We start from the raw sequence: 72,089 nt of genomic DNA, 5'->3' as shown, positions 1-72,089 counted from the left end.
AATCAACCATGCTTTCTTTTTTTAAAAATATGTACATTTAAAAACTGTTTAAACATATACTTTTGTTACATCAATAGTAAGTGTTAAAATGATAAAAGTAAAAATACATTGCATTTTAACAAGTTTAGTAATAACAATCTAATAAAAAACTTCTTGATGTTGCCTCCACTTAGAATTTGAACATGACAACTGCATTAAATACTCATTTTTTATATACTACATCTTAATCACAAAGTAGTTGTGTTTGCAGTTGTGTATAATACTTTCCAAGTAAATAAATCAATTTTACATGTTGCTTTGTATGAAAATGAATTACCAAAGTGAAACACAAAAAATAAAATGTTATATTAAATAAGTAAGTTGTTGCATTAGTTGATGTTTACCTGGTAAATGAATCATTTAAGCACTTGAGTTTTAAAATCAAATATAAATGTGTGCATACCTTAACCTAGGTAAACATTAAATAATAAATAATTTTAATGTTAAATTCATGTTGTAATCAATTTGTGATACAAATAAATATAAAGTTTAAAAATTCACAATACATGTACCTGTGTATCAAAATAGCAGGAAAAAATGTGTATATATGTGAAAATAAATGTAAAAGTGTATGTGTGAATATACGGGTGAAAGCGCTTGTGTTGGAGTTTGGTTCGTGTTTGTGGAATAAAGATTTCTGGTTTATTACTTGGTCATCGTTTTTTGGCGAGCACCTTTTGAATTGCTGTTATATTTTCAAAGATTTTGGCTACAAGATTTTTTAAAGATAAGATGGGACCAATTTCAACTTAATCTCTCTGTATTTTCTTGATATAGCCACATATTTGGTTGTAAATAAACCTCACTCTTCTTTATTTCCCTTGTCTTTTCAGAAGTCCTTATTGACATAACACCAAGGCAAAATGTTAGCACATTGGAAACTATCATTTTAATTCCTAACAGTAAGTCTTTTTCCACGCAATGCCAACCATCTTATGGGAGGCAGAAGACTAAATTCAAGAAAATCATATCTGCAGAGATGGTAGAGATTTGAATCTTGTACTGTGTTGAACAGTCTTTTCCCCCTAAAATCATGGAATACTTTCAGCATTTGGTTATGTCAAATGTGGCTTCTTCATCTGTTAAGGTGCATGTTTCTTCTATTTCTACAAATTCATTTTGTGTTCAAGCCAGTTTTAACACAACTAGAAAATAATCCATTTTTATAAGGTTTTCATGAATGGTGGCCTTCATTTAGACTCACATGAAGATATATTCCTAGCCTTTAGGATTTTAATTTTATTTTGAATTTGTTATAAGATGTAATAGACATAAAAGTTGTGACCTGGAAAATATAATTTGTTATAGCATGTTATCTCAAGGAGAAGAATTAAAAAAAAAACAGAGACCGTCACTTGCAAACCACCTTACGCTGTGTTGCATAATGAAAGGATATCATTAAAAAGTAATCCTACCTTCATATCAAATGTTTCAACAATATCACTGAATCAGTCCATGGAATAACCAGTCCTGAATTCAAACTGCCTGAATGAAAGGGAACATTTTTATGTACAATAGCTAGGCAGAGACAAATCAGGTACTATTCTAGGAGGAACTTTGAATTTGAGAGAAAATATCAATGTGATGCTGTCTTATCTCGCCTTATTCTTACTAGGTTCCTCGGATCTAACTCTGCCTTATACACAAGCTCGAGGTCTTCCACTAGCTCGTGGCTAAACCCTATCCCCATCATGCACTAGGATAACTCCCCAGATCTCATTTCCTGCTAAACAAGATTGGTTGCTCTTCTTACTGGCTCCGGCTAAGTAGACTTTTCTTATATTTTGGAGAAATTGTTTCTTACTGTCTTTTTATGCCTAATAACTGCATAAATGAATTGTGTGTGTTTCTGCTATTTCTGTGATTACTCTGCTGTTGGCTGTCGTTTTCTCCATTAGGCCTTTTTTCCCCTATCCCAGCTTTAAATTTAAATAGCCTGTTATAGTTAGAGGGCTTTCCCCCTCCCTTTTTTCACTCCTCTGGGCATAGCCCATTTAAGTTAGAGGGGTTTTGCCTTCCTTTCCCTTTCTATTAGATTTTTCTAGGTTAGGATTTGTTATTGTTTTATTGTTTTTTTGTATATATATATATATATATATATATATATATATATATATATATATATATATAGTCTGATTGTTAGCTGTTTCTTTTCTTGTTGTTGATTGGTGCTTACAATGTCTTCTAAGGATTCTAAACCTTTGAAATCTGACAAGTAAAATAGAAGTCATTGTGTTTCTCTTTCAATAAAGGCTTTAAACATGCATAGCCATTCAAACCAGGCAAAATATGTGCCCCTAAGCATAAAAAACAATTAAATTCTTCCTTTTCAGTAAAATCATTAATATTACCCCCACGTCTATTATTGCCAACTACTTTTAAAATTGAAAATGTAAAGCTATGTCCAAAGCCATTGTCTCTCGTGTTTATATAAAGCATTTGTAACTATTTATCTTTTAATCTCAGACAGGTAGTTGCAGATAAGATCTTTTAACCTCTGGTTCATTTTACCCACATAAAATGCTTGACATGCAATGCATCTAACCAGATAGACATTTCTAGTTTCACAATTAGCATATGCATTAAGTCTAAAGGTCTTTTAGTAACTGGATGAATAAAGTATTTATCACAACAAATGTAGCTACAGAAAGTGCATCTGCCACATTCAGAGGTACCATTCTTTATTGGTCTTGTCTTCCTAGATATGTGACTGCTCTTTATAACATAACAACTGCTTCAAACTTTGATTATTCTTATAACCGAAGCATGGTCTCTCATCGGCTGTCATCTGTAGTTCTGTTATATCATGTAGGATGTGCCAGTATTGCTCAATGATTTTCTTAACACTGGCAGTATTTTGATTGTATGTTAATATGCATCTAACTTTACCTTGTGGACATTTATTCCCTAGTACCTCTTGGCTAGCTTCTGAGAACAGTGGTTTAGCTGTGATAGATCTACAGCTCTTAACATCCTCACAAATCTCACAAATCTTTAGTACTTTCTGCTTATTATAACCTCTATTCACAAACCTTACAACTGTGTTATGTAGTTGCAACTGCATGTTCTCTTCAATTGTGTTCAGCCTTGCAACTCTATAAAGCTGATTCCTAACTATGTTGTCAAACATAAACTGTGGGTACATAGTGTCACGATGTACGTATGCATTTCTCTTCACTTTGTTGATGTCTTTGAACACTGTTATGTCCAAAAAGTCAATACTTTCACTTGATATTGATTTTTTTAAATGTGAAAAGGAACATGTGGAGGATAAATATTCATAAAATATATTAAAACTATCAACACTACCTCTCCATATTAAAACAAATCATCCATGAATCTACTGTAAAAAAAAATAACATTCCTTGCTAAACCATTATCTGTGGAGAGAATAAAATTCCGTTCCCATATAAACATTACAATATTTGCATAACTGTTAGCATATTTGCATAACTGTTAGCAACGGGGCTGCCCATTGTTACTCCTCTCTTTTGGACATAAAGTTGTTTTAGAAATAAAAACACATTATTTGACAAAACCATATGTAATAAGTCACTTAAATTAATATACTGTTGAGGGTGTTCAGTAAAATCTAACAGATATTCTTTCACTTAAGAAACTCCAATGTCTTTGGGTATTACTAGTGAATCCACATCTAAAGTTACAAAAATACAGTCAGTAAAATTCACATTCTTAGATCAGTCATATCGCTGCTTCAAAAAATCATTTGTATTCTTAATGATTGCCCCAGTCTTTTCAAAGCTCACTCTTACTTGGCTTTCTAAAAACTTTGATGTGGGTTCAGTTACCCACCCTCTAGCAGATAACTATAGGTCTAAGTGGAGGCTTGCTCCTAGATTTATGCAGCTTAGGAAGCCCATAAATAAATGGAATGATGGGTTTGTTCACCATTAAATAGTCAAATGTATCCTTATCAGTTCTGTTTCGCTGAAAAATTCTCTTTATACTGTTAACACATTAGTTATAATGACATTACATTCATGCTTTGTAATTGTAGTATAGTCAGCACTATTAAACAGCATATTCATGGATTCAGTATAAAATCTAGTATCTAAAACAACTACCCCTTCACCTTTATCAGCATTTTTATATCAATTTCTTCATTACTAATCAGTTTACTAATGGCACTTGCTCACTTCTAGTTAAATTAAAAAACTTATCCTCATTTTGATTGTTGTATAACTTATAAATGTCATTTTTTTCACAGCCCTTTCAAACAAGTGCATTAAATTAGCAATAAGAATAAAGCGCAAGCCACACGGGGATAAATGCTCCAAAACCAATTGCAATTAGAAAAATAAAAAAGTAAATGATGACACTTAGGAGCAACCCAGCATATAAAGCAGTCTTCTGCATCAATATATTCCCAATAGGAAGGCAGAAGTCTATACTTTTAGAATATCCAGGAAATAATCCATCATAGATAAAACCAGATATATTTATTTAGGCATATAAAAAAGGTAAGCGCTTTCGCCAGAAGGCTTCCTCAGACCTTTAACAAACAGAGGTAAAAAGTGTTGAACATTTTATATAGCAGGTATTCAATTAAATAATTAACTAGATGACATCATCATGAATTCTTTCAACAAGTTCTTAAAGTCAAAGACAAGAAATATGCTGATCTATGAAAGCTTATAGAAAGCATTTCTCTTACTTATAACTTATTCATTATAAAAATAATACTCAGAAAATATCCAGTCACACCTATATAGTTATATAAATTTTATATTAAAACTTCAATAAAAGTCAAACAGATTTATACAAGTCTAATATAAAACTAAGAGCTAATAATATAGAAAAAAATTTTACCTAACAATTGGTCTCCTGTTTTTCAAAACAGGTTTAAGTGAAATTTTATCTTTCAGGCCTAGACTAACATGTGCCTTGAGTCTAACAATCCATTTAATCTCTGTTCTTTCTGTATTGTTTCTGATATCTCCCCTTCTGGGGCTAGGATTATTCACCTGGAGGACCATAAATTTAAAAGTGTGATTGGTGTTTGTTGCAAGAACATGCTTAGATAAAGCATTATTACTGGACTGAATGCGTATTTGGTAAAGGTGTTCTCGTATCCTGTCCCTGAACCTTCTATCAGTTTTACCTACATAGAAGGCAGGGCAGGAAGTACAGATTGCCATGTAAACTATATGTTCAGTATTGCATTTAGCAATAACTTCAAACTGAAAACATTCAGAAGTAGTCGGGTGGACGAACATATAATTAGAAACATGGGTACAAAATGGGCAGTTATTACATGGATATGTACCATTTATACATGAGCTATTACTGACTGCTTCCATTGTATTGGGATAACATAAAATTCTGTGCAAATTCTTCTTGTTCTCCAGTGTTTAGAGATAATTTCTCTAATTTCATTGAAGTCTTGTATATAAAAGGTAGAAAATTTCTGTTTAGTCCTTATTTCTTGGTTTGTTCCTCTATTATTATGATGGCTGGAATACGCAGTTGCATCATGATCCGAGAAGTATGGGATAGCCCTATCACTTCTATATTGTTCTACACTTTGGTAACAACTGTGTATTTCATTTATATTATAGGATCTGGCTAACAGTCTTTCTTTAAGATCAGTTAGTTCATTCTCATATTCCTCTTGGGTTGGATTCATCCTGGAAGCTCTAATAGCCTGCCCTTTAATAATATTATTAAAAACAAACTTCGGGTGCATACTCCTTCTGTGTAGTAACGTAACAGGATTTCCTATGCACACCAGTATTAAGTTTGCCATTGTCTAATCTCTCTGTATGCACATCCAAAAAAATTAATACTATAAATGGACTCATTCATTGTAAATTTTAAATAATCAGTAAGTGAGTTAATTTTATTAAAGAAAGTATACAACTCATTTTTGCTGCCCGTCCACAAAAGGAAGAGGTCATCTACAAATCGTTTGTAAAATATTATAAAATTCTGAAAACTATGCAATGTAAATAGATGCCCTTCCCACATAGCCATCACCAGATTGGCGTAGCTATTGGCACATGATGTGCCCATAGCCACTCAATTTCTCTGAATGAATATATCATTATTAAATACAAAGATATTATTTTCTAATACTGTCTCAAGTAGTAAGCATAACAAATCTACTTTAGCAGGTATGAATTTTGTATATTGTGCAAGATATCTGTGTATTTTGCCAATACCTTCCTGATTGGAAATGACCAGAAACAATGACTTGACATCAAAAGTTACTAACGAATATGGAAGAGTGTCTTCTACAGAATCCATTTTATCATAAAGATCTATTAGGAATTGTTTTGTGTCTTTGAGAATGAATTGGTTCTTGTCAACTACAGGTCTCAAGGTCTTTTCATTGTAAACTGAAATAGACTCAGTGACCCAACCCCTACCAGCGACTATAGGTCTCATCGGTGGGTGGGTTAGGTCTTTGTGTATCTTAGGTAGACCCTGTATGACAGGTATTAATGGATTCTCAACCCAGAAAAAATTGAACAGTTCTGCATTAATAATTTCACTTTTCTTTAATTCTTCCAATGTATTATAAGCCCTCATGATATGGCTATAAACATCTTCGAGCAAAATAGGTATATAAAACTTCCTGTCATCAAGCATTTCATACATTAAACTAGTATAACCATGCATATCCATTACAACTACAGGCCCGCCTTTGTCAGCTGGTCTGATAATAATATTCTTGTCATTTTTTTAGTCTATTTAATGCTGATTTCTGCTTACATGTTACATTACCCATCTTATATTCATGGGGATGATTACATAAATTATATGCATCTTCCTCGACCTTTTTAGTAAATGCGTCTAATAGAGGATGATGGTTAGGAATAAATGTACTAGGTTTTGAGAAGCGTTGAGTTTCTAAATTAGTATTTTCATTCTTGAACAATAATTTCATAATAATAGAGGAACAAACCAAGAAATAAGGACTAAACTGAAATTTTCTACCTTTTATATGCATGACTTCAATGAAATTAGAGAAACTATCTCTAAACACTGGAGGATGCTGATTGTTGACCCATTAATTAAAGATATTGTTGGTGAATATTCACAGTTCATGTTTAAGAAAAAGAAGAATGTGCACAGAATTTTATGTTATCCCAATACAATGGAAGCCGTCAGTAATAGCTCACGTAGAAATGGTACGTATCCATGTAATAACTGCCCATTTTGTACCCATATTTCTAATTATAATATGTTCGTCCACCCGACTACTTCTGAATGTTTTCATTTTGAAGTTATTGCTACATGCAATACTGAACATGTAGTTTACATGGCAATCTGTACTTCCTGCCCTGCCTTCTATGTAGGTAAAACTGATAGAAGGTTCAGGGACAGGATACAAGAACACCTTTACCAAATACGCATTCAGTCCAGTAATAATGCTTTATCTAAGCATGTTCTTGCAACAAACACCAATCACACTTTTAAATTTATGGTCCTCCAAGTGAATAACTCTAGCCCCAGAGGGGGAGATATCAGAAACTATACAGAAAGAACAGAGATTAAATGGATTGTTAGACTCAAGGCACATGTTAGTCCAGGCCTGAATGATAACATTTCACTTAAACCTGTTTTGAAAAACAGGAGACCATTTGTTAAGTAAATTTTTTTTCTATATTATTAGCTCTTAGTTTTATATTAAACTTGTATAAATCTGTTTGTCTTTTATTGAAGTTTTAATATAAATTTTATATAACTATATAGGTGTGACTGGATATTTTCTGAGTATTATTTTTATAATGAGTAAGTTATACGTAAGAGAAACACTTTCTATAAGCTTTCATAGATCTGCATATTTCTTGTCTTTGACTTTAAGAACTTGTTGAAAGAATTCATGATGATGTCATCTAGTTAATTATTTAATTGAATACCTGCTATATAAAATGTTCAACACTTTTTACCTCTGTTTGTTAAAGGTCTGAGGAAGCCTTCTGGCGAAAATGCTTACCTTTTTTATATGCCTAAATAAATATATCTGATTTTATCTATGATGGATTATTTCCTGGATGTTCTAACAGTATAGACTTCTGCCTTCCTACTGGGACTATATTGATGCTGAAGACTGCTTTATATGTTGGGTTACTCCTAAGTGCCATCATTTACTTTTTTTATTAATTGGATTAAATTATTACTTTGTGGAATAAATAGGCTTGACCTCTTGCATTTGTTAACACTGTTCATTACCCTGTTACCATTTAAAACTTTTAAATTTAATGTCCTTGTAAAATATTTTACCTCTGCTAAAGTTTTAGCGATGTCTGCCACTGTAGAAGGCACAAACCTCAGACCTTGTGATAGCACAGATAATTAGTGTGCATCCAGGATGTGTTTAGATAGATTAAACACTAGACCGTTCATCTCCTTGTTGTTTGGTTTCTGGTTACAGGCCTCCGAAATGACTGTTTCCTTTGTCTTGCTGAGTATTCCTTCTGAGGCTTTGTTTCTTCCATTGGGAATGGATGTCCTTCAAGGATGCATCTGCAGTCCTTACAAATGGGTAGTCCTGTCGTCAGGCAGCCCTTCGGTCGGCCGGATTCCAAAGTCTGGGTCTGGCTTCGGCTGGTGTCGCACTTCACCCGACGTCATCGCTGCAGTTTTTCGGGTATAAAGGCATCAGCCGACGCCATTTTCCTCAGTCTTTCTTGCCGCGTGGCGCCCGAAGCAGAAGCTGTTCGCAAGTGCCGGTCGGTCAGATCCAGAGATTTCTACTACCGAATACTACTTCGAAGACTTCTAAAAAGCTAAGTACCCCGTTGGGGACTCTTTCTTGCCTCAGCCGATGTCAGAAAAAGTGAATAACTGTTTAACTTGTGGGAAACAAATACCTCATAAAGATTTCCACTCCTACTGCTTACCTTGTTTAGGCCCAGACCACGACGTAGTAGCTTGTCTAGCCTGTGCTTCTTTTAACCGGCGGACGCTTAGACGTCAGTCGGAGTTTGCTGAACAGTTTTTCGGCTCTGATTTTGCCTATATTATGCCGTCGGATCCTCCGACTACACAAATTACCAAAAAACGCAAAGAAAAGGACCGACACTCGCGGTCCGCGGTTTCGGACGAAACCGCGGTTAAGCAAACCGCGAGTGTCTCGGTTTCGGCCGAAACCGAGCAAGCGGTTCTTTCTTCAGCCGAAACCATACCTTCTACCGAGGCCTCTTCTAACCTGGTAGAATCGGCTTCTGAAATCCAACCTTCTGTTGCGGTTTCTCAGGAATTATCAGACACTATTCCCTTGGATATTTCAACCCCTGCACATGGAGCTGCTAGGCCTCCTGCAGCCATGTCTATTAAGGCCTTTGCCAGGGCTAAAGCAGCCAAAGCTTCAAAAACGGTGCCTGCCAAACCCCCCTCTCACAGACCCAGCACCAGTTCCCATATGCTTTCTTTGGCTGAGGATCTCATTTCTTTAATTCGTGGATCCCAGCCTCATCCAGACAGGGCCTCTCATCCAGCTCCAGAGAAGAGGCCTAGAGCAGAGCCCCCTGAGCCAGTATCCACAGATGATTCCTCTGATGACTCAGAACATACAGACCCTCCTTAGGCTCCTTATTCACCTTACGAAGACTCTGATGCTGAAGAGTCCATTCCTTCAGCCTCTCCACCTGAGGAATTTTCCTTTGGGGAAACCTTGCATGCTATGAGGGAACAATTTCAGTGGCAGGGCCAAGATTTCTCAGACTCCAGAAAAAGGCTTAGAACCTTTCTACATTTGCCACAACATAGGCCTTTAGCTATACCTCCAGTTCTTTCTGTTGTAGATGATGCATTTAATGATGCTTGCACTGCTCCTGATTCATTACCTCTGGCCCCTGCTTAGCCCGATAGGTTCTACAGGGTCCCGGACACTCATCACCATTTATACAAGGCTCCTTTTGCAGATCCAGAGACTATTTCCCAGGGCCCTAAAGCTGTAGCAGCTACATCTACTAAAAACCCCCTCCCCTCTGAAAGGGAATCCAGGTCCTTAGAGAGATGGGGTAAAAAAGTTTACACCTCTGCTACTTTGTCAGCTAGGGCTTTGAACTGCCAATTTCATATGATTCAATATCAAGAGTTTATGCTTGACCAGTTAACTAAAAAGCTGTCCTCTGAAGAATCTTTAGATAAAAAAATATGTTCAGGAAATGGTACATAACATACAGCAGGTTAGTAACCATTCTTTAAAATGTGGCTATGATGCACTGGAGGCTTCCTTTAGATCAGCCATGACTGGCACAGTTATCAGGAGACATGCATGGTTGAAAGAGCAGGCATTACCAGACCATGTCAAATCAAAGCTTTTGGATGCACCCATGGACAAAGTCCATTTATTTGGTTCCCCTGCACAGCAGGTACTAAAAAAGATGGAAGAGAAGGCGAAATCTGTACAAACAGTGAAAGATTTCCTACAGGTTCAACCTCCAAGGTTTAGCAGGAACTGGCCCTCCAAGAATTGGTCCTTTCCGGACTCCTCTAAGACACAGAGAGGCAGGAATAGGCGTTCAAGAGGCAGACACCAATCCAGGGGTGCCTACAGGGGACGCCAGTGGCAAGGTAACAACCAGCGAGGCACGGACGCAGCCACCACCACTACAACAACACAATCACAGTGACTTGGCTGTGGCACCACCTACCAGGGAACAACTGGAAGCACCCTTAGGCGGAAAGCTAACCTTATTTTCAAAGAACTGGCATTGCATCACAAGGGAAAAATGGATTTTGCAGACTATAGACCAAGGTTACAGGTTCCATTTCCATACTCTACCAGGAAAGAGAGGAATGCCAAACCTACCACCTACTCAAAGGGCAGAAGCTCTAAAGCAAATATCTCAACTATTAAGAATGAGAGCTGTGGAAAAGGTACCATCTATGGAACAAGGAAAGGGATTTTACTCCAGACTCTTCCTGGTACCAAGAAAAGAGAGCAAATGGAGGCCTATTCTCGACCTGTCCGCTTTAAACACATTCCTCATTGTTCCAAAATTCAAAATGCTGACCCTACAGCAGCTTCTTCCCATGCTGGGCAAGGAGTCTTGGCTGGTAACTCTAGATCTCAAGGAGGCATACCTGCATGTCCCCATACGACCAATTTGCAGAAGATACCTCAGATTTCTTGCAGGATCAGAGCATTATCAATTCTCAGCATTGCCCTTTGGCTTATCTACTGCACCCAGAGTGTTCACGAAATGCCTGGCATCAGTAATTGCTCATTGCAGACTTCAGGGGATCCAAATTTATCCATACCTGGACGACTGCCTGATACAAGCGGACAACAAAAGCAAGCTAACAGAAGACTTACAAAGAGTCATTTACCTGCTGCAAGCCCTGGGATATACAGTCAATATAAAAAAGTCAAGGCTGATTCCATCCCAAAGAATAACCTTTCTGGGTGCAGAGCTGGACACATCAAAACAAATGGCATTCCTAACTGCAGAAAAGAAAGAGCAACTACCTCTCTACTTCTTGGCATTAACAAAGCCGAACCATCTAACTGCAAGAAAAGTACTACAAGCCCTAGGCTTCATGGCATCCTGCATAATTCTGGTCCCTCATGCCAGACTGCATATGAGAAAGCTACAGTGGTACCTAAAGAATTTGTGGTCCCAACACAAGCACAGCCTAGAAACCAAAATTCCAATGATCCCATGCCTGAAGCAAGAGTTCCTATGGTGGGCTCAGGCCTGTCAATCAAACACAGGATTGCCCTTCTGCAACAGTCAACCATGCCAAACCATCACGACAGATGCCTCAGACCTCGGTTGGGGGGCACACATGCTGGGCAAGTGCATACAAGGCTTATGGACTCAAGACCAGCTGCGCCTGCACATAAATCTAAAGGAAATGCTGGCAGTAAAATTGGCAATTCAGTCATTCAGACCATTTCTCCAAGAAGGTCAGTTGATAAGGACAGACAACACCACAGTTATGTGGTGCATCAACAAACAGGGAGGCACACATCCATATCCTCTATGCCGGCTGGCACTGGACCTATGGGATGTGGCTCTGAGCTACAACATTCAGTTACAAGCAATTTTTGTACCGGGAAAAGAAAACATTCTAGCAGACATATTAAGCAGAACTACCACAGATGCCCACGAATGGATGCTGCATTCGGACATCTTCAAAGCCATCACAAGAGAATGGGGATTACCACAAATAGACTTATTTGCATCCCCACTCAATCACCAGCTAAAGAAATTCTGCACAAGGACGTACCACCCACTTGCTTGGAAGGTGGACTCCCTATCTTTCAGTTGGAAAAACCTGACAGCATACGCATTCCCACCACTTCCTTTGATGCACAAGGTGCTTCTGAAGATCAAAGAGGAACGTCCAAGGATCATTCTGATAGCTCCAGACTGGCCAAGACAACATTGGTACCCATTACTGAGGAGCATGTCTCGGGAACAAATATGGACACTACCCCTGATCCCATTACTGTTAACACAGAACAAATACAACATCCTGCATCCAAACCTGAAAACTCTGCAGCTAACTGCCTGGAACATTACATAAGAGCAATTAACCCAAATTTATCCCAAAGGGTTAAAGACATAATCCTTGAGGCTCGTAGACCTTCAACAAGAAAGAATTATGCAGCAAAATGGAAAAGATATCTCATTTGGAGTACTGAAAAAGGAGAAGATGTGGCACTGGTAAACATAGCCAACATCCTGGAGTACTTGGCAGAGCTCTTCCATACAGGCCTGTCCTATTCTTCCATCAAGATACATGCATCAGCTATTTCAGCAGAATACAGCTTGGATCCTCCTGTCTTCTCTCATCCTCTGCTCAGACAGTTTCTGAGAGGAATTAAAAATGTAAAACCTCCCAGGAAACCACCATTGCCAGCATGGGACTTGAACTTTGTGCTAGAAAAATTGACACTTCCCCCTTTCGAACCAGCAGCAACAGCAGAATTACAATACTTATCCTGGAAGACTGCTTTCCTGCTGGCAATCACCGCAGCAAGAAGGGTCTCTGAACTACAGGCATTAATGGCAGTGCAACCCTTCCTGATCTTCCATCAAGATAGAGTGTCCATGAGAACAAATCCTACATTTATGCCTAAGGTGGTATTCAGAGTGTCTTTAAATCAGGCTATCCACCTACCTACATTCTTCCCCAACCCACAGAACAGGGGAGAAAGACTCCTGCATACCTTGGATGTACATAGACAATTACACTACTACCTGGACAGGACCAAGGCCAATAGAAAAACTGACCAGCTTCTGGTAGCATATGCAACAGGAAAGGAAGGAAAACCAATTTCAAAACAGACAATCTCCAAATGGATAGGAAATTGCATTAGATTTTGTTACTCCTACCATGGAAAGAAAACTCCAGAGAACATCAGGCCTCACTCCACAAGGGCTACAGCCACTACCACAGCTTTCTTACGAGGAGTGGCTACCAAGGACATTATAGAGGCTGATACTTGGACCTCCGTGCATACATTTGCCAAGCATTACAATTTACCCTTATACTCTAGATCCCGAGCAGGTTTTGCCACTGCTGTTTTGCAAGGGATCCTGACTACACCATAATCTCTCCTTTTTTCCTCCTCCCCTAGTTTAGCTATGGTATTCTACCCATTTGTAAGGACTGCAGATGCATCCTTGAAGGACATAGTACAGTTTTGTACCTACCATAAATGTAGATGTCCGATAGGAATGCATCTGCAGTCAGGATTACCCACCCACCTTCCCCTCTGTGGTACTCCTAGGGTATTTGCCATCCTTCAGCTAGCTTGGGGAGATCTATTATGGTGTATTTGTTTGTATATATGTACATACATGCTTATTTTATGTGTTTGCTCTCTACTATTTGGAAACATTGGCATTTATCCAAATTTAGCCATCCAAGAGGGCACCTGGCATCTGGGGCAAGAAACACTGAGGAAAATGGCGTCGGCTGATGCCTTTATACCCGAAAAACTGCAGCGATGACGTCGGGTGAAGTGCGACACCAGCCGAAGCCAGACCCAGACTTTGGAATCCGGCCGACCGAAGGGCTGCCTGACGACAGGACTACCCATTTGTAAGGACTGCAGATGCATTCCTATCGGACATCTACATTTATGGTAGGTACAAAACTGTACTTTCTGCCTCTTCTTCTAAATCTGGCCAATCTTCTTCTTCCAAGTCAGAGAAGAGGTCCTCATCTTCCAGTGCTCCATCAGAGCCATCTAAAAAGATGTCCAAAGTTTCTTCTCCAGATCCTATGGCTATCGGATCTGAGAGGCCTACTACTTCGGCTCCATCAGTTTCAGTGCTGGTGGAGTTTCAGTTGTGGAGCCGGTCCCCTCATGTCTCCATTGCTGCAGCCCTCTAAATCTCCTGCCCCCTCGACTCAGTGTTCCAGGAGCCTGTCCGATGAAAATGTGGATTGTGTGGTCCGATGACAATGTGGATTGTGTGGTACAGAGGCTGTTAAGGACACTGGCGCTCACCAAACTGTTATTGGATCCAACCCAGAGGGCTTCGGACCCAACCAAATCCTCCCCTTCTACATTTATTCCTTCTCTGATCTGCCCTCGGACCACACAGCCAGAATGTCCGGAGCTGATCTTGGTGGAACTGTCAGAACCGAGACCTATCACAGGATCTTAACATTGCTTTGACGTCCTTGGTTCCATTGGAACTTGAGGAATATAGGAGCCAACGCTTTCCAGTCGAGTCTGGGGAGGGGCGTCTGATTGGACAGTCAGATCCAAACTTGCCTCTCGGAGCATCAGCTCGGGTGAGCTCAGCTCCTATCTCAGCCTCACACTCATCTCCCCTGGTTCCGGGGATTCCCTCCTGTTCTTGGGAGCCGGGGGTTTCCTTGGATCAGGGGTGGAGAGCTTTTGAGGTGATGAGGAAAGTGCAGTCTCCACAGGCAACTCCATTCTCATCTCTGGACATTCTTCCCACAAATGCACCATTGTCTGCCACTATACACTTGCATCCACAGAGATGCAGAGATCCTAAGCCTCAGGGTGCCCCACTGGGTGCCCCCCACTCTTCCGAAACTTCTCCAGAGTACCCCACAGAAGAGGTCCCTCAAAAGAGGTTTTGCAAGAGGAAGCATTTAGACTCACCAGAGGAGTCAATCACTTAGGATATGGACCTCAGTGAAGCTGAAGGGTCCCCACGGTCACCTCTTGATGATGTCTCCTTTGGAGACATCTTGGAAATACTTAGAGAGGCGGCTGGAAGTCCACCAACCCTTCAGTGGAGGAGTCTGTGTACCTGAAGACTTTTGAATATTACCCTTCCTCCACTTGGGTGTGTCCACCTTTCGACGAACTTATGGATTTAGTTTCTCGAAAGGCATGGGATTCTCCAGATTCTGAGGAACTGGTTCCTTGGAGGCCAAATAAGTTCATTACCTCTCCTTCGGACAAAAATTTTCTAACTAAGGGATTCCCAGTAGATGCTATGGTGGTGGCGGCAGCCACCAAGCAGGAGCTTTCAAAGACGTCTTCTTCTGTCCATCCACCAAACAAGAAGTCTCGCACGATGGACAGGTATGGAAAGTGCATTTTTTCTTCAGCGAGATTTGCTCTTAGGTCACTGAATTATCTGACTCATTTTACCAGATTACAGCGAGATCTCCTAAAAAATCTAGGAGATACCCTCCAAGGTTCAGTAGCTGAAGGGATGTCAGAGAATGTTTTCTCTCAGCTCTCTGCCTTAAATTCAGTGGGCCACTCTTCCATGAAACTGATTTCTTATGCAATGGATGGAGCGAGCAGAGCAGCGGGTTCAGGCATTTCCCTAAGGAGACATTCCTGGATGCACTTGTATGTCTTTGCGGAGCTCTTTAAATCTTCCTTTGTGAATGCCCTGTTTGATGTCTCATCCCTGTTTGGGCTAAAAGTCAGTGACAGACTAACCAGGTGTGAACAAGAAGGAAAGGCTTTCTCTGCTGTAGGAGTCCGTTTTTCCCTACCTACCAGACCTTACCCCAAAGGTCAGAAAGGTAGTGGGAAAATGTGGTTTCAGAAATCCCAAAGAGCTTTCCAGGATACATGTGGTGATTCTTCCCCCAGGAGAAGAGGGGGAAAAGTGATAATGGAAGACACTGACCACACAGCAGAGGGGGTCCACAGAATCAGGGCGACTGGAAATCCTTCTTTGGTAAGCCCTTTCAGTGCTCCTGAAGGGAGGCCTGCCTGTCCATATCTGGAGGCAGTCGGGGGACGCTTATCTTTGTACGGAAAAGCCTTGCTAACAATAACAAAAGGCAAGTGGGTACAAAGCATCATATCCAGAGGTTGCTGCATATCCTTTTCTTTCCCCGTCCCAAACATAAAAAACATCCCAGACGTTCCACCCAGTCAAAGGGAACAGGCAACTCTAGTAATTCAAAGGTTGCTAGACAAAAGAGTCATCCAAATAGTCCCCGCAGATCAAATAGGATCCGGAACCTACTCAAGATTCTTTTTAGTTCCAAAGAAAACAGGGGACTGGAGACCAATTCTGGATCTCTGCAACCTAAAGACATCTGTAGGAAAGTCCAAGTTCCAGATGGTAACACTGCAGTCAATTCTCCCTTTTCTGGGAAAAGATGATTGGATATGCTCGAAAGACCTCCAGGATGTGTACTACCACATAAAAATGGACAGGCGATCCAGGAGAGAACTGTGCTTTCAGATGGGAGCCAGCAATTACCAGTTTCAGGCTCTGCCCTTTGGCCTCACTACAGCCCCCAGAGTGTTCATATGTATGGCAGTAGTTATGGCTCACTTGACATGCCTAGGATTCCGAGTGTTTCCATACATAGATGACTGGCTCCTAACTGCCACCACCAAGCACCTACTAACAAAAGCGAGAGACACCACCTTGCAGCTCTGCTCTCACCTAGGACTCACAATAAACTATGAAAAATCTGCCTTGCTGCTGTCTCAGCGTATCGTTTTTATACGAGCAGAATTAGATACAACAAAGATGATGGCCAAACTTCCTCCAGAAAGAGTACAAGTTCTGCAACATCAGGTCTTAAATCTTCTTTCCAAGAAAAAAGCACAAGCAAGGATGGTTCTGAAAGTCCTAGGGACCATGGCAGCAGCAATAACCTTGATCCCATTATATGTCTGCACATGAGAATTCTCCAGTGGTTACTGTCCACTCAGTGGTCCATGCAAGAGTTGCCCATGTCCCACAAAATATTGATAATGGAATCTTGCAAAAAAGACCTCCATTGGTGGCTTTACTCCACTCATGTGACGCCAGGTCGACCCTTGGTACTTCCCCAACCACTAGCCACAGTGACCACGGACGCTTCTCCAATAGAGGAGGGGCATTATCTAAGACAAATAGTCTAAGGTACTTGGCAGGATCATGAGGCCCATTCGCACATCAATGTCTTAGAGATGAGAGCATTGATTTTAGTGTTGCAAGCATTCCAGGACTCTCTTCCGCTGGGAACTATTGCAATAGAGACAGACAACATGTCAGTTGTGTGTGGTATATAAACAAACAAGGAGGAACCAGATCTTACCCCCTTTGTTGGGAGGCCCTGAGAGTATGGCACTGGGCAACATCCTCCCAACGCTTTCTGATAGCAATGCACATCCCGGGGAAATCCAGAGTGATTGCAGACAGACTCAGCAGAGCGATTCGAATGCCAAACGAGTGATTCCTAAAACAGCCTGTGGCGGAAAAGATTTTCTGCAAATGGGGCCAGCATTGCTGCGACCTTTGTGCGACATCCATGAATGCCAAATGCAGCTTTTACTTTGCCCTGATCTCCCCTCTGGGGGAGTCACCAAGGGATACACTTGTACATGATTTGCCCTTAGGTCTCCTCTATGCTTTTCCTCCCTTTCCATTGATAACCCAAAGTTCTTCAGAAAGCCAATTACTTGGGAAGGGACTTTAATACTCATTGCCCCATACTGGCCTCATCATATCTGGTTTCCCTTCCTGTGGCTTCATCTCTGGGAGGAGCATTGTATTCTGGACCCAGTTCCAGACCTTCTGACTCATGCGTCAGGAATTCTGCATCCTTCCTTTCAAACTCTGAAGTTGACAGCTTGGCTGCTCCGATTCGAACCATAGGCAGGCTCCCTAACCTTTCTTCATCAGTAAAACACATCCTAATTTCTTCTCATAAGGCTTCAGTGAGAAAGATATATAGAAGCAAATGGAAGAGATTCTCTTTATTACTTCTCATAACCATATTGACCTGTTTTCTGCCCCAGTAGGTTCCATTCTAGAGTTCTTGGCGAAACTATTCAATGAAGGCACAGCTGCAGCTACTATTAGAGTTCAGCTAGCAGCGATATCCAATTTCCATTTAGGTGACTCAGGCCTCAATATTATGTTTCACACACTATGCAAAGCCTTTCTTAAAGGTACTTTTTTATTAAGACCATCTATTAAAGACCCTCCAGCACCATGGGACTTGAATTTTGTCTTGTCCTGTTTGATTTTTTCCCCCCTTTTGAGCTGGCATCATCCCGCAATCTCAGATTTTTAACTTGGAAAACTATTCTTTTAATAGCTATTACTTCTGCTAGAAGGGTGTCAGAGCTGCAAGTCTGGTCAGTAAACCCTCTCTTGCATGCTTTTCCACAGAGACAGAGTATCATTATGAACAAACCCTTCCTTTTTACCCAAAGTATATTCAGAATCTAATTTGAACCAATCCATAGAACTTCCAGTATTTTTCTCTAACTATGAGAATAAGGTGAATATATGTTGCACCAACTGGATGTAAATAGACAGTTACGCTTCTACCTACATAAGACAAAGGACTTCAGAAAATCTGACCAACTATTTGTATCCTTTTCAGATTCTAAGAAAGGTGCTCCAGTTTCTAAAGTTACACTTTCAAAATGGCTCTCATATTGTATAACGTTTGTTTACAAATCTCAAAACAAAACTTTTTCCCATAAAGTAAAAGATCATTCTACAGCTATTGCAACCTCTTCCACCTTTCGGGCTAGACTGCCTTTAATACCATTTGTGCTGCAGCAACATGGGCAAGGCCACATACCTTTATCACTCATTACAAAGTCAATTTGGCCTCCAGGAACAGGGCCTCCTCTGGTTCCACAGTTCTGAAGAATATTCTCCCTTGATCCACCCAAGAAAGATGTATGAATGAAGACGAGATAGGGCAATATCACATAAAGAAGTTATGTACTCACCATAACAGTGTGTGTGTTGCCCATCTCACCTTCATTCTTACATCCCACCCTCCTTCCCCCAGCCCTTGCTCCTGGAAGACCGAGTTGATACAATTGGGATATTAATGATCTTTGACCTTGATTGCTTTATAAGGTATTAAGCAACTCTTATTTAGTATTCTATTTATATCTGCAAATAAGATCTTGGGTGCTCTCCTAGTGCATGATGGGATAGGGTTTAGCCATGAGCTAGTAGAAGACCTCAAGCTTGTGTATAAGGCCGAGTCGGATCCGAGGATTGGATCCAAACTGAACCTAGTAAGAATGAAGGTGAGATGGACAACACACATGGAACATTATGGTGATTACATAACTTTTTTTTTTTCCATCCTTCAAAAATGAATAAAAGGCTGCTTATCAAAACTAAACCCTTTGTAAATGGATGATGTTATGTGATCCTATCTCGCCTACATTCTGTACTGATGGGTTCGGAGCCGATCCCTCGGCTCCGACTCGGCACGCTTATGCTATAGAGCGAGGCCTCTTCTTGGCTGAGCTATCTTTATCCCAGGATGCACCACCACTAATCCCCCAGATCTCGTTTGCCGCTAACAAGCTTAGACGTGGTCTCAACATTGGCTGGGCTAAGTACTATTTATTTAGGCTTTTTCCTGTCGCAGATTTCCTTACTTTGAACCCAAAAGCTGTTTTAACAGCTATTGTTGTTATATTAGTGTGATTGGTGAATTTCTGTTGGTAACTTCGTGATTTTTTTAGTCAGGGAAGGTTTCCCGTTTTAGTTAGAGGGGCCTTCCCCTGTTACTTTGCTGCTTGTGTATCTTTCTTGGGTTAAGTACCCGTTTAAGTTAGAGGGTCTTGACTCTCTTTCTCTCCTTTTTGTCTGTTAACTGTTTAGTGTAAAAAAAAAAAAATAAAAATAATTTGTTAAAGTTGTTGGATTTAACTTTACCTTTAACTAAAGTTTAGTGTTTTCACTTAGATAGGTTCTGTGGCAAAGCAGTTATGTCTAAAGAACACAAACCCTCCGGGTTTAAGAAATGCACAAGGTGTGGTTTTAAAATGTCCATAACAGACGACCACTCCTCGTGCGTCTATTGCTTAGGTGCTAAGCACCTACAAGAGTCGTGTAGTGTGTGCCACGCGTTCTCTTCTAGAGTCCTCCAGGAGAGGAAAAACAAATTAATCCTCAAGGGATTAATCAAGCCTTCCTTCGAGGAGGCTTTATCTTCCTCTCCGTCTCCTTCTAAAAAGAAGAAAGCGTCGGCTCCGACCAGTCAGTCGGAACCGACCGCTAAAAAATCTAAGCAGACTTCTCCATCGGCTCCACGGACTTCGGAGCCGAGGTTGGAACGGTCTGCCTTGATGCCTCCAGCCTCGACCCCTCTGGTTTCGGAGCCGAGGTCTGGGGCATCGAGAGGCGGGTCACCCTCATCGGCTCCACTGATATTGGAGCCGATAAGGGTTACCGGCTCAGACTCTTCCCCCTCGGAGCCAAAGTCCTTATCGGCACCGAGGGAAATTTCCTTGAAACCTTCCTCGGAGCCGATAGTTGTTGAGTCCATTCGGAGCCGGTCCCCGAGCCCTTCTGAGCCGATGGAGAAATCGTTTCGGGCCCGATCGGTATCCTCTAGATCATCCAAGATGTCTGATTCGGACATCGACAGGGTGCTCCTTCGACTCTTCCAGTCTCCGGTGTTCCAAAAGCTAGTTTCGGCTCCAGCCCATTTGGCTTCGGAGCCGATGGTCTCTCCCCTTCTGTGGTTCCTCCTCCAACAGCTTCGGCACCGTTGGAGCCGGTGCTGGTGGAACCTGTGGAGGTGTTAGGGTCGGGCCCGACCCTTGCTCCAACTCCGGCTCTTGGGTCGGAGTTCAGTACATGGACTTCTTCCTTCGGCCCTGGGGGGAGGCTTCGGGATTGATGCTTTCGGTCCCAAGTCTCCCTCTTGGTGCATCGGCGGCGGGAGTGCCATCCACTGTCGTGGCCACGGAGGTGGGACCCTCCCAGGATTCTGGTGGTCCCGCCTTCAGGGCTATGAGGAGTGCATTAGCCAAATCTTCCTTGGCTACCTCCACGGTTTCCCCAGCTCCTTCCCTGCATACGGAAACTGGGTCGTTGGCAGTCCCCCTGTCTTTAGACGGCGGAGCCCCCGGGCCTCAGGTTACCCCCACTGGGGTTTCTCCCCCTCCTGGAGGTCCTTCTGAAGCCTCTTCGGAAGAACCCCCCAGGAAAAGATCGTGCAAGAGGAAGCACGTTGACTCCCCTGATGAGTCTCTGACATCCGACACTGATCTCGATGATGCAGAGGGGTCCCCTAAGTCGTCCTCGGATGATGTCTCCTTTGCAGACATCCTGGAAGCCCTAAAACAACGAGGCGGCTGGCAGTCCAAACCTCCCTCTGCTGATGAGTCGGTGTTCCTGAAGGCCTTCGGGGCTCAGCCCTCCGCCTCCTGGGTGTCTCCGCCCTTCGACAAGCTCTTGGATTTGATCTGTCGAAGGGCGTGGGAACACCCAGACTCTGTGGAACCGGTGCCTGCTCGTCCGAACAAATTTCTCTCGGCGCCCCCGGATAGACAGTTCCTAACTAAAGGTGTGGCTGTAGATGCTTTGGTGGTGGCATCTGCTACCCAGCAAGATGTAGCAGAGGCTTCTACGTCCGTCCATCCTCCTAATAAGGAGTCTAGGAGCATGGATCAGTACGGAAAGCGCACCCTCAGTTCAGCGGCCTTTACACTGAGGTCCTTGAACTACCTTACGCACTTTACCAGATTTCAGAGGGATCTGATTAAGGAGCTATCCGATACCCTCTTGGGTAACCTGCCTGAGGAGCTGGCCCAGACGGTTGGCTCTCAGCTGCCTACAATGTCGTCCATTTCGAACTCGTCCATGAGGCTCATTTCTTATGCGGCCGAAGGGGCGAGTAGAGCGGCGGGTACAGGCATTGCTCTACGGAGACAAGCCTGGCTCCGTCTGTGTCATTTCGCGGAGGCCTTTAAGTCTTCATTTGCCGACGCCCCCTTTGATGGGTCCTCCCTGTTTGGACCCAAGGTAAAGGACACACTAACCCGCTGTGAACAGGAGGGTAAGACTCTGACTGCCGTAGGGGCACGATTTTCCACTCCCTTTCGGCCTTATCCCAAGGCTAAAAGAGATAAGGCTAAAAGAGGAGGGAAAATGTGGTTCCGTAGATCTCAGAAGCCTTACCCCTCTCAGCAGGAGGGTTCCCCTTCCAGAGGCAGAGGAGGGGGAAATTCATCCGAAAGACGCCGTCCCAGGGGCGGCAGAGGCCCTCGCAACACTGGAGACCGCGAGTCCTTTCGTGGCTCTTCAGCCTTTCATAGTCCCTGAGGGATTGCCCGGCTGTGCTGCTCCGGAGCCAGTCGGGGGTCGTTTCTCGAAGCACCTAAAGGCCTGGGAAGGTATCACTCAGGACCGATGGGTGCTTCGGATTATCGCCGGAGGTTACTCCATCCCATTCTCTCACCCCCCCCCCCCAGTCCAAAAAAATCCCGGACTTGCCACCCAGTCAACGGGATACCGCAGCCTCAGAAGTTTCAAAGCTGCTGCAAAAAGGAGTCATCCAACCGGTCCCCGCAGACCAGATCGGATTAGGGACTTACTCAAGATTCTTTTTGGTGCCAAAAAAGACCGGGGACTTGAGGCCCATTTTGGACCTCAGCATCCTAAACCGTTCAGTCAGAAAGTCCAAGTTCCGAATGGTCACCCTACAAACCATTCTCCCATTGCTGGAGAAAGGTGTTTGGATGTGCTCCATAGATCTCAAGGACGCCTATTATCATATCATGGTACATCAAGCGTCCAGGAGACATCTGCGCTTCAGCCTAGGAGGCAGTCATTTTCAGTTCTGTGCGCTGCCCTTTGGTCTCACCACAGCCCCCAGGGTGTTCACCAAGTGTTGGCAGTCGTGACTGCTCACCTGAGAAGTCTAGGATTCCAGGTGTTTCCGTATCTAGACGACTGGCTCGTAACTGCCACCTCCAAGCATCTACTTCTGCGGAGCCTACAAGCCACTATATCACTGGGCAATTCCCTTGGAATCACCTTCAATTGGCCAAAGTCTGTGTTGCTGCCATCTCAACGAATAAGATTCATAGGGGTAGAGATAGACTCAAACCAAATGCGGGTCTATCTACCTACAGACAGGATACAAACCATACAGGCTCAAGTTCGAGCCTTACTTCCCAGATCCAAAGCCCCAGCCAGAATGGTTCTGCAGCTATTGGGATCCATGTCCGCCACGGTTCTTCTAGTCCCCTTGGCAAGGTTGCACATGAGAATTCTCCAGTGGCTTCTCTCAGCTCAGTGGTCCTTTCAGGAACTTCCCCTCAGTCACCTTGTATGGATCACGGAATCTTGCAGACGGGACCTTCGCTGGTGGCTAGTGCCCTCCAACTTGAATCAGGGACGACCCTTTGTTCTTCCTCCTCCGGCGGCCACTTTGACCACTGACGCCTCCCAGACGGGGTGGGGGGGGGCATTCCCTGGGCAGGTCAGTCCAAGGCAAATGGCATCCGGAAGAGACTTTGCTTCATATCAACATCTTGGAAATGAGGGCAGTACCTCTGTCCCTTCAAGCCCTTCACGACTATCTCCCTCATGGCGTAATTGCTGTTCACTCAGACAACATGTCATTTGTTTGGTACCTGAACAAACAGGGAGGGACCAGATCCTATCCTCTTTGCAGAGAAGCAATGAGAGTTTGGGAATGGGCAGTCTCGACCAAATGCTTCCTAGTGGCTACTCACATACCGGGCAAGTCCAATGTGATAGCCGACAGATTGAGCAGGACCATCCTCTCTCCTCATGAATGGTCTCTGAATATGACAGTTGTAAGTCAGATTTTCAGCGAATGGGGAGTTCCGTGTTGCGACCTCTTCGCGACTCCTCTGAATACGAAGTGCAAAGAATTCTTCTCCCTAACCCCGGCTCCGGGGAAGAGCCCCATGGACGCATTAGTCCATCCTTGGCCCACCGGCTTGCTTTATGCCTTCCCTCCAGTTCCTCTCCTTCCCAGAGTGATTCAAAAGGCATCTCTCTTGGGGAGCAAAATGATCTTAATTGCTCCTTACTGGCCTCGTCAAGTGTGGTTCCCCTATCTTCGGAAACATGCCCTGGAAGGTCCATGGTTCCTGGATCAGATCCCAGACCTACTGGTTCATCAGTCGGGTCTATTCCACCAGTCCCTACATGCCTTAAAATTGACGGCTTGGCTCCTCCTCTTCCGACGATAGTCAGGAGCCATACATTGGATCCAGATGTTGTGCACATACTATCTTCGGCCCATAAGTCTGCTACAAAGAAACTGTATTCTAGCAAATGGAAAGATTTGCTATTTGGGCTCAACTCCGGGGCCTGGACCCCATTTCTATTCCCGTGGCAGAAGTACTAAAATTTCTGACTTCTCTTTTCAATCAAGGCTCTTCAGTTTCTACCATCAAGATACAATTGGCAGCAATTTCTAATTTTCACGAATCCATAGACCCACCTTTAATGAGCAACAGATTGTGTAAGACCTTCTTGAAAGGTGCTGCTCTATTAAGACCTCCGATTTCTCATCCTGCACCTCCATGGGATCTCGATATAGTGTTACGCGCCTTGACTTCTTTCCCCTTTGAACCGGCAGCTACATGTGATCTGAAGTTTCTATCATGGAAGACAGCTTTTCTGGTGGCGATTACTTCTGCCAGAAGAGTTTCAGAGCTTCAAGCTTTGTCAGTAAAACCCCCGTACTTGGTTTTTCATAAAGACAGAGTATCCCTCAGACCAAATCCTTCCTTGTCCCTAAAGTTTGTTCAACTTTCTGCTTACAACAATCGTTAGAGCTTCCAGTTTTTTTCCCAAAATACTCTAACAAAGCAGAGTTCATATTCCACACACTAGATGTCCACAGACAGTTACGTTTTTATTTAGACAGGACCAAACAAACAAGGAAAACAGATCAGTTGTTTGTATCCTTTGCAGATAACAAATTGGGCAACGCTGTCACAAAGGTCACTATTGCCAAATGGATCAGGGACTGTATTACTCAAGCTTATTTTTATTCTAACAAAGAGCTTACCACCTCTGTCAAGGCTCATTCTACAAGGGCTATGGCTACTTCGATAGCTTTTCATTCTAAGCTTGCTATTAGTGACATTTGTGCTGCGGCTACATGGTCTTCCCCGCACACCTTTATTTCCCACTACAAATTAGATGTGGCATCTAGAGGACGAGCTTCATTTGGTTCCACAGTGCTCAGGAGTGTTTTCCAGTGAGCCACCCGGGATTTAGGTGCTAGGGACGCTGTCCCATCAGTACAGAATGTAGGCGAGATAGGATCACATAACATCTTTTAGTTATGTACTCACCATAACTTCAGATGTTTGGGATCCATCTCGCCTACATTCCTAATAACCCACCCTCCTTCCCCTTCCTTGGAGATCAGAGGATATCAGAAGGTCCGAATCCTGTTGTTTCATCTTGAAACATCTAACAATGTTATATAATCAAGTTGTGCATGTGTGCATGAATGCGGACAAACAAGATCTGTGGGATTAGTGGTGGTGCATCCTGGGATAAAGATAGCTCAGCCAATAAGAGGCCTCGCTCTATAGCATAAGCGTGCCGAGTCGGAGCCGAGGGATCGGCTCCGAACCCATCAGTACAGAATGTAGGCGAGATGGATCCCAAACATCTGAAGTTATGGTGAGTACATAACTAAAAGTTCCTCTGTACTGCATTTTGCTCTAAGTACAATAAACCTTTGCAAGGCATAGTAAGGGCATATTCCACTTGGATTAACAGAAACTGCAATGGCTTACTTTAGAAGTACTTCAGAACAACCCATTTTGGAATCCCCCTCATATTTTCCAAGCACTGTAAACTGGTTGTACAGTTTAGGAATATAACAGAATTTAACACAGTTGTCCTGCGGGGGATTCTATGTTGTCTGCTACAAGACAGTGATAAAAAACTACTTCTTGAGATTATTACCAAATGTTATACTTTTATAAAAAATTTGCTAATAAACTTTTACTGTTATGATTTATTATTACAGTAACAATCTTCAGTGAATACACCACAACTGCATAAGGTATGTATCATGTCAATAGATCTAGAATGAGGGGGCCAGTCCTCATTAACTGAATAACTGCTACTGTCAGGCACTGGGCAACTCATCATCTGAAATTTTCTCAGGTACTTAATCCCTTCCCCTTTACCCTTAATTCTGTGCTTTGAAGTCTTCTTCTCCAAATCTCTCTATTTTTGCTAGCATCCAGAAACCTCTGTAATTTTTTTTGACAAAATTTTCATTTTCTAGATGTGTACATCATTATCATTATTTTGCTTGTTAATAGCATAATTCAGACTTCTGGTGCTATTTTTAAGGTTAGCCAACTTTTTTTGTTGAAATTTTAACATTTTTATATATCCTGACTTAAGTATTTTTTTCTCACCTATACTTTTTTCTACATGGGTTAGTATTATATGCTGCTTTCATGTGGCCACTCTTACTCTTCTATACATGTCCATCTTTCAGCCATTCCAATCTGTCTGCCTATGGGTCCTACTCTTTATTCTTGGTTTGTGGTAAAAAGTTTCTAAAGGAAGTTTTAAAACTGAGACCTCTTCGTAAACAATGTGCTCCTCCTTGGGATCTCAGCTTTATGCTGGAGAAGTTGACTATCACCTTTTGAAATTGCTCATTAAACTGATTTAAGTTTCTTGATTTGAAAGTGCACTCATCATTGAACTCACATCTGCAAGAAGAGTACCTGATTCTCAAGCTGTCTTAGTGGGTGAACCTTATTCCACAGAAATGGGGACACATCGAGAACAATCCCCTCCTTTAGGCTCAAAATGTTTTCAGAATTTACTTTGAATCATGCCATCAGTCTCCCAGTGTTCTACTCACAACCTAAAAAACAGGGAGAAAGGATTTTGCATAGTCTGGATTTGCATATAGGCAGCTCCAGTACTACATGTTGCTCAGCTATTTATTACGTATTAAGCGACAGAAAAGAGACATCCTGTTTTTTCAGGTGGTTGTCCTCGGGTATTGTTTTTATTGTTCCCTTATGACAGATCTATTCCAGGCAGTATCAAGGCATATTCTACTAGAGCCTTGTCTTCTTCAATGTCTTACTGGATAGGGTTGGACAATAAAACATTCTAGAGGCCGCTATGTGGTCCTCTGTGCATACTTTTACAAAGAATTACAAATTAGATTCCTTTTAAAGGTCCATGGCTATTTGTTAGGACCATTCTCCATTTGCTTCTGGATCTGTAGCTTTCCTCCTCTTCACAGGTTGGATAGACCTTGATAATTCACCCATTTAGCCTAAATGCTACTGCAGCAGTGGGAATGATGAGCATAGTACAGTTGCATAATTTGGACTTGCCCGTAGCAGTAGATGTTCAAATTGTTCACTGTTGCAGTAGCTGCAACCACCCTGTGTCCCTTGTTCTTGTATATAGTTGTAATTGGGATATAAAGTCAGGTTAGGTTTGTTTCTACTTTATATACTTCTTTATTATTATTTTATTTTATTTATTTTTGGTTTAGGATTGTTTGGAATTTCTCTCTCCTTATGATCAAGAAAGTCCTGAAGAAATCTTCACACCGACTACTGATTTTCTTCCATGGGGGCTGGTCAATCAGCAGTCCGAGTGAGGGTGTTGGGGGAACCAGATCTTTGTGAAGCTTACATGTTGTTGTTTCCTGGACAGGGAAACAACCCACATAGCCTAAAGGCTACTGCAGCAGTGAGGAATTCGAACATCTACTGTTATGGGCAAGTGCATCTTATACAAATATACTTTCTTATACCATTGTGGACAGTCTAGGCCTTCGTTCCTCCAGATGTGATTTCCATACAGTTGGACTATATGTCAGTGGTATTACATGGTATGGTATGGTACATAAACAGGAAGGGAGCAAATATCCGTTTTGCAGATAAGCCTTAAAAGTATGTCACTGTGTGATAGGTTAATATCACTTTCTGAAAGCAATGCACATCCTGGGGAAAGTTAACTGTCTAGCATAAAGGATCAGGAGATCCATTCTAATGCCTCATGAGCGGTCTGCCAATCCTACAGTAGCACAATTCATCTTCAGCTGCTGGAGCCAGCATTGCTGTGATCTCTTTGCTTCCCCATCCATAACGAAATGTGACAATTTCTTTGTCCTGATCCCTCCCAAGGGACATTCACTGAGAGATGCTATGGTCTGTTAGCAGTCACCTGTCCTCCTTTACACCTTTCCTCCACTTCCACTAATCACCAGGTTCTTGCAGAAAACCTAGTATGCAAAGCCATAATCATTTTCATTGCCCGATTTTGACCCAGGCAAATCTGGTTACCTGTACTCAGTCAGCATTTACTAAAGCAGCCATTACTTCTTGGTCTCTAAAAAGATCATCTGTCTCATCCACCTGGCCAACCTTGCCCATACTTAAAGGTACTCGTATTAACTGCATGCATTTTCTAAGTCCATTAATGGCCAAACATCCTACCCTTTTCCAGAGTGTGATTTGGATTTTGTTAGCATTTAAAAAAAAAATCCACACACAAGGCCTTCAAAAGTAAGTGGAAATGTTTCTCTGTCTGGAGCAGTCATCAAGGTTTAGGCAACAGTTCAGGTGCTATTACAGCTGTAATTCAATTCCTCTGTTTTGTTTGATACTGGCTCTAGTTATTCCACTATTAAAGTTCATTTGGCATCCATTTCCAACTTCCACAATAGATTGAGTCCCTATCAGTTCATTGAATGGCATTTTCAGTGTAATTGCATCGAACATGCCATTCGTCTAACTGTTCATACTGAGAGTGTGTTACAGTGAGGATCAGGAAATTTCCACTTTCCCCACTGTATTGTGATTGTGGAGTTAGTATATATAATTAGCGGGGAAGGAGATGCAGCCCCCATATGAGGGGAATTTGATGAATGCCATTTCCGATTAAATGCCATTCTTTGAATTGACCATTCAGTGAAGCTGTATAGATCCAATGGATTTCATTCTTCTTTTCTGTCAGCCATCAAGCTCTGCAAAGCCTTTCGAAAAGATGTTTTCCTTTAACATCCTCTCATCAAAGATCCTGCTCCCCCTTGGACCTTTACTTCATGCCAAAAGCATTATCTTAAATGCCTTTATCTTCTGTGGACCCAAGATTTATTTCATCAAAGATCTTAGAAGCCGTTGCATCATCTAGATGAATTTTAGAATTACATGCATTTTCTTCTATCACTCCATAGTTGCTTTTTCCCCCCACAAAGATAGAGTCTCTCTGAGATCTACTCCTCCTTAAATATCCTCTGTGATTAATCTTAATCAACCTGTTCACTTACCAGTATTCTTCCCTAATCACACAAGCAAGGGACAATATCTTCTGCAGATGCTAGATGTGCACAGGACTAAAACCAAAAAAAAAAAAACTCACCTGTTTGTTGCCTTTGCTCCCTTTAGACTTGGTTGGAAGGTCTCCAAGATAATTCTGTCTAGGTAGTTGTTGGACTGTATATCCTTTGCTTATTTTCAAGAAATAAGAGTTTGCCCTACAAGCCAAAAACTCATTCCACCAGATAACTATCAGCTTTTTCAGCATTCTTCAGAAACTCTTGCATAGGTGAAGTTTATGCTATGGTAACATGATCTATGCTTCTTACCTTTGACAAACATTATAAGTTTGATGTAATCTTTAGGTTCATAGCCTGTTTTGGTGCTACTGTCATCAAGAGTATTCTGTCATGATTATACCCAGGATTCATATAGCTTGATATTTTGTCCTACCAATCAAATCAGTCAGGGTGAAATAGAATACAGACATTATGTACTTAACATAATGCTGGATCCTTTTCATCCTAGTCTGTCCAGTTTGACATCCCTCCCTCTTTCCTCCATCTAATCCTTTTACCCTTCCAGAGGGACCTGGGCTTTAGTGAATAAGCAGCAAACTTGATCTGAGAGTGGAGCCAGGACAGTGGCATCACAGGAAATTGTTTGAATGATTTCAAGGCAAGGAGCAGGATCTGAGAAGAGGTTGAATTTCATCAGTCAGACTGAATGCACTGATGAATAGGATCCAGCTTTATGGTAAGTACATAACTTATGATTTTATGTTGTCCTGTCTCACTTTTATTCTTACATGTGGGTTCGGAGTCCATCCTCAGCTCCGACTTGGCCGATTACAAAAGCTCAAAGTCTCTGATTTGGTTCGTGGCAAGGTAGGTATCCCATAACGCAGTGGTATCAATCCACAGATCTCTTTTGCCACTTGACGAGTTCAGAAGTGCTTTTCTTGGCCATGCCTAAGTGAACTTTTTCATCTGTGTTTTTCTTGCATTTATAGTTGGTATATAGTTGGATTCAGTTAGAAAATACTTAGAATATAGTTAAAATACTAGCTTTATACTGTAGTGAATATTAGTTGTTGTTTAATAGATGTTATGTGATCCTATCTCGCCTACATTCTGACTGATGGGTTCGGAGCCGATCCCTCGGCTCCGACTCGGCACGCTTATGCCAAAGAGCGAAGTCTCTTATTGGCTGAGCTTACTATATCCCAGGATGCACCACTACCAGTCCCCCAGATCTCGTTTGCCGCTAACTAGCAAAGACGTGGTCTCGAGCTGGCTGAGCTAAGTAGTGTTTTTCACTAACTTTTTCTGTCAGGAATTTTCTATTTCTATAACAAAAAGCTGTTTTAACAGCTATACCGTACTTTTTGTGTGTGACTGGGTATTTTTTGTGGAAAATTTTGTGTGTGATTGTGTGTTTGTTCTGACTAGAGGCCCCCTTGAATTGAAGGGCCTTTCCCTGTCAGTCAATTTCTTTTCAAATCCTTAGGGGTTCTAGGATCCCCTTTAGTTATTTTTTCTGTAGTTGTCGGACTGTCAATCTTAATCGGCAACCGTAAGCTAATCATTGTAGTGACATCTGTGATACAGTTACTGAATTTGTTGCTATAATGTCTCAGGCTCCTAGGCCTTCGGGCTTTAAGAAGTGCACAAAGTGCAGTTTTAAAATGTCAATCACAGATGACCACTTTCTCTGTGTATATTGTTTGGGCGCCAAACATTTGCAGGAGTCCTGCAGCGTGTGTCACGCGTTTTCCTCGAGGGTCCTCCAAGAGAGGAAAAATAAACTTATTTTGAAAGGCCTTATAAAACCCTCTTTTGAAGAAGCATTAGCGTCCTCTCCTCCTGCTAAAAAGAAAAGGGCGTCGGCTCCGACCAGTCCGTCGGACCCGACCGCCAAAAGACATAGGCAGGCTTCTCCTTCGGCTCCACGGACTTGGAGCCGAGGCGAATGGTCTGCCTCGATGCCTCCAGTCTCGACTCCTCTGGGTTCGGAGCCGGCGGCTGGGGCATCGAGAAGGAGTCACCTTCATCGGCTCCACTGATCTCGGAGCCGATGAAGGTTGTCGCTCAGACACTTCCTCCTCGGCGAAGTCCTCTTCGGCACCGATGGAAATTGGTTTGTGCACTCCTTCGGCGCCGATAGTTATCGAGTCGCCTCGGAGCCGGTCCCCTAGTCCCTTGGAGCCGTTGGAGACCTACTCGAACCCGTTTGGTCTCCTCCAGGTCATCGAGGATGTCAGATTCGGACATAGATAGGGTGCTCCAAAGACTGTTCCAGTCCCCAGTCTTTCAAAAATTTGTTTCGGCTCCAACCCAATTGGCTTCGGGGCCGATAGCCCACTCCATTGCCATTCCTCCTCCGACCGCTTCGGCTCCGTCGGAGCAGGTGCTGATGGAGCCAGTGGAGATCCTAGGGTCGGCTCCGACCCTTACTCCAACCCCGGCCTTCGGGTCCGAGTTTAGCACACGGACTTCTTCGGCCGGACCCGGGGGTGACGTTTCGGGACCTATGCTGTCTGTTCCGAGCCTCCCTCTCGGTGCTTCGGCCGCGGGACTTCCGTCTGCTATCATGGCTCCGGAGACCGGACACTCCCAGGATTCTGGGGGTCCGGCTTTCAGAGCTATGAGGAGTGCCTTGGCCAAGTCTTCTTCGGCCATCTCTACGGCTTTACCTGCACCTTCCCTGGGCATGGAGACTGGGTCTTTGGCAGTTCCCCTGTCTCTAGGCAGCGGAGCCCCGGGGCCTGAGGTTACCCCACTGGGGGTTCCCCTCCTCCTGAGGGTTCTTCGGAGTTGTCTTCGGAAGAGCCCCCAAGGAAGAGATCGTGCAAGAGGAAGCACGTGGACTCCCCCGACGAGTCTCTTACATCGGACACTGATCTTGATGATGCGGAGGGGTCCCCAAAGTCGTCCTCGGATGATGTCTCATTTGCAGACATTCTAGAAATCCTTAAGCAACGAGGCGGCTGGAATTCCAAACCCCCCTCCGTTGATGAGTCAGTGTTTCTCAAGGCCTTCGGGGCTCAGCCCTCCGCCTCCTGGGTGTCTCCGCCCTTCAACGAGCTCCTGGATTTGGTTTGTCGGAGGGCGTGGGAACATCCAGATACTATGGAACCAGTGCCTTCTCGCCCTAACAAATTTTTGTCTGCCCCACCCGAGAAGGAGTTCTTGACGAAAGGCGTGGCTGTAGATGCCATGGTGGTGGCATCTGCTACCCAGCAGGACGTGGCAGAGGCTTCAACGTCCATCCATCCTCCTAATAAGGAGTCTAGGAGCATGGACCGCACGGAAGCGCACCCTGACTTCAGCGGCCTTTACTCTGAGGTCCCTGAATTATTTGGCACATTTCACAAGACTACAGAGGGATCTGGTCAAGGAGCTCTCAGACTCCCTCTCAGGTAACCTACCTGAGCAGCTAGCCCAGTCGGTTAGCTCTCAGTTGGCTATCCTTACCTCGATTTCTAACTCGTCCATGAGGCTCATTTCATATGCGGCGAAGGCGGCAAAGCGCAGGCACAGGCGTGGCTCTCACGGAGACAAGCCTGGCTCTGTTGTGTCATTTCGCGGAGGCCTTCAAGTCTTCCTTTGCCGACGCTCCCTTTGATGGGTCCTCTTTGTTTGGACCCAAGGTAAAAGACACTCTTACCCGCTGTGAGCAGGAGGGAAAGACTTTATCTGCCGTAGAGCACGTTATTCCACTCCCTTCGGCCTTATCCCAAGGCTAAAGAGGAGGGAAGATGTGGTTCCGCAAATCACAGAAATTCTTTCCCCAACAGCAGGAAGATTCCCCTTCCAGAGGCAGAGGACGGGGAAATTATTCTGGGAGACGCCGTCCCAGAGGCGGCAGAGGCCCGCAACACTGGAGACCGCGAGTCCTTTCGTGGCTCTTCAGCCTCCCACACTCCATGAGGGATTGCCCGGCTGTGCTGCTCCGGAGCCAGTCTGGTGCCGTTTTGCCAAGCACCTAAAAGCCTGGGAGTCTATTACTCAGGACAGATGGGTGCTTCGGATTATTGCCGGAGGTTACACCATTCCCTTCACACACTCACCCCCACCGTCCAAAAAAATCCCGGACCCACCACCCAGTCAAAGGGAAATTGCAGCCGTAGAAGCTTCAAAGCTGCTGGAAAAAGGAGTCATCCAACCGGTCCCCACAGACCAGATCGGATCCGGAAACTACTCAAGGTTCTTTTTAGTGCCAAAAAAGACAGGGGACCTGAGACCCATATTGGATCTCAGCAAACTAAACCAGTCCGTCATGAAGTCCAAATTCCGAATGGTCACTTTACAATCCATTCTCCCATTGTTGGAGAAAGATGTTTGGATGTGCTCCATAGATCTCAAGGACGCCTATTATCACATACCGATACATCAGGCGTCCAGGAGGTATCTGCGCTTCAGCCTGGGAGACGGTCATTTCCAATTTTGTGCTCTGCCCTTTGGTCTCACCACAGCCCCCAGGGTGTTCACCAAGTGTTTGGCAGTAGTGACTGCTCACCTGAGGAGTCTCGGATTCCAAGTGTTTCCCTATCTGGACGACTGGCTCCTGACTGCCACCACCAGGCATCTACTACTAGAGAACCTACAAGCCACCATTTCCCTGGGTGCTTCCCTGGGAATTACATTCAACTGGTCAAAGTCTGTCTTGCTGCCTTCTCAGCGCATAAGATTCATAGGAGCAGAGATAGACTCAAAATTGATGCGAATCTTCCTTCCTACCGAAAGGATACAAACATTACAAGGTCAAGTCCGAGCCCTGCTTCTAAAATCCAAAGCCCCAGCCAGGTTGGTCCTGCAACTTTTAGGTTCAATGTCTGCCACGGTTCTCCTAGTTCCTCTGGCAAGATTGCACATGAGAATTCTTCACTGGCTGTTATCGACACAATGGTCCTTTCAGGATCTCCCCCTCAATCATCACATACTGATTACAGAAACGTGCAAACGGGACCTCCGCTGGTGGCTTCTGCCATCCAATCTGAATCAGGGAAGACCTTTTGTTATGCCCCCTCCGGTAGCCACCTTGACGACGGATGCCTCCCAGACGGGGTGGGGGGGGGGCATTGTCTGGGCAGGTCAGCTCAGGGATCTTGGCTTCCAAACGAAACCTTTCTCCATATCAATGTGTTGGAAATGAGGGCTGTACTTCTGTCCCTACAAGCCCTCCACAACTTTCTCCCTCAAGGCATTATCGCTATCCACACAGACAACATGTCGGTGGTCTGGTATCTAAACAAACAAGGAGGGACCAGATCTTACCCCCTTTGCAGAGAGGCCATGAGGGTGTGGGAATGGGCAGTGGCTACCAACCGCTTCCTGGTAGCGACCCACATTCCAGGAAAATCCAATGTATTGGCAGACAGACTGAGCAGGACTATTCTTTCTCCTCACGAGTGGTCCCTGAACGAAGCTGTAGCAGCTCAGATTTTCAAAAGATGGGGGATTCCGTGCTGCGACCTGTTTGCAACACCACAAAACACATAGTGCAAAAGGTTCTTTTCCTTGACCCCGCGTCAAGGGGAAGCAGCTACGGATGCTCTAGTCCAACCTTGGCCAACAGGACTGCTTTACGCTTTCCCTCCGGTTCCACTCCTTCCCAAAGTCATCCAGAAAGCTTCCCAATTGGGGTCCACAATGATTCTAATTGCTCCGTACTGGCCTCGTCAGGTATGGTTCCCCTACCTACAGAAATATGCTCTGGACGGTCCCTGGTTTTTGGATCTAACTCCGGACCTTCTGATTCATCAGTCGGGACAACAGCACCAGTCCCTTCACACTTTGAAATTAGCAGCTTGGCTCCTCCACTTCCGACTTTAGTCAGAAATCACACCTTGGACCCTGAAGTTATTCACATTTTATCTTCACCCCACAAACCCACCACTAAGAAATTGTATCACAGTAAGTGGAAGAGGTTTGCTATCTGGGCTCAACTCAGAGGCTTAGACCCTATTACTGCCCCGATACCAGAGGTCTTGAAATTTTTAACATCCTTGTTTAATCAAGGATCTTCAGTCTCTACTATTAAGGTCCAACTAGCAGCTATCTCCAAATTTCACGAATCCATAGACCCACCGTTGATGAGTAGCAGATTATGTAAAACTTTCATGAAAGGTGCTGTGCTTTTAAGACCCCAGTTTTTCATCCTGCGCCTCCGTGGGATCTTGATTTGGTACTTAGTGCCTTAACATCTTCCCCTTTTGAACCGGCTGCTACATGTGAGTTGAAATATCTGTCTTGGAAAACTGCCTTCTTAATTGCAATTACCTCTGCAAGAAGAGTTTCAGAACTTCAAGCCCTATCTATCAAACCACCGTACTTGATTTTTCACAAGGATAGAGTATCACTTAGGCCTAATCCATCTTTTGTTCCAAAAGTTTGTTCTAATCTCTGTCTCCAACAATCTCTAGAGCTACCAGTTTTCTTTCCAAAATTTTCAAACAAAGCGGAATACACCTTTCATAAGTTGGATGTTCACAGGCAATTGCGCTTCTATCTAGACAGGACTCAACAGATTCGAAAAACAGACCAATTGTTTGTGTCCTTTTCAGATAATAAACTGGGTAAAACCATCACTAAAGCTACTATTGCCAAATGGATTAGAGATTGCATAACTCAGGCTTATTCCTCTTCAAATAAGCAACTTACAACATCTGTCAAAGCTCACTCTACTAGAGCTATGGCTACCTCTATTGCATTTCATTCCAAGCTCGCTATTTCTGAGATTTGTGCTGCGGCTACTTGGTCCAACCCGCACACTTTCATTTCCCACTATAAATTGGATGTGGCATCTAAAGGGCGAGCATCATTTGGTTCCACGGTACTCAGGAGTGTTTTCCAGTGAGCCACCCAGGATTCAGGTGCTAGGGACGCTGTCCCATCAGTCAGAATGTAGGCGAGATAGGATCACATAACATCTTTTAGTTATGTACTCACCATAACTTCAGATGTTTGGGATCCATCTCGCCTACATTCCTAATACCCACCCTCCTTCCCCCTGCCTTGGAGATCAGAAGAGATTGAACGGTTTGAGTTCTACTGTTTTAATCTTGTTTCATCTGACGATGTTATATAAGCAGTGCGTGCGTGTGTGCATGTATGCGGACAAACTAGATCTGGGGGACTGGTAGTGGTGCATCCTGGGATATAGTAAGCTCAGCCAATAAGAGACTTCGCTCTTTGGCATAAGCGTGCCGAGTCGGAGCCGAGGGATCGGCTCCGAACCCATCAGTCAGAATGTAGGCGAGATGGATCCCAAACATCTGAAGTTATGGTGAGTACATAACTAAAAGTTTCGCTGTTTTGTCAGCAGTTTTGGCTGTTGTTTTTCCGCAGGCCTGTGTGAGTCTTTATTGGTATCCCATATTGATAGCTTAGATTTTTTCTTTTTAAGTTTTGCTATTTTTTCTTGTTGAGACTTTTATCGACTTTTTATTAGCTTATATGGAGTATTTGCTATTGAGGTCTTTCTAGTTGTAGTCCATTTTCTGATTGATATTGGGATTTCCCTACACGTGTGTATATTTGTTTTTAAATGTAGGTAGCTTAGATAACTGTTTTCAGGTGTGGCGTGTTTCTTTATATAACAAAGTCCATTTTTCATTAGAGTGCTTTTCTAGTTGTGTGTTCTTTCCCTGTTTCTCATAGGGCTATGCCCTTTTAAGTTAGAGGACCTAGTCCTCTTATTATACTGTTGCTTTCTTTTCTGCTTTAGCAGGGCTAGGTCCATTTGAGTTAGAGGACCTAGTCTTCTCCTTCTATTACTTCTCCATTTGTGTGGTGTGTTTTTATCATCCCTGTAGTTGAGGTCCGTTTAAGTTAGAGGACCTAGCTAATTCCCCTTCTGTTGTTTCTGTGACATCTGCTGCTAGTTAGCTGTCTACTATGCCTAAAGAAAAGGATCATAAACCTTCAGGTTTTAAGAAGTGCCAAAAATGTAATCAAAAAATGTCTATAACGGACAGGCAATACTATATGTGTTTACTGTTTAGGGACCATTCACGTACAAGAGAGTTGTACTTTTTGTCATGCTTTTAGCTGTAGAGTCCTTCAAGAAAGGAAAAACAAGCTTATTTTGAAAGGTCTCCTGAAACCATCTTTTGAGGAAGCCTTAGGTAGTTCTTCATCCTCTCAATCTGCAAAGTCTTCTTCTAGTCAAAAAGAAAAGACTGCTAAGAGGCCATCTCTAGTGTCCTCGGAGAGATCTGGACCTCCTGAAAAAATATCTAAAACTGTTAAGACTTCCACCTCATCGGCTCCACTGCCTTCGAAGTTGACCGAGTTTATTACCATTGATGTGCCTATATCGGCCCCACGAAATTCGGAGCCAAAAAAGGATCCTTCAACTCGAGTCGGTCTGCAGACATTTCTCCGGTCTCCCCTACCTTGAGATCTCCTATTTTACAGAGATCTCGCTCACCAACCCTTTCCTTTAGGTTCTGTAGGAGCAAACTATCGGATGAAGATGTGGAGAGGGTGGTGCGCATACTTTTGAAGGTGCTGGGGCTGGCAAATTTGCTCTCGGCTCCTGCCCAGCTGGTTTTGGAGCCATCCAAATCTTTTGCATCACTACTGTTCCTCTGAGCCATACCAGTCTGTTGGAGCCAGAAGATCCAGTACTGCTTGTAGTAGAACCTTCAGCTCCTGCACCCCATGAGGCCTTACTGGAACAGATATTTGCTCTGACACTCTCGGTACCATCCATAGGAGCCAAGGTTCACCAGTCGGCCCCAAGGGAAATTCTCGGACACGAGCTTCTTCGGTTCCAAGTCTACCTCTCGGTCTGTCAGCTCGGCTGAGCTCGGTTCCTACATCGCCTTTGGAGCCAATTTCCTTAGAACCAAGGGCTACCTTTGCTGCTTCGGAACTGATGGTGTCCTTGGAACCGGGGGATTCGGCCTTCGAGATGGTGAACATGCTGGCCAAATTCTAAAGCTCTACACAAGGATGCTGATGTTCTTTCCCCCAAAAGCACCGACGTCTGTCTTGGCGCCACCCTGTCCACAGGACAGCAGAGATCCTCAACCTCAGGAACACCCTCTGGATGGTCCCCATTCTTCTGAGACCTCCCCAGAAGATGTGGTTTATAGACACAGAGATGTTGTTTGAATTTTAAGATGATTATTTGGCTTATTTCTTATTGCCATATCCAACACCATTTACTCACCAATGGGTCCATGGCTAATAGTTGGATTGAATGTGATGCAATTCCACTTTAAATGAGGGTGGGGTTATTATGGACATGTGATGTGTCTAGAACTATTTAATGACTGTTAATGTAATTACATTTTTACTTCTGAAGAAGCTCAGTATTGACCGAGCGAAAGCACTTGAGATAACTGTTTTCGTTGTTTTTAGCAGTTGGTTTGACTGTTATTTTAACACATTAAAGTGTTTTGGATTTTATCAGCCTTTCTTCCTTTGTGGCATCCGGGTCCTGTGGCTGTTGGGCAATATCTTATTCTTGGCTGGACTTTTGCTATCTTTATTGACCTCCCCAGAATACCCTTCTGAGGAGCCTCCTCAGAAGAAGACATGCAAGAGGAAGCATGTAAACTCCCCTGATGAGTATATCACCTCTGACACTGACCTCAAGGAGTCAGAAGGGTCCCCATGGTCATCCTCTGATGATAGCTCCTTTGTAGATATCCTAGAGATCCTAAAACAGAGAGGCGGCTGGACTACCATCACCCATTCTGATGAGGAGTCTGTGTATACCTGAAGGCTTTCAGATCTCAACCTTCAGCCTCTTGGGTGTCTCTGCCTTTCGACGAGCTTATGGACTTGGTCATTCGAAAGGTGTGGGAATCACCTGACACCATGGAGCCAGTCCCTAGGAGGCCAAACAAATTTCTGTCAGCCCCCAAGGAAAAGGATTTCTTGACAAAAGGTGTGCCGGAAAATGCTATGGTGGTGGCAGCACCCACCAAGTGGGAGCTTGCAGAAACATCCTCATCTGTCCATCCGCCGAACGAATAGTCCTTAACAATGGACTGATATTAGAAGCGTGTTTTTTCTTCAGCGACTTTTACCATTAGATTGCTGAATTATCTTACCCATTTTACAAAGCTTCAGAGAGATCTCCTGAAGGAACTAGGAGATGCTCTACAAGGTACTTCAACTTTGGGGGTACCAGAAAAGGTTACCGCTCAGTTATCCACCTTAAACTCCATAGTGAACTCCTCCATGAGACTGATATCATACACAGCAGATGGAGCAAGTAGGGCAGCGGGTTCAGGAGTTTCCCTGAGGAGACCCTCCTGGATGCGCTTGTGTAACTTTGCAGAACCCTTTAAGTCTACCTTCACAAATGCCCCCTCTGACGGTTCCTCACTGTTTAGACCAAAAGTTAAGGATACACTCATCAAATGCGAGCAGGAAGGAAAAACTCTCTCTGCCATTGGAGTATGTTTTTCCGTCCCTTCAAGACCCTATCCTAAAGGCCAGAAAGGCGGGAAAATGTGGTTCAAGAAATCCCAGAGATTTTTCCCAGATGCACAAGGTGATTCCTTCCCCAGGGACAAAGGGAGAGGAAATAAAGATAGATGCCATCCTAGAGACAGAGGGGGGTCTGCAGAACCAGGGTGACCATGATTCCCTTTCATGGACGTCCCTGTCAACGCTCCTGAAAGGAGGCCCAACTGTGCTACTCTGGAGCCAGCCGGAGGATGTTTATCTTTGTACCCAGAAGCCTGGCTCGACATCACAAAAGACAAGTGGGTACAAAACATAATATCCAGAGGATACTCCATACCCCTTTCCTACCCCCTCCTCGAACCAGGAAAATCCCAGATGTTCCACCCAATCACAGCGATCATGCAACCATAGAGATCCAAAAGTTGCTAAACAAGAGAGTCATCCAAACTGTCCCTGCAAACCAGATAGGATTCGGAACTTACTCGAGATTCTTTGTAGTACCAAAAAGAACAGAGGACTGGAGGCCCATATTAGATCTCAGCAAACTAAACAAATCAGTAAAGAAGTCCAATTTCCGAGTGGTGACACTGCACTCTATACTCCCCCTTATAGGGAAAGACAATTGGATGTGCTCGATAGACCTCCAAGATGCGTGCTACCACATAAAACTGGAGAGAGCATCGAGGAGTCACTTAAGCTTCCAGCTGGGAGCCAGTCACTATCAGTTTTGTGCTCTGCCCTTTGGTCTCACTACAGCCCCCAGAGTGTTCACCAAATGCATGGCAGTAGTAACGGCTCACATGAGATGTCTTGGATTCTGAGTGTTTCCGTACCCAGACGACTGGCTCCTAACTGCCACCACCAAGCATCTACTTCAACAGGCCAGAGACATGACCCTGCAAATTTGTGCTCATCTAGGCATTACAATAAACTTGCAAAAATCTGCCTTGTTGCCCTGTCAGCATGTTACCTTTATAGGTGAAGAAATAGACACCGTTTCAATGATGTTGCACCTTCCCACCAACAGAATTGTGAATCTCAAACAACAGATATGTTTCTTCTTCCCAAACACAAGGTCAAGGCAAAGATAGTGCTCAAGCTACTGGGAACAATGGCCTCAACTATAACCATCGTTCCCTTAGCCAGGATGCATATGAGAATCCTACAGTGGTTACTCTTCTCCCAGTGGTCACTTTAGGAACTTCCTCTGTCTCACCCAATCATAATAACAGAAACTTGCAAGAAGGATCTTCGTTGGTGGATTCATTCCAACGAGTTAACCATCAGGAGACCATTCGTTTCACATCAACCTCTTGCTACTGTGACCACGGATGCTTCCCAGATTGGGGGGGGGGGGCATTACCTGGGAAACAGTCCAAGGCATATGGCAAGAACACGAAGCCCATTTGCACATCAATGTTTTAGAGATGAGAGCAGTACTTCTGGCATTGCAAGCACTCCACAACTCTCTTCCTCTAGGGATGATTGTAATCCAGTCAGACAATATGTCAGTGGTATGATATATAAACAAACAGGGAGGAATCAGATCATACCCACTTTGTCGAGAGGCTGTGAGGGTATGGCAGTGGGCAATATCTTCCCAATGCTTTTTAGTTGCAGTGCACATCCCGGGAAAGTCCAATGTGATAGCCGACAAGCTCAGCAGGGCAAGTTTGATGCCTCACGAGTGATCTCTGAATCAGCACATAGTGGAAGAGATCTTCCACAAATGGGGCCAGCCTTGCTGGGATCTTTTTTCACCCCTGTGAACACCAAATGCAGCAGCTACTTTGGCCTAATCCCCCCTCCAGGGGAGACACCGAGAGACGCACTTGATTACAGTTGGCCCTTGGGACTTCTTTATGCCTTTTCCCACATTTCCCCCCTATCAAAAGTCATTCAGAAAGAAAAATCCTTGGGAAGCAAGATGATTCTCATTGCTCCATATTGGCCTCGTCAGATTTGGTTCCCCTTTCTCGGGCCTCATCTACTGGAGGATCCATGGAGTGTGGACCCAGTTCTAGACCTGCTGACACATGTCAGGAATGCTCCATCCCTCTCTCCACACCCTCAACTTGACAGCTTGGCTGCTCCACTTCCAGCCTTATTCAGGCTTTAGGATTTCACTCCAGCAGTAAAACATATCTTGATATCGTCTCATAAGGTTTCTACCAGAAAACTATATGCTAATAAATGGAAAGGATTTTCTTTCTGGGCGCAGACCAGAAACATAGACCCCATCACTGCTCCAATTTCTTCAATTTTGGATTTCCTTTTGGAACTCTTTCAACAAGGCTTAGCCACTGCCACAATTAAAGTCCATCTAGCAGCTATCTCCAATTTTCACTTAGGACAGCATACGCCTAACTTGATGGCACATAGACTGTGTAAAGCCTTTTTTAAAGGCACTTCCTTATTGAGACCTCCATTTAAAGAACCTGTCCCTCCTTGGGTCTTAGACTTTGTCCTATTGCACTTAACTTCACCACCCTTTGAACCTTCATCCACTTGCAATCTAAAGTTCTTCTCTTAGAAAACAATTTTTTCTGGTAGCCATAACCTCAGCTAGAAGAGTTTCAGAGCTACAAGCGCTTTGTCAAACTGCCTTATTTGATCTTCCATAAAGACAGGGTTTTGCTTCGACTTAACCCATCCTTTGTCCCTAAGATTTGCTCCCAATCTAATGCTAACCATTCAGCTGAACTTCCAGTGTTTTTCCCTAACCATACCAACAAGGCAGAATATAGACTTCACCAATTTGATGTGCATAGGCAACTGAGGTTCTACCTCCACAGAACTATAAAATTCAGGAAGTCAGATCAGTTATTCATATCCTTTTCAGAGGCAAGAAAGGGTATGTCAGTCTCTAAAATCACATTATCTAATTGGCTTTATAATTGCATAACTTTTATATACTCTTCCAATAACAAGGAACTCCCCTTCAAAGTTAGAGGTCACTCAACCAGGTCAGTAGCAGCATCCACTGCCTTACAAGCCAGAATTTCAGTGGACATTATTTGTACAGCCACGACTTGGGCAAGCCCACATACTTTTATTACTTATTACAAAGTTGATTTGGCCTCCAGGGACAGAGCTTCCTTTGGTTCCATGGTGCTCAAGAGTGTATTCCTGTGAGCCACCCGGGAAAAAAGGTGCTAGGGATGCTGTCCCACATGCAAGAATGAAGGCGATGTAGGACAACTTAACATAAAGAAGTTATGTACTCACCATAACGTTCTATGTTTGTTGCCCATCTCACCCTTCATTCTTACGAACCCACCCACCTACCCCCATCCATCTAGTCCTAGAGGACCTGGTAGGAAATTTTACTCTCTCCTTATGTTGGAGACCTTTCACTATTTTCTCCTTTACCTGAGGGTACAGTGTAACTACTTTCTGTTATAGTTAGCAGCAAAAAGATCTGAGGATTGATACCACTGCATTATGGGATACCTAGTTTGCGCGAGCCAACTTAGAGACTTCGAGCCTTTCTAATCGTCCGAACCCACAAGTAAGAATGAAGGGCAAGATGGACAACAAACATAGAATGTTATGGTGAGTAAATAACTTTAATTGTGTTATGTACTTAAGACCATATGTTTAACTGTGTAACAGGCTCCATTATTAGTGAATTCCTTCAGGTTCTGTGCTATGCCCACAACTCGTCTTATGTTGTTTAAATCTTTCATTGGACTTGGCACACTCAAGCCTAACTGTATGCAGACGGTGCTGTACTTAAAACGAGCCATAAGTCATTACAACAGTTAACTGCAACTTTACAAAATTATTTCTCTTTGATTTGGAACTGGCTTGCTGAAAATAAGAGTAGAGATTCATACTTGCAAATCCTCCATTACGATTATTGGTATGGTCAGAGGACTGGCTTAAATTTCAACACCCTACATTTTAGATCCATTTGTTAATATAATCTCATTTACCGAACAGCAAAGAAATCTAGGTATTCTATTCAGTGACACCTTTGACAACCATGTTGAACATACTTTATTTAAGGTATTACAGCAACTTATGACAGCCTGCAAATTTTTACATCTTCTTACTGTCAAATCTTGCCAAGCTATTGCCATTAACATTTTTCCCAATATTAGAATATGCCTTGCCCATCATTGCCCTTCATTCAAGGCACAACACTGTCTTATTGCAGCAACCGAAAATAAGATATACAGACTTGTATGACTCAGTACTGCTGCTGAATACTGTTAACATTATGTTCAGAGAGCAAATTGGATTTATATCACAGGCAGATCTACCTGCCTTCTCAACACATTTTCCATTAATCTTTTTAAAGACCAATATTAACTGTTAACTACTAACTTTTAAACCATCCATGAATCATCATACTGTCTCAGAAGCAACAAAAGCCTTAAATGTAAACTCCATTTCCCACTTTCAGACTATGAAAAATCCTTCAGCAAGCTAGCCCTTGACATATGGGACTACCTACCTAAGAAAATTACTTAACTTGACAATTGTTCACTTTCCAAAAAAGGCTGATAAGTACGGGTCTCAAGAGCTTTAATGCAATTTCTTTAGAGATGCTGGTTACTTTTCATTGTGATAATATTACCTTCCCCAATACATATTTTTCTTTGATTTATATTGTGGTTGTAAAATGTTTGTGTTATTACCAGTTTTACCTATCTTTTTAAGTAATAATTACTATTTTTCCTGTTGCATGCGGCAGTTTGTAATTGTAACAATAACTGCACTGGTTTCTTACTCTAGATAGTTTTTTTTTATTGTCATTACTTGATTTATAGTGCAGTTGTAAAATGTTTCTGTAATTACAAACTTTAACTATCTTCTTAAGTTATAATTATATTTACTATAATTTTTACTATCATATGTAAGTATAATTTTAATAATAACTGCATCTCTTTGTCACTCTAGATAGCTATACTTTTTGCTTTCTTAGCCACATAACTTTTGCAGTGGATGAAAATGGTCTTTCACCCACCTTGGTAAAATACATGCACACATAAATGTGTGTGTATATTTATATAATATATATATATATATCTATATATATATATATATATATATATATATATATATATATATATATATATATATATATATATATATATATGGGTTCCATACACTAGATCGAATTTTCACTAATTCGAAATAGTACATGGAATGCTCACTGCAGCGAAAGTGCACTTACGTGAAGTTCAGTACAACAAACGGGTGTTGTACTGAACTTTCGTGCAGTACTCATGGACCTTAGGGTTAGGGCACAGGTCATAGGCTATCCCCTTACCATGACCCGTGCCCTAACCCTAAGGTCCATGACGACTGCAGCGCAGTGAGGGACATAGCAATGTCCTCCACTATGGTGCGATAGTCACAAACCTTAGGGTTAGGGCATGGGTTAGGGTAAGGGGATAGCTTTACTAACTATCCCCTTACCCTAACCCGTGCCCTAACCCTAAGGTCCGTGGCTATCACACCATAGTGGAGGACATAGCTTGTTTTTTATGTCCTCCACTGTGCTGCAGTGTTTTCGTTGAAGTGCACTTACGCAAAAGTTCACGTTCGTTAAAGTGAACTTTCGCAGAAGTGAGGCTTCCTATTACAAGTTTGAAGTAGTGAACTTTCGTTCTTGTAATAGGAATCCATATATATATATATATATATATATATATATATATATATATATATATATATACACTGTATATATTTATATGCAATGTATGTATATGCACACAAACATGTATATAACATGTATGCAATGGTATTTGAGTATTTGAATATACAGATGTGTGTGCTCGTGTTTATGTGCCTGCATATACACACACACACACACACACACACACACACACACACACACACACACACACACACACACACAATGTATATTTTTATATATATATATATATATATATATATATTTGTGTTGTTTCATCTACATTCTGAAATATTGAACAACATATGGTTGAGATCAAGTCCTCAAATACCCAGCGCCACAGTTACCATGGACACCTCCCTCTTTGGATGTGGGGGAGGTATTTTGAAAGTAGGCCAATCCAAGGAACATGACCTAGGATAGAGGCCAAGCTTCACATTAGTGTCTTGGAGTTAAGAGCAGTCTTCCTTACTTTGCAGATGCTTCAAGACCACCTACCCAAAGATGTGATTGCCATATATTCAGACAATATGTCAGTAGTTTGGCATATCAACAAACAAGGCAGAACCCTATCGCATCCACCTTTCTGAGAAGTAATGATAGATCTGCATTCTTCTTTTCATTTGGTTCAGTTCCAGTCCCTCCTTCCCCCTGCCAAATTATCATCTTCTAACTCTAGGGGTAATTGATGGAGGAGAAAGGAATTGTGGGTAGGGGAGGAGTCAGAGCTCTTGGGCACAAAGCTTTGGTAGGAGGAACCAAGGTCAGTTCTGGCTGGATCCAACAACCCACTCATTGAACCAGATGAAAAGAAGTCAACGCAGATCTGTCGTTATTGTAAGTACATAACTTCCATGTCTCTGTTTTTTACAACAGTAAAAAGCATTCACTCTTATGAGTGTTTGTTCTTTCAAATTGTAAATACATACACATATATAAACTGTAAATTGTCAGATGGTCTTAAAGTCGACAGGTGTGCGAGACCACCACATTATTAGGGTTGGGGAATATGCCCATTCCCTGGTACTGTGTGATCTCATTGGTAAAATATATAATTAGCAGGGGACATAGCACCCCCACAGTGTTTGTACCTTGCATGTTTTGAAATTTTCTGATTATCTTGTAGCACATCTGTAGTGACATGTCAGCATTTCTTTGATCTTTTATTGACAGTGTTCACACTGAGACTATATAAATGTATGAAAAATGTGCTTATGTTTGTGCAACATGCATATATTTGGCACATATACAGAGAGAAACAGATATATCAGGAATGTTTTATAGCCCCCCCCCAGTTTATTGTGAAATATGTTACTCCATATGACTGCAAGAATTATCGGTCATAGAGTTGGTTGCCCTTTTATACTGCTTTTTAAATTTGCAAAACATTTTATTGTGGAAAGACTGTGCTTCTCAGAAATGGGTGTAATTTGTGTGTGCAGTACCTTTTAGGATTTGCACTGGGAACCATTATTTTGGAATCTCCATTATGCTTAAAACAGTGTAAATATGGTGTAGCATCCTGCACATTGCACATAATGATGTTCTTCGTGTTTCACTGTTGCAGTCATAACTGTAGGGTGCTCCTGCCGGCAGGCAGCCCGAGGTCGGCCAGAATCCCAAAGTCTGGGTCCGGCGTCGGCTGTATAGGCTAGTACCCTGACATCAGTACGCTCTGGTACATAGCCCTCAGCCGACGCCATCTTCTCCAGTCTTTCTTGCCGTGCGGTGGAAAGCAGCTCGCAAGTCGTTGGTTGGCGATTATTGAACAGCGTATTTGGTTGTTGGTCCGAAGTTCTTACTTCTCTTCTCAAAGCTAAGTACCCCATTGGGGAATCTTTTTCTTGTTCCTCCGATGTCAGAAAAAGTTAATAATTGTATAGTGTGTGGGAAACAAATACCTCATAAAGATTTCCACTCTTACTGTCTACCTTGCTTAGGCCCTGACAACGACGTTTCTTGTTGTCGGTTCTGTGCCAGGTTCAACTCTCGTACTATCAAGCGCAGGTACGATTGGGCTTTAAATTATTTTGGCAGACGCTTCTATTACAGAATGTCGTCGGACACTACCGGAGTCCAAAAGAAGCGCAAAGACAAAGACAGGCTGCCAAGGTCCAAACAGGACTCGTTGCAGCTGGAGCTAGCGTCCGGTTCGGCTGTCGTCAGTGAGGCGCTTTTGCAGCCCCTGTCGTCCGCCACTTCTGAACCGATGGCCGATACGGACTCCCATGGGGAGCCATCAAGGCCCACTATTTTAACTGCTGCAGGACCTTTGGACGTCGCTCCTTCAGATGGGTCCGGAACCGCTGTGCAGGTACCGGCTTCTGAGGGGGGTTTCAGGCCTACTCACATTACAATTTCAAAGGCAAAGACAAAGACTCCTGTTAAGTCTAAAGTTCCAGCTCAAGCTGCTTCTGAATCCACTCCAAAGACACAAAAGCAATTATTGAGGATGGCTGAAGATTTGCTTACAATGATTAGGGGTTCTCACCCCCCTCCTGAGAAAAGGCCTCGACAGGATGTTATTCTGGATTCCTCTCTGTATCTTCTGTTTCTTCCTCAGATCAGGACGATTCCTTTCCCCCTTATGAGGATTCGGATGCTGAGGATTCTTTACCCTCGGCCTCTCCGCCTGAGGATTTTTCTTTTGGGGAAACCCTGCATGAGATGAGGGAACATTTTCATTGGGAAGGACAGGAATATTCTGCTTCCAAGAAGAGGCTTAGAGAATTTCTTCTTCTTCCTCAGCATAGGCCTTTAGCTATCCCTCCTGTTTTGGACATTGTAGATGATGCCTTTTCTGAGGCTAATTTGAATCCTGATTCCATGCCTCCTGCTCCTTCTAAGCCTGATAGATTTTGTAGGGTTCCTGACTCTCATTTATTTTTGTTTAAAAACCCTTCTGCGGATCCTGAAACTATTTCTCAGGGCTCTAAGGCTGCTAAGGTTGCTACTTCTAAAAATCCTATTCCCTCTGAGAAGGATTCTCGGGCTTTAGACAGGTGGGGAAAAAAGGTATATACTTCTGCTACCCTGTCTGTAAGGGCTTTAAATTGCCAGTTTCATATGTTTAAATATCAGCAATTTCTTTTGTCTGTTTTAAAGCAAAAGCTTGCTTCCCTTCCTGCTTGTGCAGAGGATAAGGAACTTCAGGATGTTTTGCATGCTACTGAACAGGTTAACAAGCATAGCTTACATTGTGGTTTTGATGCTTTGGATGCTTCTTGCAGGGCTGCTGCCTCTGGTACTGTTATTAGGAGACATGCCTGGCTTCGTGAACAAAGTTTGCCTGAACAGGTTAAGGCTAAGTTATTAGATGCCCCTGTTCAACAAGATGTTCTTTTTGGATCTAAGGCTGAGGAAGTTATTAAAAGATGGAGGAAAAGGCAAAGTCTATGCAGACTGTAAAAGATTTCTTGCAAGTTCAGCCTCCTAGATTTTCCAGGAATTGGCCCTCTAAAATTGGTCCTTTCCCACGTCTGACAGGCCTCAAAGGGGAAGATATAGGCGCTCCAGAGGTCGTGGTCAAGGCCAGGCCTCTTACAGATCTAGACAATGGACTGCTTCTTCACCTAGAAGGGGAGAAGACAGATCCCAATCTCAAAGAAAGCAAACTCAATGACTCTCTCGGTTGGGCTTCAGGACCCCTTCACCTGGACGCCCCTCTCGGAGGAAAACTGTCTCTTTTTTACAGAAATTGGACTCATATTACCCAGGACAGATGGGTATTGGACGTGATTTTAAAAGGTTACAAATTCCACTTTCACACTTTGCCAAGGACTCACGGTTGGCCAGATCTGCCAAAATGTTAATGGTCAGAGGCCTTAACTCAAGTGGATGCTCTTCTGGCCATGAGAGCCATAGAGCCTGTTCCACTCTCGGAAATGGGAAAAGGGTTTTATTCAAGGCTATTTCTGGTTCCCAGAAAACAAAACTCTTGGAGACCTATTCTGGACCTTTCTGTGTTAAACACCTTTTTGGAAATTCCAAAGTTCAAGATGCTTACACTGCAACAGCTAATTCCAATGCTCTCTCAAGACACCTGGATGGTGACATTGGACCTAAAAGAAGCCTATTTACATATTCCCATCAGACAAGAACGCAGGAAATTCCTCAGGTTCAAGGCAGGTTCGAGGCACTTTCAATTCTCTGTTCTGCCCTTTGGTTTATCTACTGTGCCCAGAGTCTTCACCAAGTGCCTGGCACCAGTAGTGGCTTACTGCAGACTTCAGGGGATCCAGATTTACCCCTATTTGGACGACTGCCTTATTCAGGCAGACAGCAAAGATCTTCTGCTTCAACATCTGGACTTTGTTCAACGTCTTCTCCTCCTACTGGGATTCTCAGTGAACATAAAAAGTCACATTTGATCCCTTCTCAACAAATGGTATTCTTGGGAGCCCTCTTAAATACAACCTTACAAAGGGCCTTCCTCACTCCAGAAAAACAAATTCAGCTGGCTTCTACTTTCAACACCTTGGCAACTCTATCTCAGCTCACTGCAAGGAAATTCCTGCAGGCTCTGGGCTACATGGCTTCCAGCATTCTGTTGATTCCAAACGCAAGGCTTCACATGAGAAAGCTTCAATGGTATCTGAAAAGTGTATGGTCACAGCATTACCACGATCTGGATATTCTGATTCCTCTGATCCCCTGCCTTCAGAAGGAGTTCCTCTGGTGGTCCAGGGCATGCACTTCAAACGAAGGAAAACCTTTTCGTCTTCCTCACCCTACTCAAATCCTAACCACGGACGCCTCGGATTATGCTTGGGGAGCACACTTTCTAGACAATTGCCAGCAGGGAACCTGGACAAAGGACCATCTTCACTGGCACATCAATCTGAAGGAAATGTTGGCAGTCCAAAACGCCCTTCTAGCCTTCAAGAATCTTCTACAACCAGGCCCTCTGCTAATTCGCACAGACAACACCACGGTCATGTGGTACATCAACAAGCAGGGGGGCTCTCATTCATACCCCCTTTGCAGACTAGCTATGGGTTTATGGGGATACAGCTCTAAATTTGAATCTACATCTCCAGGCTCAATTCATTCCAGGGAAACAGAATCTCTTGGCAGACAGCCTGAGCAGAAACATTTCAGATCCTCACGAATGGATGCTAGACACCAACTTATTCAACAGGATTACTGCAGTTTGGGGATGTCCCCAGATAGATCTGTTTGCATCCCATCTCAATCATCAGCTGCCTCGCTTTTGCACCAGGTCCTTCCACAAAGCAGCTTGGAGAGTGGATGCCCTGTCCTTCAGCTGGAGAAGCCTTTCAGCATATGCCTTCCCTCCTCTTCCTCTACTACCTCGGGTATTACTGAAAATAAAACAGGACAAGCCCAGGTTCCTCATCTTGATTGCTCCAAATTGGCCTCAACAGTTTTGGTATCCAACTTTAAAGCTCCTGTTCTCGGGGCCTCCTTGGATTCTCCCACTGAACCCTTCGCTTCTGTCCCAGCATCAGGGTCAGTTACTACATTCCAATCTCAAGACCCTTTGCCTGGCAGCTTGGCTCTTCAAAGGAGTTTGATTCCATCTAGTCTTCCCAAACAAGTTTTGGATGTTCTTTTGGAAGCTAGACGGCCTAGCACTAGGAAATCCTATGCCTCGAAATGGAAGAGGTTTTCTATTTGGATGCAGGACCGAGGTTCTGATCCTCAGGTACCTGATCTCTCTTCTATTTTGCTTTACCTTTCGGAACTTTTATCTAAAGGACTTTCCTTTTCTTCCATTAAGATTCATGCTTCTGCTATCTCTGCACATTTCAGTTCTGATCCTCCTGTTTTTTCTCATCCCTTGGTGAAGCAGTTCTTGAGAGGGCTAATATTTGCGGCCTCCAAGGACCCCTCCTGTCCCTGCCTGGGATCTTAATTATGTTTTAGAAAAACTTACTTTGCCTCCTTTTGAGCCTGCTGCATCTTCAGATATTAAGTTTCTATCCTGGAAGACTGTTCTTTTGTTAGCATTGACCTCTGCCAGAAGGGTCTCAGAGTTGCAAGCTCTCATGGCTGTGGAACCATACCTTATTTTCCATCAGGACAGAGTATCCTTGAGGACCAATCCTACTTTCATGCCTAAAGTGATTTCGAAAGTGGCTTTAAATCAGACAATTCACCTTCCTACTTTCTTTCCAAATCCTCAAAACAAAGGGGAAAGGATTTTGCATTCATTAGATGTGCACAGACAGTTACGATTTTACCTGGACAAGACTAAAGATTTCAGAAAGTCTAACCAATTGTTTGTTTCCTTTGCCTCCAGTTCTCTTGGAAAACCTATTTCTAAACAAACTATTTCCAAATGGATTGCTTATGGAATCAGATTTTGTTACACTCATCATGGGAAACAGTTTCCAGGTACCATTAGAAGTCACTCTACTAGAGCAGCTGCCACTTCTACAGCTTTCCTCAGAGGAGTCCCTACCAAGGATATCTTGGAAGCTGCCACTTGGAGTTCTGTGCATACTTTTTCCAAGCACTACAATCTCCACTTGTTTTCTAAGTCCAGGGCAGGCTTTGCCTCTGCTGTCTTGCAGGGTATTCTTGCCTCCCCTTTTTCTATCTAAAGCCTCCTCCCCTTTTACACTGCTTTGGGATTCCACCCTACAGTTATGACTGCAACAGTGAAACACAAAGAGCATAGTACAGTTGTGTACACCTACCATAAATGTAGATGTTCGAGTGCCTTCACTGTTGCAGTCGGAGTTTCCCTCCCTCCTATCCCCTCTTTTCCTTTTTTGTGGTGTATTTGTGTTTCCTTGTTGGATTCATTTTTGGTTTATTGGGGGCTTCTGACATCTGGGGCAAGAAAGGCTGGAGAAAATGGCGTCGGCTGAGGGCTATGTACCAGAGCGTACTGAAGTCAGGGTACTAGCCTATACAGCCGACGCCGGACCCAGCCTTTGGGATTCTGGCCGACCTCGGGCTGCCTGCCGGCAGGAGCACCCTACAGTTATGACTGCAACAATGAAGACACTCGAACATCTACATTTATGGTAGGTGTACACAACTGTACTTTTTGGAATGATGTGTGTCTTACATTAATTAATGAAGATTCATAGTAAAACACTCATCAGCAGTAGGCTTTTGGGAGAAAATGACAGAGACTGTTTGAGCAAATATCACAAATCACTGACATAAATTGTAGTGGATTCTGTTGATATTTTTTTCTGTATCTGATGTTGTCCATTTTCATCCATTTCAGTCTGTGAGATGTGTGGGTTATCAGATCTGGTCAGATCCAATCCGCTGCCTTATACCATAGTATTAGATCCGAGAACTCTGACTCCTGCCCTACCCTCAATTTCTGTCCTCCTACATGATTTAACTCAGAACTTGTTTGCTGCCTGTTTGACCAGGCATGTTTTCCGACAGCTCTGTACATGCATGATAAGTGAAAACATTTTTTGGCTAAAATCTTTTACTTCTGTCTTTCCTACAAATTTATTAAATAGTATTAGGCCTTCATTAGTATTAGAATTAGTGTATGTAGAATATTTGACAAATAAATAGTCTTTTTTCATAGTTTACATAGTGTGATGTATTAGAATAGCTTTTATAGAGGTACATTCACGTGCGTATACATATATATATATATATATATATATATATATATATATATATATATATATGGTTCCCTTCACATAGTCAACATTTCAGAATGTCGAAGACCGTATTGCCGAGACCATATGATCGACATTCGAAATGTCGACCATGCGGAACCGGCGTCTCCATACAGTGCAGAATGTAAAGATTTCCATCTTCCTCACTGTAGTGCAATCTCAGAGTTGGTATACTTAGGTTCTGGGGTAGTGGAGAGTACCCCACAGGGGGTGGAGGTGGGAGTAGCCCCCCCTTGCTAGCAGCGTGAATGTAAGTTTTTGTTGTGGGTTTTTTTTTTTTTTTTTTTTTTTTTTTTATTCCATGGTCGACATTTCGAATGTCGATTCATATAGTCTGGGCCATATGGTCTTTGGCATTCTGAAATGTCAACCATGTGAAGTAGATCCATATATATATATATATATATATATGTATATGTGTGTGTGTGTGTGTGTATATATATATATATATATATATATATATATATATATATATATATATATACCTATATGTATATAGGTTTACCATCATAATATTGAATGACAAAATGTCTCATTTTGTTGAAAAGTTAGATCCCAACCCAAAACATTGAATTGTCAAAATATCTACAGTCATTACATTAAAAACGCAATGAGATCAACTCTACTATTTTGCAGTGGGTGCTATGCCCCCCTGCACCTCCACAGCCCCCCACACACCCCCTACTTAAATATATCAACTCCAAGATCGCACTACAGTGCAGAAATGGGCAAATTCGATAATTTCGACATTGTGAGTTTAGACTAATTTAATTTCAACATTTTGATCATTCAATATAGTGTGTTCAATTCAGTTTCAACCATTTGTCATTCAACATTCTGATGATAAACTATATATATGTATATATATATATATATATATATATATATATATATATATATATATCACCAGTAGTTTAAAGAGTTTTATGCTATAGTGCTCCTTTTTTTGTAATGTATTTTTTTCTCTCGTGTACTTTTCTTTAATAAATACCTTGTAGTAGAGTATTGAGTGATTTTTATTATCGGGATTCTTGTAAATTATTGATCTGATGTTGTTGATCTTCATTCATTCCTTCCTGATGGGAAGTCGGCTGTGTCCTCGGAACCAAGTCAGCCGTTGTAATAAGCTCCCGCCAGCCAAAAAACTCTTGAGCTAAGCTTTACCCATAGTGCCCCTCTCAGTATTACCTCCGATCTCATTTGCTGTGTACTGAATCAAGACATGTCAGGCCAGCTTTCAGCTAGGTCAGTACAGATTTCTTTGTTTCTCATTGCTTAAACCTTTCCTTGGTTTATTTTGCATATTTAAATAATTTGTTGTTAATCGCATAGTGTCTGCTTATCTGCATGAGTGTTTTTCTCTTTCTTTCTTTTTCTTACCAAATTTGGTAATCTTTGTACCATCGCTGGTACAGGTCTTCCCTTACCTGTGAGGTAATTCCCAATACCATTGTTGGTATTCCCTTTACCCCTTTTTCCTTTTAACTATTAAAAAAAATTCCCTTTCTTCTTTGTTGTGAGTGTGATTTAATCGTTTGATTTAATCATATTCCTTGTTGTTTAAACTGCATTTTTTGGTGAATATTGTGACAGATATATCCGAGAAAAAAGGAACAACTGGCTTTAAACATTGTGACCAATGCAACAGAAAAATGCCTAATGTGGATAACCACTTGTCCTGTGTCTGTTGTCTCTGGGTGCCACACCTGTTTGTGAAACCCCCTTGTGAGATATGTAAGAAGTTTAGCTCCCACACGTTGGCTGAAGAGAAAAACAAACTGATGTTTAAAGGTCTTCTGAAAGCTCCTTTCTCGGAGGGTATTTCTGAGTCAGAGAGCTTAACCCCTGCTAAGAAGGAACATAAAAATAGGAGTAAATCCGTTCCCTCCTCTCCTCACATCAGTGAATCAAAATCTGCGGAACCAAAAGCAAAAATTTCTAAATTGACACCAATAACCTCAGCACCAGGGCCTCAAACCCCCCTCCATGGTACCATCTTTGGTTCCAGGACCTCAGCACCTGGCTACGGTACCGTCCTCAGCACCACTGCCTCAAGTACTTACTACGACACCGATTGTGACTACAGTAGTTCTTCAAATTCCGGTCATTATATCCCCTACCTTTACAGCATACTGATCCTTTGACCTCGGTACCGAAAGGTGAAATACCCCCTCGGATCCGTTATTCCCCTTTGGTGGATTAATTTTTTGGACAGCAATGCAGCCCATTTCTGGAGCATCCCGACTCCCCATCAGGGATGTCTACCTGCTCCTCCACAAGCCTTTGGGAACTGGACGTAGTGAGGCTAGTGGATCAGCTCCTGGTGGCCAGAGGAATTCCGACTCCTTCCAAATCCTCCCTCCCACCCAGAGCCAAGGAATTTTCGCCACAGACTCCGACATATATTCCTCTTTCGACGTCCTTGGAGGTATCGGAGCCCTCGACACAGACGCCAACCCCGGTTCCAGCTTCTTCTGCTCCACTGGTAGACCTTACCATGGCTCTGGCGTCTTCCCTCTGGCCATCAACTCACTCGGAGCCAAGCTGTCCTCGGGATCGAGACTCGTCTGTCGGCACAGTGATCCTGAGTGCAGCGCCTATTTTTTCCATGGCACCATGTACTATGGTTTCGGTTGTCTTGGCGGAATAGAGTCATCTCGTGGCTTCTTGCCTGGGAGTGGCTTCATCGGACCGGGGTGTGACCTCAGTCCCGAGGTTGTCATTCTCGGTTCCAGGCTCCCACCCTCTTCGGGTAGACCTGCTTTCTAGGGGATGGAGAGAGCACTTGGCTCTGCATGCTCTCAGCCAGTCCCTTCGGCGCCGGAGTTCCGTATATATTTTTCCGCTGAGCCGCAGCTGTCACAGCCCTCTATTCAGGGACAGCAGGCACAGGAACCTAAAAACATCCTTCCACAAGGTACACACTCTTCAGAGTCCTCCTCAGACGTCCCTGCTGAAGAGGTACCTCGCAAGAGATCGTGCAAGAAGAAGCACATAGATTCCCCTCGAGGAAGCCCTTACCAAAGGTGCAGACTACAATGAAGGGGAAGGGGCCCCACAGTTGCCCCCTAAGGATGTCTCCTTTGGAGACATATTGGAGATCTTGAAGCATTGGGGAGAGTGGAAGTTCACCATCCCTTCCTCTGTTGAGTCTGTATTCTTGCAGGCTTTCCATTCTTGACCCTCTACTTCCTAGGTGACCCCGTCTGCAGATGACCTGGTTCAGCTCATTGTGCAGCACGCCTGGAAGAATCCTGATACCATCGAACCTATTCCCCAGAGACCAGACAAAATTCTTTCTCCACCAGAGGACAACCCACACTGGTCCAAGGGCCTACCAGTAGACCCTATGGTTGTGGTGGCGGCCACTAAGAAAGAGCTTGCCATGGAGAGCCTTCCTGTCCATCCCCCTTACAGGGAGTGATAGACAGACTAGGGAAGTGGGTGTATTCTTCATCGACCTATTCCATTTGATTCTTGAGCTTTCTGGCATATTCTTTTCCATTTGATTCTTGAGCTTTCTGGCATATTTTACCCAGCTTCAGAGAGACCTAATCTCAGAACTCTCAGAGATCTTGATAGGAGCAGTTTCTGATGAGGTACGTGAAAAGCTGCCTCACAGCTTGGCACCCTGGAGTCTATTTCTAATTCATCTATGTGATTGATTTCTCACTCTGCCGAAGGGGCAGCTAGAGCAGTGGGTGCAGGCATTGTCATGAGACATCACTCCTGGATGGGCTTATTTGATTTTGCGGATCCCTTTAAGTCTTCCTTTCTCAACGCTCCCATAGAGGTCCCTTTTCTTTTTGGCCCAAAGGTGAAAGACACTTATCCAGGTGTGAAAAGGACGGTAAGACCTTGTCTGCCATGGGCATACGTTTTTCCAACCCCTCCAACAACCTTATTCTAGGCATCAGAGGAGTGGAAAGATGTGGTACAGGAAATGCCAGGGTCCTTTCTGTGACACACATGGCAAGTTTAATTCCTGGGGCAGAGGGGGAAACTCTCCTGGATGACCCCCCTTCAGAGGCAGTAGGGGTCCGCGTAATCAGGGATCCAGAGATTCTTTTTCTGGACAGCCCTATCAGCGCTCCTGTGGAGTGGTTCGATTGCTTACCTCTGGAAGCAGTCAGTGGAAGGTTTTCTCTGCACCTCCTCACTTGGCAATCCATAACTACAGATTATTGGGTGCAGATGATAATTTCTAGAAGTTATCACATCCCTATCTGTCTTTAGCCAGTGCCACTAAGCATATTCCCGACGTTCCACCCACTCAACGGGAAGCAGCAGCTAAAGAAATACAAAAGCTGCTTCTAAAAAGAGTCATCCAAACAGTCCCACCAGACAAGATAGAATCCGGAATTTACTCGAGGTTCTTTTTAGTGCCAAAAAAGACAGGAGACTGGAGGCCAATCTTGGACCTCAGCATCCTAAGCAAATTTGTCAAACAGGCAAAATTTCAGATGGTCACGGTTCACTCTATCCTCCCATTCCTAGAGAAAGACGATTGGATGTGCTCGATAGATCTCCAGGATGCATATATCTACATAAGAATGGACAATGCTCCAAGAGATTCCTCTGTTTCCAGCTGGGAGCCAGTCACTACCAGTTCCAAGCACTGCCCTTTGGTCTCTCTACTTCCCCCAGAGTGTTCACCAAATGCATAGCAATGGTAACATCTCACTTGAGACTGCAAGGATTCCAGGTGTTTCCGTATTTACACAATTGGCTCCTCACCACCCCAACCAAGCATCTACTGGTTTCACCTATACATTGCACTGAAACACTTAGGTATAACAGTAACCGAAGAGAAATGCAAGTTGATTCCTTCTCAAAGGCTGGAATTCATAGGGGCAACTTTCGATACTCAGTCTTGCCTAGTCTCCCTTCCACTTCACAGGCTACAAAGACTCAGGTCGAAACTCCGGGTGATACTCTGTCAGGCAAAGCTTCGGCTCAGGCAGTCATCCATCTGCTAGGGTCAATGCCAGCATCGATAGCAATAGTTCCATTGGCAAGATTGCACATGAGACCTCTACAGTGGCTTTTGCTAACACAGTAGTCCCCCTTGACTCATTCTGTGTCCTTCCAGATCAGGATAACAAATTGGTGCAAACAAGATTTACTTTGGTGGATGAAGCCAGAAGTCACCACTTCTCCCCCTCTCAGCCCAGTGCCATAGTGACTACAGACACCTCCCTGATTGGGTGGGGGAGACATTTCCAGGGAAAGACAATTCAAGGCCATGGAGGCCAACCTGCATATCAGTCTTCTAGAACTGAGAGCAGTGCTTCTAGTGTTGCAAGCATTTCAACCTGCTCTCCCTTTCGAAACCATTGCCATCCAGTCTCAGGCAACATATCAGTAGTCTGGTATATCAACAAACAAGGGGGATCCAAGTCTTACCCGTTGTGTTGGGAAGCCATGAGAATTTGGCAATGGGCAATAGCTTCCAACCACTTTCTGATAGCAATGCACATTCCCAGGGATTCCAACATAATTGCAAACAAACTGATGTACTCTCCTGCCTCACGAGTGGTCCCTCAATCCTGTTATAGCTGTGAAGATCTTCAGTCGCTGGGGCCAGCCTTGCTGCGATCTATTCGCAGCCCCCACAAATCACAAATGCAGCAGCTACTTTGCACTAATTCCCCCGCCCTTGTGCATGACTGGCCCACGGGACTTCTTTATGCTTATCCTCCACTTCATCTGATCTTGCAGTTTTTGAAGAAGGCTCTTCCGTTGAATAGCAGAGTAATCCTCATTGCACCTTACTGGCCCTGACAAATTTGGTTTCCCTTTCTTTGGCCTCACCTAGTACATCAAACATGGATTCTGAATCCAAATCCAGAATTGTTGTCACATCCACAGGGGTTGATACATCTAAACATATCGAGCCTGAAGCTGACCGATTGGTTCCTCCACTTCCGGTAATTGCCAGGCAAAACAACCTATCTATCCCTGTCCGTCACATTTTTCTGGCTTCCCATAAACCCTCCACCAGGAAACTTTATCTCAGCAAGTGGAAAAGATTCATAATCTGGTCTCGAGAAAAGGGAATAGACCCTTTTTCAGCACCACTTACCTTGGTACTAAACTACTTATAAAACCTCCTTCACTCAGGGGTGGCAGCTTCAACTATTCAAGTACACTTGACGGCTATCTTTAACTTTCATAACAGCTTCATGGACTCTTCCTTGATTTCACACTGCCTTTGTAAAACCTTTTTGAAAGGTGTCACACACACATTAGACCACCCTTCAAACAGCCAGTCAAGCCCTGGAGTTTGACATTAGTTTTACAGTCTTCGACTCCCCCCCTCCCCCCTTTCGAACCTGCTGCCAATTGTGATATGAAAGTCTTATCCTGGAAAACTTTATTCTTGGTAGTCATTAATTTGGCAAGACGAATATCTGAATTGCAAGCCTTGTGGATAAATTGTCCTTACATGGTGTTCCATAAGGACAAAGCATCACTCTGGACTAATCCCACCTTTTTACCCAAACTTATTTCTGACTTGACTGTTAATCAAACGATTGATCTACCAGTTTTCTTTCCAAATGTTTCTAACAAAGGAGAATATTCTCCATATTTGCTTGATATGCATAGACAATTACAATTTTATTTTGACAGAACTAAATCACTCCGAAAATCTCACCAATTATGTGCATCTTTCTCAAGACCAAAATTGGAAAGATCCATTTCCAAAGTTAGTCTATCTAAATGGTTGAGAGATTGCATTTGCTTTATCTGTAAACAGAACAAAGCTCCTCTACCATCTAAGGTCAGAGCGCATTCGACCAGATCAGTGGCAACATCTGTTGCCTTCCATGCAAGGGCTTCCATGGATGACATTCATGCAGCAGCAACATGGGCCACCCCTCATACCTTTATCATGCATTACAAATTGGATATGGTCTCCAGGGGGAGAGCTTCTTTTGGTTCAGTGGTACTCAGGAATATTCTTCCATAGGGCCTTTCAGGAAATAAAGTAGCTAGGGACTCTGTTCCATTAGTAAGGAATGAATGAAGATTAACAATATCAGATATAGAAGTTATTTTCTTATCATAATGGTGTTAATCTTCATTCATTACAACCCACCTGCCATCCCCCTCTGAAAGACTCATTGAGGTTCGGATATGGTCTTACCTTAGGATAGAGAAGTTGCTCAGATAAAGCCTCCGCTTTCTTTCTTTCTTCCTTACTGGCAAACTCGATCTGAGGTAATACTGAGAGGGGCACTCTGAGTAAAGCTTAGCTCTAGAGTTTTTTGGCTGGCATGAGCTTTGTTATAACAGCTGACTTGGTTCCGAGGATGGAACCGACTACCCATCAGTAAGGAATGAATGAGATCAACAACACAGATGGAATGTTATGGTATGAAGATGACTTCTTTTTCTGATGTCTGACAGGTCCACTGGATTCAAAGTGTTCAGCCTGTGGAAAAAACATATTCCCCAATGTCCCCACTCACTTTGTGTTTATGGTCTAGGTCCCTCTCATTTTCAAGACAGTTGAAACATCTGTGCTGCCTTTGGTACCAAAGCAATTCAAGGGAGAAAGGAGAAGCTTATCCTCAGAGGCTTACTTCCCCATCAGACAAGGGTCTACCATTTCTTCTGAAGCCAAATTACTTTCCTCTTCTCCATGTACTGATAAGAAGGAGAAAGAGAGAGAAAGATCCAGAGAGAAACATAGAGACAAACAAAATGAGAAGAGACAAGAAGTGAAGAAGGTAGAGAAATCAAAGTAAAGGTCTCTGGATCCCACTGCTCTACTGGGTCCAGCACCTAAGTTGTCGAGGCAGTTGCGCTACCTGCAATTTGGATCCGAAGTCCCTCTCCAAACCTAACTTTTTGTGTGGGACTGGTTAGTCCCAGATTAGATTCACCTATACTCCATCACAAGTTACTATAAAGACTGATGTCTGTAGCTTCTTCCCTGAGATGTGTTCAGTCAACTAGAAGCCTTACCGATCAATCGGTAAGAGCCACGAACACAGGAATCCAAACCAAATAAAATCAAAAAACGGATCCAGACTGCCAAGAAAATGACTTTAATGAATTAAAATAGTCTTAAAACATCTTAACTAGTGTGTAAAAATATTTACAATATATGCTCAACCAAAATAAATAGCTTAAAACAGCTTAAATAGCGTGTAAATATATTCATAATATACGCTGGTGAACAAGTAAGCTCTTTGGTTTCTGCTAAATGACAAACTTCCTCTGACAAAGTACATAATTTCCTTTTCATTTTAAAAGCCGTGATGAAATTAAGTATACATTTTCATTCGCCCATCACCCTAATAACTTAATGACAACCATCTGTTTCTCATACACGTATCAACCCCTAGACAAACTGCAAATATGATCTAAAACACTATCAAATAATAAATATAAGGATATAATATGTATAGAATATATATATATATGTGTGTGTGTGTGGAAAAATATATATTATATAATCTAAAAAACATAATTCATAATAATATAATGATATAACGACAAATAAACCTATGCATCTTTAAGAATACATATGCATATCAAATTCATGTTGAACGCATTAAACAATGCATTTAAAATATAAAATATACATATTTAAACCTGATATGGAAACTAGGCTTTAACGTTCCAGGGCTTTAAGTTTCAAGACACTTCCCAAGGATAGCATTCCATTTAAACCTGGCCAAGAATGTGCACCCAAACAAATTTGCCATTTTAATTCCATTTTTTCAAGAATTAGTTGCCATGCACCTCCCCTACTACTACTTTTTAAATTATCTAAAACTAGAAATCTAAATGAATGTGTGCTGTTTTGGATAATATGTTTTGCAAGTGCGTTTGTGTCACTACCATCTCTAATAGCTCTAATGTGTTCACCTATTCATTCTTTTAACTTGCGCTCCATTTTCCCTATATAGAAACAAGTACAGTGGGTGTATAGAGCACAATAAACTACATTTGTAGTATCATAATTAAATTTTCCCATTAAGTTGATGATACAATTATTAATAGCTATAGAATTTGTTTCTAAAATAAATTTGCAAAACTTACATCTATTACATTTAAACATATAACCCTTAGTTTTAGTTATAGAGCTAGCTTCAAACATTTTTTTAAGATTATGGCCTTTCTTATAAACAATAGATGGAAATTCACCAATTTTATTTCTCACTAATGGGTCATTCAACAATACGGGCCATAAAATGTTCCTAACAATATAACTATCAGAATTAAAAGTAGTAATAAAACTACTTACAAAATTATTTTTGTCTTTATTATTATCATCATAACAGTTAGCTCTATATTCTTGGAAACTATTCAAATTTTGATTAGATGTGTCTATATTTAATGTAAACCACGAAAATAAATGGACCTTGACCCAATACACTGAATAAACAATAATAAATCCACGGTACTTAAAGCACACACTTTATTATATAAAATCCAATACTCCGTAAATCCAATATTCCGTAAGCACTTTCGTTTAAGCTATGTTAAACTTCCTCAGACAATTCAAGATATATACATCACTTCCTTTTATAAGTATACTAATTACTTAAATGTGACATTGTTCAATCTCGCCGTTTTTCTTACACACAGGTTCGGAGCAGAGGATCGGCTCTGAGTCGGCCGCATCACAAGCTCTGCATCTAAGAGAAGCTCGAGACTCAGTGTGTATCCCATGATCTTCCCTGCTATCCCTCGGATCTAGTTTGCCGCTGCAGCAAGATCGCGTCGAGAGAGCTCGGGCCAGTAGAAATTTTTTCTATTTTCTCATCTTTACATAAGAGTTGCTATATTGCTGTATAGTTTTATAGTATAGTGTGTGTGTATGTGTGTGTGTGTGTGTGTTTTTTCTACAATAGTTAATGGTGTTTCTCTTTATATATATATATATATATATATATATATATATATATATATATATATATAGTATCTATAGCCTTTTTGTGATATTTAGGCCTACCCTTTTCCTGTCAGGGCTCTGACAGTAGTTTGTTAGTAGTTTAAATTAGATAGTTACTACTAGTTGGATTTACATTTAACTTTGTGTGCAGTGTTCTATTCCTTTATACATTCTTACAGTAGATAGTGTGTGAATTGTTTATCTGTTGTTGGACATGTCGGAAAAAGCAAAATCTGGATTTTAAGAGGTGTCAGTGTGGACAAAAAATGTCCATCACCGACAATCATGCTTCCTGCGTCTACTGTCTTGGCCCTCTCCACTTGCAGGAAGACTGCTCTATCTGTCATTCCTTTAGTGGAAGGGTCATGATGGAGAGGCGCAGGAAGCTGATAGAGGCTTAATCAAGCCAGACTTTTTAGTAGCCTTGGAGAAGGCTGACCAAACTTCTAGGTCTTCGAAGGGGTCGAAGACGTCGAAGGTATCGAAGCCCAGGTCCTCGGCTCCGAGCACCTCTTCCAGAGTTCATTCGCCGGCTCCACAGACCTCGGGGCCGAGCATCGAACGATTAGCTTTGATCGAACCCCAGGTCTTGGAACCGGTGTCGAAGCTGCCTCCACCATCGATTCTTCGATCGGTGCCGTCTTCGGCCCCTTCGACCCGTTCTTCCAGGTCTTTATCTGAAACTGACGTGGACCGTGTCATACAGAAGCTTATGGAGAACACGGCTCTGTCCAAGCTAATTGCGGTTTCGTCCCAATTGGTGTCGAAACTGGAAGCCCTCCGTGTGTCTCCGGATCCTTCTTCAAGACCTTTCCAGTCTTCGGAGCCGGGAGAAGATGAACCGATGATAGTGGAACCCTCGATGTCGAAGCCTTCCACTGTGCGATCGGCACTGCTGACTTTGACGCCTTCAGAGCCTATCGAGGAGTTGCGGAGCCGATGGTGTCGCCTTGGTTCCGGGGCCGAGAGCCTACCGAATTTCGGTCCCGACTCTCCCCCTCGGGGCCTCGGCGCAGATCAGTTTGGCTCCGTCCTCTGGGTCGGAGCCCCTGGTTCCGGTGTCGGTGAGGCTTCCCGGTTCTTTGGATCCAGAGGAATGGCCCGGGGGTCGGGGGCTTTCGATCTTATGAGGAAGGTCTTGTCTGAGAAGACATCTATTTCATCAGAGTCATCTTCTCCTTCCCCTAAAGGGCCACGTTCTACTTCTGTACCCGCAATCCCTTCCAAGCATAGAGTCCCAACACCTCAGCTAGCCCCAGAGGGTGTCCCCTGTTCCGCAGAGGCTTTACCAGATGCCCCCTCTGATGAGGTTCCGAGGAAAAGATTGTGCAAGAGGAGGCACATTGATTCCCTGCAGGAATCTCTAACATCTGACACCGATTTGGATGAGGCAGAGGGGTCCCCACGTTCCCCCTCTGAGAATGTCTCGTTTGCTGACATCCTGGAGATCTTAAGGCAGAGGGGTGATTGGCAGTCACTTGCCCCCACTGAAGACGAATCGGTGTTGCTGAAGGCGTTTGGGGCTCAACCTTCTACCTCCTGGGTGACCCAGCCCTTCGAGCTAATGGACCTGATAACTCGAAGGGTGTGGGAGACACCAGACACAGTGGAACCAGTGACTCGGAGACCGAGCAAGTACATTACCACCCCCCAGGACAAGACTTGTCTTACCAAAGGACTCCCAGTCGATGCTGTGGTGGTAGCAGCAGCTACGAAAAAGGAAATGTCCGAAGCATTTTCCTCTGTCCATCCTCCTAATAAGGATTCTAGGACTATGGACAGACTATGGACAGGTATGGGAAGCGCATTTTTAGCTCAGCGACTTTTTCCATCCGTTCGCTGAACTACCTGACGCATTTTACGCGGCTTCAGAGGGATCTCATTAAAGAGCTGGGAGATACCCTCCAGGGTAACACAGATGCTGCTGTCTCGGACAAAGTGACAGCACAGCTAAACACCCTCACTTCAATAGTCAACTCGTCCATGAGGCTCATCTCGTATGCGTCCGAGGGTTCGAGTAGGGCTGCAGCCTCAGCGATTGCTCTACGTAGACAATCCTGGATGCAGCTGTGCTCCTTTGCAGAAGCCTTTAAGACTTCCTTTGCCAACGCCCCCTTTGATGGTGCCACCTTGTTTGGGCCCAAAGTAAAGGAGACGCTCACTCGGTGCGAGCTAGAAGGTAAGACCCTGTCTGCCGTAGGGGTCCATTTTTCTGCTCCGACTAGACCATACCCCAAAGAGCAAAGAGGCGGAAATATGTGGTTCTGTAAGACTCTGGGATCTTACCAGGCCACACGGAGTGATGCCCCCTCCAGAGGCAGAGGGGGGGAGAAATGGAAGTCGCCGCCCAGGCGGCAGAGGAGGTCCACAGCATCAGGGCGACAGGGATACTGTCCCTGGGAAGCCTTTCCAGCACTCCTGAGTGGAGACCCGACTGTCCTACTCTGGAGGCAGTCGGGGGTCGCTTGGCTTTGTACCCAGAGACCTGGCTAAATCTTACCTCAGATTCTTATGTACAAAGCATAGTAACCAGAGGATACAACATTCCCTTTATGTCCATTCACCCCACACAAAAGAGATTTCCAGATGTTCCACCCCATCTGCGAGATCCAGCAGCCTTAGAAATTGCAAAGCTGCTCGAAATAAGTGTCATCCAACCAGTCCCGGCGGACCAGAGAGGGTCTGGAACTTACTCAAGGTTCTTTTTAGTTCCAAAAAAGACAGGGGACTGGAGACCAATATTGGATCTCAGCAAACTCAACTCCTTCGTGAGGAAGGAAAAGTTCCGGATGGTCACACTACAATCGATCCTTCCCTTTATACAGAAGGACGACTGGATGTGCTCGATAGATCTCCAGGACACATACTACCACATCAAAATGGCCAGAGCATCCAGAGAATACCTGTGCTTCCAGCTGGGGGCCAGTCATTTCCAATTTCGAGTGCTGCCCTTTGGTCTCACCTCAGCCCCCAGGGTGTTCACCAAATGCATGGCAGTAGTAGCATCTCACCTGAGACGGCTAGGATTCCGGGTGTTTCCGTATCTGGACGACTGGCTCCTTACCGCCGCCACCAAGCATCGTCTTGTACAAGCCAGGGACTACACACTCAGCCTCTGTTCCCATTTAGGACTCTCAATCAACTTTGAAAAGTCTACCTTATCGCCTTCACAGCGTGTCTCATTTATAGCAGCAGAGTTGGATACAACAGCAACGATGATAAAGCTTCCCCTGATAAGGGTGTCATCTCTCAGGGATCAGATCGCTATTCTCCTGCAGAGCAGAAAAGCCCCTGCCACGCAAGTGTTGAAAGTCCTAGGCATGATGGCAGCTTCTCTTATTGCAGTTCCTCTGGGCAGAATGCACATGAGGGTCCTACAGTGGCTGCTCTTCGCGCAGTGGTCGTTCCAGAAACTCCCTTTGTCACACAACATATTGATCACAGAGTCTTGCAAGCGGGATCTTCAGTGGTGGATGGACAGTCAAGATCTGACGATAGGTCGCCCCTTTGTCCTGCCCAGCCCTACAGCCACTATAACCACGGACGCTTCCCGGATGGGGTGGGGGTGCTTTTTCAGGGGACAACAGTCCAAGGAGAATGGTCCAAAACAGAGTACAATCTGCACATCAATGTCCTGGAGTTGAGAGCAGTGCTTCTGGCGTTGCAACACTTTCACGAATCTTTGCCTCTGGGAACAATAGCAGTTCAGACGGACAATATGTCAGTGGTCTGGTACATAAACAAACAAGGCAGAACCAGGTCTTACCCGTTATGCAGAGAGGCCCTGAGAATTTGGCAATGGGCTGCGTCCACAGGTCGCTTTCTGATAGCGACGCACATCCCGGGGTCATCCAACGTCATTGCGGACAGGCTGAGCAGAGCCATCCTGTTACCACACGAGTGGTCCCTGAAAATTCAAGTGGCGGAAAAGATTTTCCGCAGATGGGGCCAGCCTTGCTGCAATCTATTTGCATCCCCTTTGAATGCCAAATGCAGAAGCTACTTTGCCCTACTTCCCCCTCCGGGGAGTGTCCCCAGGGACGCTCTAGTGCACGATTGGCCCCTGGGTCTCATATACGCATTTCCCCCTGTTCCTTTGATACCCAAATTTCTTCAGAAAGCCAGGGACCTGGAAAGGACGATCATCCTGATAGCACCGTTGTGGCCTCGACAGAACTGGTTTCCCTTCCTTCAATCCCATCAGATAGAGGAACCTTGGATTCTGGACCCAGTGCCAGATGTATTGACTCACTCGTCGGGAGTTCCTCATCCATCCCTTCAATCCCTCAAATTGACAGCTTGGCTCCTCCGCTTCCCTGTTTAGCCAGGTCGAACCTATTGTCCTCTGCAGTACAACACATTCTAATTTCTTCTCATAAAGCCTCCACCAGAAAGCTATACAGGAGCAAATGGAAGCGCTTTGTGTGTTGGGCATCAGATCACGGTATTGATCCTCTGGTAGCCCCGATACACAAAATATTGGAATTCTTATCCATTCTTTTTCATGAAGGGACTAATACATCCACCATAAGAGTACAGTTAGCGGCCATATCTAACTTCAATGTAGGCTAAGGTGGGTCCACTATTATGTCCCACAGGCTTTGTAAGGCCTTCTTGAAGGGTACTTTCCACCTTCGCCCACCCGTTCGAGAACCAGTTTTCCCATGGAACCTAAACTTGATGTTGTCCCAGCTTATGCTAGCGCCCTTCGAACTTGCTTCATTGTGTCCACTTAAGTTTTTGTCATGGAAGACCCTTTTTCTTATTGCTGTTACCTCAGCCCGAAGAATTTTGGAGCTACAAGCCTTGTCAGTGAGACCACCTTACATGATTTTCCATCCAGACAAAGTTTCCTTACGCACAAACCCGTCGTTTCTCCCCAAAGTCTGTTCGGTGTTAAATATTAACCAATCTGTAGAACTCCCTACATTTTTCAAAAAACATTTAAATAAATTGGAATACATGTTACACAAATTGGATGTACATAGGCAATTGAGATTTTACCTAGACAGAACTAAAGCTTACAGGAAATCTGATTAGCTATTTGTGTCATTCGCAGACAGTAGGAAAGGCATGCCGGTTTCAAAGGGTGCCTTTTCCAAGTGGCTATCGGAGTGCATCAATTTTGTTCATCCACTACCTTTCAAGCCTAAGGCTCATTCTACTAGGGCCATTTCTACTTCCTTAGCCCATGCGGCTCGCTTACCGTTGGACACTATTTGTGCAGCAGCAACGTGGGCAAAGCCTCATACATTTATCACACATTACAAGGTGGACAAGGCCTCTAAAGACAGGACTTCCTTTGGTTCTACTGTACTCAGGAACGTTCTTCCATGAGTCACCCAAAGTTACGGAGCTAGGGACACTTCCCGTGTGTAAGAACAAACGGCGAGACTGTACAATGTCACATAAAGAAGTTATGTCTTACCATAACGTTCCATGTGCATTGTTCATCTCGCCTTTGTTCTTACATTCCCTCCCTCCTTCCCCCACCATGTTCTGGAAGAACTGGTATGACTAGGGTTTGCTTGGTCTATTCCTAAATGAGTTACAATATCCTCTCATTGCTAGGTTGCATTCCATCTTTACACATATATGTGTTGTAGTTCTAATGTCTCATTGTTTGGTGTGTGATTGCGTAGGCGTTAGACACAGTTGGTATTGGAGCAAAATAGTTTCTTGCAAACTAGATCTGAGGGATAGCAGGGAGGGTCATGGGATACACACCGAGTCTCGAGCTTCTCTTAGATGCAGAGCTTGTGATGCGGCCGACTCGGAGCCGAGGATCGGCTGTGAACCCGTGTGTAAGAACAAAGGCGAGATGAACAATGCACATGGAATGTTATGGTAAGACATAACTTCTTTATATTGCTTGTTGATTAATCCTGCTCAATACTACTGTACCTAAAATAATTAAACATGATTAAAAATATCTCTAACAATTTTAACAAATCTTTAAAAACCTTAAATATATATCGTTTTACAAGCATAATAAAACCATATAACATATGTATTATAATGCAAAGTAATACAGAACTTATATATATATATATATATATATATATATATATATATATATATATATATATATATATATATATATATATATATATCATGTGCTCATGAACTGAATACAATATATATAAATATGTATAAATATGATTAAAAATACTTTCAAGTTCATATAATAAATCAAATAAATAATAAGATAGTCTACAGGAAGGGTAAAAGTTTGAAAGATATTTTAAAGAACTGTAATTATCCTTCCAGTCATAGTAGGATAGGTATGGGAAAATGTGGCACCTGTCATTGATGCCATAAAATAAAAGTGGGTGAATCTTTTTTTTAAGGGAGAAAAAATTTTACTTGTTTAGCAAATATAACTGTAAATCAAAGGCTGTTGTATAATTTGCGACATGCACTTCATGCTCAGTGTTCTATATTGGGAAAACAGAAAGTTATCTCAAAGAATATATGAGCATGAATATGCTATAAAGAGAAATAAATTAAATAATGCATTAGCAAAACATATAAGTGAGTATAATGATCACTGTTTTTCCTTCATGGCCATTGACCATGTGGAGGTGGATGATAAGAGACCTTGGGGCTTGTTTTTAGAACCAAATAAAAATACAAGCTGATACTTGGCCTGGATTAAATGAGCGTACCTCAAATGCCCTACAAAGAAACAAAACTGAGTGATCTATACAATATTAATATCGACATATATTAATATTGTGTTCATTTTAAGCGAAATAATGGATAATTTATATCTTGAATCTCCCTGAAGTATGTGTATACATATATATATATATATATATATATATATATATATATATATATATATATATATATATATATGTATATATGTATATATATATATATATATATATATATATATATATTAATCATATATAATATTATCATTATTGGTGTTTTTTGCAATATAAGCATATATTCACATGCATTCATGTCAGATAATTAATTTACTTATATATCATACATTTTATAACATTTCATAATTTTAACATTTTATAATTTTATATTAAATATATGTACAGAGTATTTATTATTTATTTGATTTATTATATGAACTTGAAAGTATTTTTAATCATATTTATACATAGTTATATATATTTTATTCAGTTCATTAGCACATGATTTATATATATATATATATATATATATATATATATATATATATATATATATATATATATAAAGTTCTGTATTACTTTGCATTATAATACATATGTTATATGGTTTTATTATGCTTGTAAAAAGATATATATTTAAGGTTTTTAAAGATTTGTTAAAATTGTTTAATCATGTTTAATTGTTTTAGGTACAGCAGTAGTGAGCAGGATTAATTAACAAGCAATAATTAAGTAATTAGTATACTTTTAAAAGGAAGTGATGTATATATCTTGAATTGTCTGAGGAAGTTTAACATAGCTTAAACGAAAGCGCTTACAGAGTATTGCATTTACGGAGTATTGGATTTTGTATAATAAAGTGTGTGCTTTAAGTACCGTGGATTTATTATTTTTTATTCAGTGTATTGGGTCAAGGTTCATTTATTTCCATGGTTTACAGTTTGCTTCTCTGGTTTGTCTATATTTAATGTGTCATTTGTTCCCATAGTAATTGTTTCATCAAGGAATGGCATAATAGTGCTATCTAACAAAAGGGGTCTAAAATGTCCATTTTCTCTTTTATGAATGACTTCTTCCATAATATCATTTATGAGGGCCGATGGATATCCCTTATGCACAAACATAGTTTTCATTAAATCACATTCCTTTAAAAAGCTGTCCCACCTACTAACCATACAGGCCGCTCTCACAAACTGCCCTTTTAGTACAGCCCTCTTTTGTGTGTATGGATGACTACTATCATAATGTAACAAGCTGTTGCTATAAGTTTTTTAACGAAAAATTTCTGATAAAAAAAGGTATTAGTCTCATGATCTTTTTTTATAAGAACATCCAAATAAGAAATTTGATTAATATTCTTTTCAGCAAAGAACTTTAAAAAGTTAGTTGTTTGGTTTATATAATCCAAAAATTCATTATTTTTTCTTTCTTATCATGCCACAAAATAAAAATATCATCCAAAAAGTGCAAATAAATTACACAATACTGAAAAAATGGAGAATTAAAAATGAAACGTTCTTCCCATACACACATAATAATGTTGGCATAAAGCCCACCGCAAGGGGACCCCATGGCGACACCTTCCTTTTGCAAATACAATTTTTCATTAAACATTATATAATTATTTCTAAGGACTATGTCAAGTAATTGATCATATAAATTGAATTAAAAATGATATGTTTAAATGTAGTAGATGTAAGTTTTGCAAATTTATTTGGGAAACAAATTATATAGTTATTAATAATTATAACATTAACATAATGGGAAAAATTTAATTGTGATACTACAAAAGTAGTTTATTGTGCTCTATGCACCCACTGTACTTGTTTCTATATAGAGAAAATGGAGTGCAAGTTAAAATAACAAATAGGTGAACACATTATAGAGCTATTAGAGATGGTAGTGACACAAACGCACTTGCAAAACATATTATCCAAAACAGCATACATTCATTTAGATTTCTAGTTTTAGATAATTTAAAAAGTAGTAGCAGGGGAGGTGCATGGCAACTAATTCTTGAAAAAAATGGAATTAAAATGGCAAATTCGTTTGGGTGCCATTCTTGGCCAGGTTTAAATGGAATGCTATCCTTGGGAAGTGTCTTGAAACTTAAAGCCTAGTTTCCATATCAGGTTTAAATATGTATATTTTAAATGCATTGTTTAATGAGTTCAACATGAATTTTGATATGCATATGTATTCTTAAAGATGCATAGGTTTATTTGTCATTATATCATTATATTATTATGTATTAGTTTTTTAGATTATATAATATATATTTTTCCTATATATATATATATATATAT

This window comes from Protopterus annectens, chromosome 7.part0 (assembly GCF_019279795.1).
Source record: "Protopterus annectens isolate FY-2018-M chromosome 7.part0, PAN1.0, whole genome shotgun sequence".
Classification (NCBI taxonomy): domain Eukaryota; kingdom Metazoa; phylum Chordata; order Ceratodontiformes; family Protopteridae; genus Protopterus; species Protopterus annectens.
This window is presented reverse-complemented; position numbering follows the sequence as displayed.